The sequence below is a fragment of the Elephas maximus genome, chromosome 18 (genome assembly GCF_024166365.1).
Source record: "Elephas maximus indicus isolate mEleMax1 chromosome 18, mEleMax1 primary haplotype, whole genome shotgun sequence".
In the NCBI taxonomy this organism is placed as follows: domain Eukaryota; kingdom Metazoa; phylum Chordata; class Mammalia; order Proboscidea; family Elephantidae; genus Elephas; species Elephas maximus.
The window spans coordinates 69,067,013-69,139,101 of NC_064836.1; the positions used below are offsets into that span (position 1 = coordinate 69,067,013).

At 38.4% G+C, this 72,089-nt stretch overlaps 3 protein-coding genes across 5 annotated transcripts; 2 read left to right on the forward strand and 1 right to left on the reverse strand.

The window, feature by feature from the left end:
• The first annotated feature begins 6,961 nt into the window (after positions 1-6,961).
• LOC126061376 (olfactory receptor 5K1-like) lies at positions 6,962-7,927 on the forward strand. The gene has a single exon (XM_049857878.1). It carries the CDS (start codon positions 6,962-6,964, stop codon positions 7,925-7,927), a length of 966 nt encoding a protein of 321 aa, XP_049713835.1.
• A 29,713-nt stretch (positions 7,928-37,640) lies between these two features.
• On the reverse strand, positions 37,641-45,499 carry CLDND1 (claudin domain containing 1). Of its 3 annotated transcripts, none has more exons than XM_049858160.1 (5): positions 45,425-45,499; positions 43,668-43,977; positions 40,967-41,077; positions 39,248-39,385; positions 37,641-39,076 (listed from the first exon to the last, which is right to left on the reverse strand). In XM_049858160.1, exons 2-5 carry the CDS (start codon positions 43,957-43,959, stop codon positions 38,856-38,858), a joined length of 762 nt encoding a protein of 253 aa, XP_049714117.1. In that variant the 5' UTR covers positions 43,960-43,977; positions 45,425-45,499; the 3' UTR covers positions 37,641-38,855. The 3 variants fall into 3 exon arrangements, with proteins under 3 accessions (XP_049714117.1, XP_049714116.1, XP_049714118.1); XM_049858159.1 differs by lacking the exon at positions 45,425-45,499 and adding an exon at positions 45,071-45,375; XM_049858161.1 differs by lacking the exon at positions 45,425-45,499 and adding an exon at positions 44,210-44,233.
• Positions 45,500-56,823: 11,324 nt separating this feature from the next.
• Positions 56,824-59,322, forward strand: GPR15 (G protein-coupled receptor 15). The gene has a single exon (XM_049857994.1). The coding sequence runs from the start codon at positions 56,925-56,927 to the stop codon at positions 58,005-58,007; it is 1,083 nt and encodes a 360-aa protein (XP_049713951.1). The 5' UTR covers positions 56,824-56,924; the 3' UTR covers positions 58,008-59,322.
• Positions 59,323-72,089: the final 12,767 nt, after the last annotated feature.

The following is a 72,089-nucleotide window of genomic DNA, read 5'->3' on the forward strand; positions in this document are numbered from 1 at the left end:
TTAGAATTTAGACATTAGAGGCTGATTGGATTTGTTGTAGCCAAAAGTTTTTTCCCAGTCTGTAGGTTGTCTTTTTACTCTTTTGGTGAAGTCTTTGGAAGAGCATAAGTGTTTGATTTTTAGCAGCTCCCAACTATCTAGTCTCTCTTCTGGTGTTTGTTCATGGTTAGTTATGTTTTGTATTCTGTTTATGCCGTTTACTAGGGCTCCTAACATTGCCCCTGTTTTTTCTTCCATGACCTTTATCACTTTAGATTTTATATTTAGGTCTTTGATCCATTTTGAGTTAGTTTTTGTGCAAGGTGTGAGGAATGGGTCTTGTTTCATTTTTTTGCAGATGGATATCCAGTTATGCCAGCACGATTTGTTAAAGAGACCATCTTTTCCCCATTTAACAGACTTTGGGCCTTTGTGAAATATCGGCTGCTCATAGGTGGATGAATTTATGTCTGGATTCTCTTTCTGTTCCATTGGTCTATGTATCTGTTGTACCAGTACCACGCTGTTTTGGCTACTGTGGCAGTATAACAGGTTTAAGATCAGGTTATGTGCGGTCTTCCACTTTGTTCTTCTTTTTCAGTAATGCTTTACTTCTCTGAGGTCTCTTCCCTTTCCATATGAAGTTGGTGATTTGTTTCTCCATCTCATTAAAAAAAATGCCATTGAAGTTTGGATCGGGATTGCATTATATCTATAGATAACTTTCGCTAGAGCAGGTGTTTTCACAATGTTGAGACTTCCTATCCATGAGCAAGGTGTTTTTCCACTTATATAGGTCTCTACTTTTTTCTTGGAGTAGTGTCTTGTAGTTTTCTTTGTATAGGTCTTTTACGTCTCTGGTTAGATTTATTCCTAAGTACTTTATCTTCTTGGGGTCTATTTTAAACGGTATTGATTTGATGATTTCCTCTTTGATGTTCTCTTTGTCGGTGTAGAGGGATTCAACTGATTTTTGTATGTTTATCTTGTATTCTGGTAATTTGCTGAATTAGTTGCAATAGTTTTCTTGAGGATTCTTTAGGGTTTTCTGTGTATAAGATCATATCATCTGCAAATAGAGGTACTTTTACTTCTTTCTTATCAATCTGGATGCTCTTTATTTCTTCTTCTAGCCTGATTGCTCTGGCTAGGACCTCCAGCACACCATTGTATAAGAGTTGTGATAAAGGGTATCCTTGTCTGCTTCCTATTCTCAAGAGGAATGCTTTCAGATTCTCCATTAGGATGGTGTTGACTGTTGGTTTCGTATAAATGCCCTTCATTTTGTTGAGGAATTTCCCTTCTATTTCTATTTTGCTGAGAGTTTTTATCAGGAATAGTATTGGACTTTGTCAAATGCCTTTTCTGCATCACTTGATAAGATCATGTGGTTCTTGTCTTTTGGTTTTATTTATGTGATGGATTACAGTGATTGCTTTTCTAATTTTGAACCATCCCTGCATTCCTGATATGAATCCCACTTAGTCATGGTGAATTCTTTTTTTGATATGTTGTTGAATTCTGTTGGCTAGAATTTTGTTGAGGATTTTCTTCTCTATGTTCGTGAGGGATATTGGTCTGTAAATTTCTTTTTTTGTGGTGTCTTTGCCTGGTTTTGGTATCTGGGTTATGCTGGCTTCATAGAAGGAGTTTGGAGTATTCCATTCTTTTCTATGCTCTGAAATAACTTTAGTAGTAGTGCTGTCAGCACTTCTCGAAAGTTTGGTAGAATTCTCCAGTGAAGCTATCAGGGCCAGGGCATTTTTTGTTGTTGTTGGGAGTTTTTTAATTACCTTTTCAATCTCTTCTTTTGTTATAGGTTCATTTAGTTGTCCCATCTCTCTTTGTGTTAGTTTAGGTAGGTAGTGTGTTTCTAGAAATTTGTCAATTTCCTCTAGGTTTTCAAATTTGTTTGAGTACAATTTTTCATAGTATTCCATTATGATTCTTTTAATTTCAGCTGGGTTTGTTGTGATATCACCCATCTCATTTTTTCTTCAGATTATTTGCTTCCTCTCCTGTTTTTCTTTTATTAGTTTGCACAGTGGTTTATTGATTCTGTTGATCATTTCAAATAACCAGCTTTTGGTCTTATTAACTCTTTCCATTGTTTTTCTATTCTCTATTTCATTTCATTCTTCTCTGATTATTATAATTTTCTTTCTTCTGGTGCACAAGGGCTCCTTTTGCTGCTCTCTTTCTATTTGTTTGAGTTGTATATATAAGTCTTTGATTTTGGCCCTTCTTTTTAGATGTATGCATTTATTGCTATAAATTGACCTCTGAGCACTGCTTTTGCTGCATCCCAAAGGTTGTGCTAGGAAGTGTTTTCACTCTCTTTTGATTCTATGAATTTCTTTATTACATCCTTAATTTCTTCTATAACCCAGGAGTTTTGAGCAAGGTGTTGTTCAGTTTCCATGTATTTGAATTTTTTTCCTTGCTTTTTCTGTTATTGATTTCTGCTTTTATGGCTTTATGGTCAGAAAGATGCTTTGTAATATTTTGATGTTTTGGATTCTGTTAAGGCTTGTTTTATTACCTAATATGTGGTCTATTCTGGAAAATGTTCATTGTGCTTTGGAAAAGAAAGTATACTTTGCTACTGTTGGGTGGAATGTTCTTTATATGTGTATGAGGTCAAGTTGGTTGATTGTGGCATTTAGATCTTCCATGTCTTTATTGAGCTTCTTTTTGGATGCTTTGTCCTTCACCCAAAGTGGTGTACTGAAGTCTCTTATTATTTTTGTGGAGCTGTCGATCTCTCTTTCCAGTGAATTAAAGTATTTTGGGGCCCTGTTGTGGGTGCATAAATATTTGTTATCATTATATCCTCCTGGTATATTGACCCTTTAACCATTAAATAGTGTCCTTCCTTATCCTTTGTGGTGGATTTTAGTTTAAAGTCTATTTTGTCTGAAATTAATATTGCCACTCCTGTGCATTTTGATTGTTGTTTGTTTGATAAATTTTTTCCTTCCTTTGAGTTTTAGTTTGTGTCTTTAAGTCTAAGATGTTTCTCGCATAGGCAGAATATAGGTGGATAGTGTTTTTTATCCCTTCTGCTGCTCTCTGTCTCTTTATTGGTGCATTTATTCCATTTACATTCAGCATAATTATTGATGGGTATGAGTTTAGTGCTGTCATTTTGATGTATTTTTTGTGTGTTGTTGACAATTTCTTTGTTCCACTTAATATTCTGTGCTGAGTCATTTTTCTTTATATATTGTCTTTTCCTCTTTTTTATTATTGTTGATTTTGTGTTTGCTGAGTCTATGTTTTTCTTGTTTTGTTTTGTTTTTTTAATTTTGATGCATAGGATTGTCAGTTTCCTTTGTGGTTACCTTAATATTTACCTCTATTTTTCTAAGTTTAAAGCAAACTTTTATTTCTTTATATCGCCTTGACTTCCTCTCCATATGAAAGATCTATGGCTACTTTTTTTGTCCCTCTTTTTGATTTAATGTTATCATCTTTTACATAAGGATGTCTCTGTTTCCCTATTTTGAGTGTTTTGGCTTTGATTTATTTTTATGATTTCCCTATCTGGTTGCTTTGTCTTTTGTTATAATCTTGGGTTTTTACGTGATGTTACTGATTTTCTAACAAGAGGTCTTCCTTTAGTATTTCTTGTAATTTTGGCTTAACCCAGCCCAGAATCCAGTGCCATCGAGTCAATTCAATTTTGGCTTGGTATTTGCAAATTCCCTGAACTTCTGTTTATCTGGAAATGTCCTAATTTCACCTTCATATTTGAGAGACATTTTTGCTGGATACATGATTCTTCGCTGGCAATTTTTTTCCTTCAGTGCTTTATATAAGTTATCCCATTGCCTTCTTGCCTGCACGGTTTCTGCCGAGTAATCTGAGTTTGTTCTTATTGACTCTCCTTTGCAGGTAACTTTTTGTTTATCCCTAGCTGCTCTTAAAATTCTCTCCTATCTTTGGGTTTGGCAAGTTTGATTATAATATGTCTTGGTGACTTTATTTAGGGATCTACCTGGAGTGGGTCTTGATAAGTATTTTGGATAGATATTGTCCCATTTCTCACAATATCAGGAAAGCTTCCTGACAACAAATCTTCAACAAGTCTCTCTGTATTTCCTGTTATTCCTCCCTGTTCTGGTACTCCAATCACTTTAGGTTATTCCTCTTGATTGAATCCAACATAATTCTTAGAGTTTCTTCATTTTATTTAATTCCTTTATGTGATATTTCCTCAAATATGTTGGTGTCAAGTGCTTTATCTTCAATCTAATTCTGACTTCTGTTGCCCCAATTCTGCTCCTATGACTTTCCATTGAGTTGTCTAATTCTGAAATTTTATTGTTAATCTTCTGAATTTCTGTTTGCTGTCTCTCTATGGATTCTTGCAGCCTATTAATTTGTCATTATGCTCTAGTCTTCTAAAGTTCCTCTAAGGTTATGCCTGTGCATTCCTTGGCTTGTTCTGCATTTTGCCTGATTTCCTTCCTGATCTCTTGAAGAGTTCTGTATATATTAATCTTTTGTACTGTACATCTGGTAGTTCCATAAATTCTCTTCATTTGTAAGATTTCTTGAGCCTTTGCTGTGGGAGCTTACTGAAGCCATCATGGTCTACCTCTTTATGTGATTTCATGTTGACTGTTGTCTCCAAGCCATTAATAACTTATCATATTTATTTATGTTTGCTTACTGTGTCCTAGCTTCTTGTTTTTTTTTTTTTGTTTCAATATGCCCAAATAGGCTGCTCAAGTTAGCTAGTTTGATTATTGGTGCCTTTGAAGCTCTAACATCCTGCCACCAGGTGGTTAGAGCTGTTATTAGGTATATGAGCCTAGGAGTGCATTTACTTTTCTCATATGGATTCAGCTCAGGTGTCCAGGTAGTTGGTCACCAAGCATGTGGTGCAGGTTCCCACTTACAGTTTTAGACAAGCAGGGGTGATTGGTGTTGGCACAGGTATCTGGCTGCAGTAGGTGGTCATGTGCTGAGCAAGGCAGAGGACTGACAACTACCATTAAATGTCTGTGAGAAAAGTGTGTCCCTGTTCCCTAGAGCACCTATGTGGGTGGGTTTTGCAGCCAGGCTGTGGGCACCCAATGCTGTTGGTTGTAAGGACTGGGAGGCACCACTTATCCTTGGACCCCTGTCAAGGGTGGCTCAGTGGCATAGGTGAAGCCACCAGTCCTCAGGTCCCTGATGTGTTTAGGTGAGAAGGACCCTGCCTTATAGGCACAGCGGTGTCAAACATCACGAACCTACCTCTCCACCATATAGCTGAAATTGTTGAAGTTAGACTTGAGTTATATACCCTGTTGTGCAGTGATAATTAGGGCCTATGCTGTTGAAATGGGTCCACACAGGTCTGTGCAGGGGTGAAAAGCATTCAAGGTCTGTGGGCCATTTATGCCTGTGCTTACGCAAAGGGGCTGTTTCTGCCTTGAGCTCCCAGAGGGAACCAGCAGATTATTTTTCCTCCCTCTGTTCATTAATTTGTTCCTTCTCCAAGGTCGGAAAGATGGCTCAGGGCACATGACAGGTCTTACTTCCAGCCCAGGGCAAGTGACTATCACTGAAGCAGGCTCAGGACCTGGTGCAGAGCAGGGGAGGGGTCAGTTAAATGGGAGACAGTTTTTTCCAAAGGGGGGTTTTTTGGTCCACGAGGTAGATTAGATGCAAGTACTTATCTTATGCCAAGAGCTCCACACTTCACTGATCCTGGAGGCCTGAGTGAACTCTCCACCACGTGCTCTCTCCCAATGTGGAAAACACATCCCGAACGCCACTGCTTGTCTTACTGTGCTTGTACCATGCCAATGGATCCAGCCTGTGGGGTGCTGGTTTCTGCCAGGTCAGGTCCTGCAACTCCTCATTGCTTGTGAACTGTATCTCCCTCTCCCTGCCACTAAGTCTGGCTCCTCAAATTTGCCTAGATTGTCATACATAATCAATTCACTTATTTTTCTGGGTGTTTGTCGTAAGAGGACCACCGGAAGCATCTGACTACTCTGCCATCTTCGAAATAAAACATTTTTATAAGTTTTAAAATTGTATTTCTTTTGAGATTTTCCTGTTCCTGTCTTTCACCTGTTTTCTAGGGTTTTCTCCTATTGATTTGTATAAGCTTCTTATATAATAAAGCCACAGAACCCTTATCATAGTTATTACAAATAATTTCCCAGTTTGAATTTGACATTTAATTTTATTCATCATTTTTGACATACAGTTATATAACGGAATTTATCAATTTCAAACATTTAAGATTTCATCAATTTCTTTTGATAGTATTTACATTTTTAAAAGCTTTATGCACATACCCGTATGTATAATTTTACATTGGAGGTATAAATTATATTATAAATGCCCTGGAAGGTTTTTAGTACAGCCATTTTGTGTTTTGTTTTACTTTCCTTTCCTCTTCTCTATCTCTCTAATCTCTGCTTCCATCGACATCACTTTACCTCGACATCTTTCAAGGGTATAAATAGTTTCATATATAGCCCTCCTTTTACCCCCAAAAGCATTTTATTTTTAAATGTATGTTCCACCAGTATTGGAGCTGCTAAATTCCTAAGAATATGCAAATGAAAATATTCTTTTAAATATTATTAAACAGTACATATACAATCATTGAAATTTTGGGAGAATATTAACTTGCTGGGTTTTAAATTATGAATCAGCTTTACCTAACTCATATAGACAAGCTTCTTGCCTTGAATATTCCTTTCAAGACTTTAAAAGTCATCCTTGTACAACCAATATTTTCCTTCAAAATATGATGGGAAATAAATGTTAACTCAGTGGTCAAAAAGCTAATAGCTTCAGGAGATTACTTCTCCCCAGAATTGGGCATGCATCAAATCCAGGAGATACATGGAAGGACTATAGAACACGTTTCTTCCCCTTCTGGGCCAGACAGAGTTCAACAGTTGAACTGAGCATATTATACATCAACACATATTTCCCCCAACTTTTTTTCTCAACAGAGAAGTCAGGAATGGCTGATGAAAATCATACGATGAAAAACGAGTTTATCCTCACAGGATTTATGGATCACCCAGAGCTGAAGACCTTTCTGTTTGTGGTGTTCTTTGCCATCTACCTGATCACCATGGTGGAGAATCTTGGCCTGGTGATATTGATTTCAAAAGAGCATCATCTTCGCACACCAATGTACATCTTTCTGGGCAACCTGGCTTTTGTGGACTCTTGCTGTGCCTGTGCCATTACTCCTAAGATGTTAAAAAACTTCTTTTCTGAGGACAGAATGGTTTCCCTCTATGAATGCATGACACAATTCTATTTTCTTTGCACTGTTGAAACTGCAGACTGCTTTCTCCTGGCAGCAATGGCCTATGACCGCTATGTGGCAATATGTAGTCCACTGCACTACCACACCATGATGTCGAAGAAACTCTGCATTCAGATGACCACAGGGGCCTACATAGCTGGGAATCTGCAGTCCATGATTAATGTAGGGCTTTTATTTAGGTTAGCTTTCTGTGGATCTAATCAAATCAACCACTTTTATTGTGATATTCTTCCTTTATACAGACTCTCCTGTGTTGACCCTTATGTTAATGAACTGGTACTGTTTATCTCTTCAGGATCAATTCAGATCTTCACCATAGGCAGTGTCTTAATATCTTATCTCTACATTCTTTTGACTATTTTCAAAATGAAATCCAAAGAGGGAAGAGTCAAAGCTTTTTCCACCTGTGCCTCCCACTTTCTGTCTGTCTCATTGTTCTATGGATCTCTTTTCTTTATCTACATTAGACCAAATTTGCTTAAAGAAAGAGATCAGGATATACTAGCTGCTATTTTGTTTACAACAGTAGTTCCCTTACTAAATCCTTTTATTTATAGCCTGAGAAATAAAGAAGTACTAAGTGTCTTGAGAAAAATTCTGAAGATAAAATCTCAAGAAAGTTTGAAACAAATGACAGCTACTGTGGCTTAATGATTTAAAATGAGCAAAATCTTCCAAATGAAATTATACAGAGGAAATGAATAAGTTGTACATAAAATTTTAAAATACATCACAATGCAACCAAAATGAAGCAGCAATATATAAGGGTGAAAGATACAAGTACTAAATCTTAACTGGAAATAACAAAAATACAAACAGCACAAAACTTTGAATTCATTCAAGAAACAATTTAGCCTATTATCAATTTCCTGCATTGTGCCATCATCAGAGATTATCAACACCAAAAGGCAACAGCAAAACTAGCAGGTACAAATATAAAGGAAAATTCATTAAACACTGATAGCCAGCCCCTCTAATAGCTTGGAGCATGTTGTTGTTAGGTACCCAGCAGTTGGTTCCAAGTCATACCTACCCTACGTACAACAGAATGAAATACTGCTCTGTCCAGTGCCATCCTCACAATCTTTGTTATGCTTGACCCTACTGTTGTTGCCACTCTGTCAATCCACCTCATTGAGGGTCTTTTTTTTTTCACTGACCCTCCACTTTACCAAGCATAATGTCTTTCTCCAGGGACTAGTCCCTGCTGATACCATGGCTAAAGAGCATTCTGGCTTCACTTATTCCAACACAGATTTGTTCATTCTGGCAGTCCACAGTTTATTCAATATTCTTCACCAACACCATAATTCAAAAGCATCATGTCTTCTTCAGTTAAGATAAAAGGGTTTACTGCCATATGAAGTTTAAACCAATGAAATCACTTACAACTATAAGTGACAAAATTGTGGCAAGTGAATTTTAAGGAAACGGTTTTAATAGTGTTTTGGGGACATCGTTTTACTTAGAGCGGAAAGCGTCAGTGAGGAAATGAGGGTGTCAATAAAGTTAATATTATCTTTCCAAATTGAAATTCTTATTATATTGAATAATTAAACACAGAATGTAAACTTTCTGAGAAGCTAGCTTGTTCTGTAAACCTTCATCTAAAGTTCAATTAAAAAAAAAGAATGTCGACTTTCAAGAGACGTTACTTTTAGAGGTTTATTTACTCCAATAAGTAGCCCTGGTGGTGAGGCTGTTAGGCACTCAGTTGCTAACCAAAAGGTCAGTGGTTGGTACCCACCAGCAGCTCTGTCGGAGAAAGTTGTGGCAATCTGCTTCCCTAAAGATTACACTCTTGGAAACCCAATGGGTCAGTTCTACTTTATCCTATATGGTCTCTATGAGATGCAATTGACTCAACGGAAATGGGTTTGTTTACTCACATAGCTACATGGACAAAGATGCACAGAACAGTCAAAACTTGTGGAGGATTTGAAGAGCCTTCACTGTCAGCAAGTTAGGCTAAAGTTCTCTGTCCCACTTCCTTAGAGGTGAAGAGGGGGGTTCAACAATGGGGCACTACCTTGGGTATATTATTGTATACAGACATGACTTCATTAAGTGAAGAATAATTGTTGAACTATGGATACAGTGAATCTAAAAAAATTTTTTTTTATTTCACCACTGTAAAACTTGAAGTTGTGGAATGTCAGTAGAATATAAACTGTCTTAATGCAACCTGCTAAATGAACTACCATTCAATTATTCACTCAACATGTATTTATTGAGAGCCTACTATTTTTTTTTTTTTTTTGCTACGTGCAAGCCCTGCTCTAGGTGCCAGGATACATAAGTGAACAAAGTACTAGTGTTTCCATCCTCTTCAATGATAGAACATCAGCACGATTTTAATTAGTAACTTCTGGATCAAGAGGGACCCATATTAAGTTACAGAAAAATTCCCAGTTCCACCTCCTCTCTTGATACTTTGAGGTGGCTCAGTCACATCTAAATTCCTAGAAGGCAAAGGCCCAGAGGTGGACGTTACATGGAAAATCAGCATACTAAATCCTGTGTGTAGTCCCTGGGTGGTACAAATAGTTAACGTGCTAAGCTGCTAATCAGAAAGGTTGGAGGTTTGAGTTTACACAGAGGCATCTCAGAAAAGAGGCCCAGCAATCTATTTCCAAAAAATCAGCCTTTGAAAACTCAGAGGGGCACAGTTATACCCTGACACACATGGGGTCGCCGTGAGTCAGAATTGACTCAATGGGGCAACTGTTTCTTTTTAAAGTCGTGTTTACACAAGCAATGGGAACACAAATACAATGTTTTCAACTCTCTACCTAATGAATGCAAAAAATCTAACTAACTTGTTATTTGAAACTTCCAAGGAAATCTAATCTAGCTCATTCCAATTATACTAAACTATTTCAAGATATTCTTGCTTATTTCAAATTTGTTGTTAGCTGTCTTCAAGTTGACCCCCTACTCATTCATAGTGGTCCCTGCGCTATCCCGGTGATGGGTTGAGAATTTGACTGTTGTGTTCCACAGGGTTTTCATTGGCTAATTTTTGGAAATAGGTTACCAAGTTTTTCTTCCTAGTCTGCTTTAGTCTGGACAATCCACTAAAACTTGTTCAGCATCATAGCAACACACAAGCCTCCACTGACAAACTCACGGTGGCTACACATGAGGTGCATTGGCTGGGAACCAAGTCCAGGTTTGCTGTATGGAAGGCAGGAATTTTACCACTTAACCAACAATATCACTCTTTCGGATTAAACCCTATCAATTTAGGATCTGCCCAACCTCACCTTCGTCCTTCCTTAGTTGCATCTAAATTTATAGATATTTGCCTGATATCATCACACTGGGGGCAGAAGTCATGTTCTATATTGAACTCTGTCCATGCTGCCATCTTCTGACACGTCCAGTTCTCTCTGATCCTCTGGTTATCTCTTCAAGTCACCATCAGTTTCAATATCTACATCCATGTCTAGCACCCAGTCTACAGTGATCCTAAGAGTAAGGACAAGAAATCAAATAATTTCTGATAAATAAGTAATTATCGATAATAATGTCTTATCTATGTAGGATATCATGAAAAGTATTCACTGAACTAGCCAAGCCAAAGAAACCAAATCCATTGCTGTTGAGTCGATTCCGACTCATACAGACCCTATAAAAATAGGACAAAGCAGATTTGCCCCATATGGTTTCCAAGGAGCAACTGGTAGACTTGCACTGCCAACATTTTGGTTAGCAGCTGAGCTCTTAACCACTGCACCACCAGGGACAGCAACATGTCATTGAACTAAGGGTCTTACTAATTTCCCTTGTTTTCATTGTCAGCTCTAACTCATGGCCACCCCATGTGTGCAAAGTAGAACCACTCCATAGATTTTTCAGGGCTGTGACATAAAGAACAAGAAGCCAAAAGAATTTACTCAGAAATTTGCAGAGAGAGAGCAAGCAAGTAGACCTAACTCTAAAACTGGTTGCCATCAAGTTGATTCTGACTCATGGCAACCCCACGTTTGTCAGAGTAGAACTGTGATCCACAGGGTTTTCCATGGCTGGTTTTTTTAAAGTAGAACACCAAGCTTTTCTTCCAAGACACCGCAGGGTAGATTCCAACCTCCAACCTTTCAATTAGCAGCCAAACGTGTTAATTGCTTGCAACATCTAAAGACTTCTTCTTATACCCAGAATCTCACTAAACTCCATCACGAGCCAGTCCATAACCTTCTGGCCCTTAGCCCTGGCTCACAGTCTCAGTAGGTACTTCAGTTTTTGCCTCTCACAACACTAATTAGAGGTGCCCAAATCCAGTTTAAAAGCCAGACAAGGAATGAAAACTATACCATGTTCTCCCCTTCATGTGAAACCCATCTCTCTCAAAACTAATTATCATGGGTTGGATTCCCTAGGAAACAGACTCTGAGATGAAGTTTACTATACAGAACATTTATTATGGGAGGTACGTGGGATGAACTCTTATGGAACAGAAAGGAAAGAAGGATTGAGCAGAGGGTGAAATCAAGCGCCATACAGGACCCGCTTGGCACCCTGGTCCCACCCCACAAGAGCCCTAGAGGTAGAAGTGATCCAGAGTTGTGATGACAAAACAAGCAAAGGGGGGGGGGAAGAAACTCTAAAAAAGGGGAGCTATATCAGGTAACAAAAGAAAACTCCAAAAAGTTATAATTCATACTATCAGAGAAATAAAAAAAGATATTGCATCCAAAATACAAGAACAGAAGCTATAAATACAAACATTGAGAGTAGAAAAAGATTTTGAAAATTTAAATTAGACCAAAAAAAAAAAAAAAAAACTCGTTAGAAGAAAAAGTTGACCTAATAGTTTGGAAAGAATAAAAAAATTGAAAATTAAAGAAAAAGACAAGAAAGTTATATTCAGGAACTCCAAAATTCAAATAATAAGACTTTCAGAGAGAAAAAGTTGAGAATATGGAGAGGAAAAAATCATCAAAGAAGTGATACAAAAATATTTTCCACCTTGAAATATCCTTACCACGCCAACAGGGCTTATCAAATGCACGAAGAATGGAAAAACAATGGAAGGAAGGAAGGAAGGGAGGAAGGAAGAGAAGCAGGGAGGAAGGGAGAAAGGAAGCGGAGAAGGAGAGATCCACACAAGGACAAAGAAAAAAATCCTAAAATCTTCCATGGAGAGGACATTAAAAAAAAAAAAATCTCACACAAAAAAGGATTAGGAAATCAGAATGACGTCAGAGTCAGCTAAAAGACAAAGGAGTTTCTTTAAAATTATGAGAACTATTCCCAACATAAAATTCTACACACTGTCAAGCTATTGATAAAGCTTAAGAACATAAAAAGTATTTTTAGACAGGAAAGCACTCAAAAGGAAAAAGAAGTGGGTCCTGGAATGAGAGACTACAGCACAGGAGAGCTGTCAGGGGGCCCTCCAGGACAGTTATAAGTGAAATTTCAGGACAAATGAGCGCATAACTGAGGTTGAAGCAGATCAACCGAGGGCTGAAGAGAGGTGTCCCAATTTAAATATGTAATCTGATGCATTTACTATTCTGAGGAAAGATCTATAATTCTGGCAAACAATTTGGGATCAAAATGGTGAAAAATAAGCAAATGGAAAAAAAGCATGTATTAACCTAAGGAGAAAAAAAATCAATAAAAAAAGGAAATGGTAATACCTTATATGGCTCAGCTATGAACAATAAATACATATTTATATGAACAGAAATATTGAGTACCGATTTCATGAAAAGTGTCATATAACTCCACTGAGAGTAGAAGTGAAGAAAAAAGGTGTATCTTGAGCATGTACGTGGCATAGTGAGAGAGCTACACACTCCTTTTATGTGGGAGGCATTTAAAAGAAATATCTGTAACTGGGAAAAAAACTATGAAATAACAGTACATGCATATTATTTTAAAAGACGAAAGTAAGTCCAGAAGAAACATTTAAAAGAGTTAAAGGTGTTTGAGGGGTAGGGAGGGCAGAAATTGGGGTGAGGGTGTGTATGCTATTTTTCATTTGAAGCCTTGTAAAATTATCAGACTTCTAAATTACTTTGATAAAAACATAAAAGTTAAATTTAAAACCATTGGTGATTGTATGCTCTGTTAGACTAAGCTTGAATATTTTGCTCTTCTCTGCTGCAATGTTTATGGTAGAAAGCTAAGCATTTTTGAGGAAGAACATATCAGTTCTAAACACTAGAAACCCCAATCTTCTTTTCTCCTCTATGTCCAGCAAAAATAATGAGACACCTGGAGAAAAGAATACTATTACAAGACGTGACAAGAGGATATGTACACCATATGCCAAGGCAGGGCCTAAAAAAAAAGATAAATGACTGCACACAAGGAATAAGAGTATTGTTGGTAAAAGGTAGGAAATTAGGCTTCACGGAAAGATAGAAGGTAGGACTTTATCATGCCCATCCTTAAAAACACCAGAGCAAGCCTAGGCTGGAGGCAGACCAGGCCTGATCCAGCCACAGGTCCTAAAAGATATCTGCAACTACAGGGCATGCTGGGTCCCTGTGGAGAAAATGTCATTATTCTTCCACATGACTTATGATCCAATTATCTGTTGTTCCATGGCCCCAAAACAACCACTGTATCTCTCATGATTTTGGGAGTTCACTGTGCTCATCTAGTCTTTTCTCCCTAGGGATATCTCATCCAGTTGCAATCAGGTGGTGGAGTAATCTCAAAGGCTTCTTTGTGTCCATGACTGCCAGCTAATGGTGGCTTCCAGACAGAATCTCATCTGGGTCAAAGGGCAGCCTTTCCTTGTGGTCTGAGTTTCCTTACAGCATGCCTACTGTGTTCCAAGAGTGAATACCCCAAGGGAGCAAGGCAGAAGTGTGTGGCATTTTAATGGCATAGTATTGGAAGTCACATAACAGTGCTTCTGCCACACTCTATTGGTTGAGGCAGTCACAATGTTTCTAGGAGAGGGGACAAAGATCCACTGCTTGATGGAAGAGTGTCAACATCACACTGTAATAAGAGCATGTGGGATGAGATGCATCACATTGACAGTATTTGGTTAATAAAGTCTGTCACAACTTAAAAAAGTTTAGGAAGACTTGAGAAGGATACGGATGAGAGTGCATCAAGGGATAGAATAAGAGGAAAAATATTTGTAAAACAAAAATTAAAACAGTGAACTCTGAGTGAGTTTCTTCAGTTTCTGAGCTCTTCATATGTTCTTTTACTTCCATTCACCCCATTAAGACAGTAAGTCAACTCTCTTGGCTCATTTAAGTCATGGTAGACTCTAAAAGTTTCACCTTCACCATTGGTATCACCAACATTACTTGGATACTTACTCTCTGTCCTGTGCTAAGCTGTATATAAATGTTATAGTTAACTTATTAAACTCTCTCCATGATCCTATAAGAAAGGTACAATCCTGATCCACATGTTACAGGTGAGAAAACCGAAGTACAATGCAGTTGAGTCACTGGTTCAACACTGTACAGTAGAATGCTTGATCTGAACCCCAGGCTAACTGCAAAACCCATATTCTTAACTATCACAGCAGAAGTCACAAATGTTCACCCAGGGATTGCACAGAATTGTTTAGGTAAGTCCATGCAGTAGAGAAAAGCATTTTTTTCCCAACTAATTTCTAAGACTTAAAAATTAAGAGAATTTTTTTTTATAAAAACAAACAAGTTTTAACATCTCTTGAAAAGTTGAGAGATCTGGCAATAATTGGTTCTTTTATGCCACCTACCTGGTCCCTCTGCATCTTTGAATGTGTAACCTTGCATTACAAAATACTGCTTCTCATTGCACTTTACATTTTCAAGATTTATTTTCAGTAAAAATAGACCAGGTTGCTAATATAAATTATAAGATATGCTGATTTGAATAATATTTCACTGTCTCAGCTCACCTTTTATAGAGAAAAACATTAAAAAGGAGAGAAATGACCAACAAGGACCAGAAGGGGTAATTTATTAACTCATTGACAATCAGATATAGTGAGTGAGTTATGAATAAATAAAATAATTAAATAATAAGCTAATTAGAATAGTTTTTTACAGTAAACAGCAGACTGTGTGAGCCATATACATATATATACATATTTTTAGTTATTCCAGTTTTATTGGGGAGGGAGTATATAATGAACTTGATAGAAATGTGGCATAACAATAGTCGATACAAAACCCTTTTATTAACTATGTACTTATTATTTTACTTAGTTTTAATTACCTTCATCTCTTCATATTACTATAATTGTATGTTTTGTTTTTGTAGGTGAATAAATATCAACCCCAGGGAGCAAGGAGAACAAAAACTAGTCCGTCCTGTTTAATGTGTTGACAAGAAAAGCAACTCCCTTTTGTAAAGGGAAGAAAGCCAAATGACGATGTGGCGACGAGTATACTATCAAATTGGCGGTGGTGGCGTTAGTTGCCATTGAGTAGACTCCAACTCATGTATAATTTTGGAGAGGAGTTATGACATACTGATATAACTTACAAATATATTTTGTTCGTTTGATATTCCCTTTAGAAGATAAGGTTAAAAGAACATATACGCAATAAGGGAAAACAGAATCAGATAAAAATCCAAAGATTTCAAATAAGAGGAAAATGTAATGGAATTTTTTTTTTTTTAATTTTAACATGATTTCATACAGAGATATGCATCTGTGTGGAACTAGTTCTTCCTTAAATCAGAGTGTGAACATGAGAAATGTAAAGAACATCTTTTGGCTGTGACACCATGATAGGCACGTTAGGGTAGTCTAACTGCAGGAGCTCAAGCTTACCGGTATGTTATCTAAAAAAAAAAGGATTGTGGGTCTGGATATATTTTACATGCTTGCAATAAAACTGAAACATGGAAGCTCAATGAGGTACTTTAGTACCACAATTAGAAACAATGGAGCAGGGAAAATTCCCTTATTCATACCTGGAATGCAAGTAGGTACAGATTAGCTCTATGAGTAAGTAAAGTAATATAAATTGAGAAGCCTCCAAACTATTCTCCTAGTCAAAATGTTTTCCCATCTTTACAGCAATCACCTGTTTCCTCCATTAGAATGTTAAGTTGAAACAAACATGGCAAGTAGATTTCATCTTTCCTGCCACCTGAGCACGTAAGAGCACCGTTGACGGATTTGGGGTATTGCTCATGGACTCAAAAATGAAATGTGTTATGCTTCAAAATTAAAAAAAAAAAAATCATTTGTTTTATTTTGGTTTGGTTGTTAGTGGCAACTCATGTTTCACATTATTCCTTGAGGGCAAGGACCTCACCGGGGCCTAGTACAATATCTGGCACGAGCTTCCAGAACCCAAAAAACTCGTTGCTGTGGAGTTGACTCTGTGCTCATTAACTACTTTAGGAAAGGTAGGTAGGAAGGGAGAAAGCCAAGAAGCAAAACATAAAGATTAAGGCCTTCTAAGCTCAAGGGTTAAAATGGAAATAACTTACTGGAAGGTGCAACTTGTTATTTCAGTAGCACAAACCAATCTATTTTGCTAGCTATTCAGCAGAAAACAGCCCAGAGGAATGACGCACAGTTGAAGGAAGCCATTAAGTATCAGAGACCAAGGCCAGACCCTGTGCAAAATGGGAGGTTCCTGGAAGGCAGGGGACAGCCCGAGGACCCTGGGTGCACAGGAAGGAAGAGTCCTAAAAGTGGTTGGAAGGAGAGCCCTATAATAAGTTATCCTCTTCTCAGTTTTATGTTGAGTGAACTAGGGCTGTGACTCGTCTGTGAGAACACTCTAAAAATCTGAGGTGCTTGGCATAACTGACACAGGTCGGAATCACACTCCATTTTGCCTTTAACTTCCACTTCTGCTTTTAGACTGTGCATGGAATTTTCCACTCTTATAAAGTTTTTAGCTACCGCCCCCCCTTGACTAAGCAAGGAGGGAGCAAGAACGTGGTTAAACCTATGATGAAATTTTATCTAAGGAGGAGGTCTTATGATTCTACTTTGAAACGTTGCTTGTGCAGATTGTTCTTGGAAAGAATTTTAAAATAGATAAGCTGATGTGAAGAAAGGTGTGTTTGTTCTTCTAAACTGTATATAAAAATCCCTCTCTATCTAACCCTGGTAGCATAGTGGTTAAGAGCTATGGGTACTAACCAAAAGGTCAGCAGTTCAAATCCACCAGGCACTCCTTGGAAACCGTATGTGGCAATTCTACTCTGTCCTATAGGGTTGCTATGAGTCGGAATCGACTCGATGGCAATGGGTTTGGTTTCTACCTAACCATTTAGGAGGACTTTGCACTTATGCTTTGTACTGCCCATGTCAAACTGTTCTATTTCTCAAACTCTACTGTTCTCTATTTACAGAGTTTGTGCTTAATTTTGCACTTTGACATTTCTAGGGTCAGAAGTGGAATTTGAAGGCAAATTACCTTCGGTGACCCCTGAAACATTGAGAACTTGGGCTCTGGTACTGGGCAAGCCATTTGGGCTCTCCATTTCTGTAAATTCTCAGGACTCTCCTTAAGGTAAACAGTCTTGCATCTGAGCTCTGCTCCCTTATGTTTATAGCTCTTCGAGTTTTATTGTGGATTTGTTTTAGTTTTTGCATGTAAAAAGTTTGTTTTGCTGCAGTGGGAATTCCAATATTTATTGTGAGTTTTAGTGAATTGTAGTGCTTAGGACAGTCTTAGTATGGGGTATGCTAAATCCAAGAAAGAAACTGACTTTCCTAGCGGTACTCTGCTCGCTACATGACCAAGAACTATGGGTTCAGGTCCTGTTTGTATTTGGATTTTTGTTTGAGCTCCCTAACAAAAGTTTGTTATATCAGTGGCCACTTTAGGGTGCTTTAAACTCAGAGAAACTAGTAGACTAGGTCTCTAGCTGGCAGAATTAATTAAATTCAGAAAGAATTAAACCAGGTTTTCATGGTTGTTATGAAAGAATCCCAGAGTCTTCTAAGCTGCAAAAATATGTGAGCATGTGTTCCAGCACCTTAAAAGCCTCCGGGGCACTTGCCACCAACGGAAACACACCCATGAAAGGATAAACTGGGACATGAGATGGGCTAGAGCAGTAGGGTGCACACCAGCTGCAAGAAAATTCTGATGCAATAGAGGCACACTGTGAAACAAAACATGGCCAAACCCTGTGGCAGACTCTCTGCTAGGAATTTTATTTGCCTCTAGGAAACCAAAGTTTCAACCTATTCTTAACATTCTTGATAAATGATCTCACATTTCCCCCTACTGGGACACTGGTTTGGGGTTCATGATCAAAAATACTATAAGCTGAATATATTTGAAGTAATTTAAAATTTTAGTGATCATTTTGGGAAAATGTGTTCCATTTGCGTTTTCTCCTCTTTCCTCTGGAGAATTTTCATTTGATGCTCAGGTTTTTTGAGAGGATGTGATATCCCTCCATCTGAGACTCTGGAACATTAATGAGTTTATCTAGAACCTGTTTTTTTTGTTGAATTGAGTCGATCTTACCAAAGAATTGCTGTATACATTTTAAGAAACTGGGTTGTTTGTGTTGTGTGGTATTGTATAAGTCCAGCTTTTTGAGCTGGCTTCACAGACAAGTGAGTTTATGTGGTTTTTCTGTTTCATTTTGTTCTGAGAGCTCTCCTCTAGAGCTTTGTGTCTGAGTTTCTGTCTTGTATTAGGTTGAAGGCTGGTGCTTTTCATGGGGCTGCCTAAGATGCCAATTATTTTCTCTTCCAAACAAACAAAAAAATGCTTCTTGTGCCTGGGTTTTGGTAGCTTCTCTGAGCAGCTTTGATATAAATCAGTCTATTTGAAAAGTGCACTGAAAAAAAGGATAGATTGCTTATTTTGATTGGTATAAAACTCCTTAAAAGAAAAAATTATTCTAAATTGCTGTTTAAAGCATGTAGAAGATAGGGTTATGAAAATGGAATACCTTCCTACCCCCAGATGGTACTATTAAAACTAGATTATAATATTACTTCAAAAAAAATTATTCAGGCTGACTTGTGATAAATAAGCTTGTATATAAGGTTAATGGTCTGAATATTTCCAGGAATTAACAAAAGTGAATTGCTCTGAGAAAGGTTTTTTGTTCTGTACTGTGTTGATGTTAAAAGCAAAACCTTTCTAAGTAACTTAAGCTAGATATTATATGAAATGTCTTTTATTTAAGGAAAAGGGGTAATTTTGTCTTAAGGTAAAACTAGTAGTTCCACAATGGGAAAATGGAGGCAAAAGACAAGCCTAAAGGAAAAAAATGGCTGGCCACGGGTTGATGGGTTCATTTATAAAATTGTTAAAGTGTTTTGATATTTACTGGACAGAGAAAAGGTTATGATAAAGGCAAAATTGCTTACCAAGAGAATTAAAAAAAAAAAAAACCCGTTGCCTTCCAGTAGATTCTGACTTATAGCAACCCTATAGACAGAGCGTAACTACCCCATAGGGTTTCCAAGGAGTGGCTGCTGGATAGTAAAGGATAAAAGGGAAAGAATTTGGTTTTGTCCTTCAAAATACCTAGGCTAATTTAACCATATGTAAGTCAATAGAGATTAACCAATTTTTTTTTTTTTTTTTATAATGTGCCTCTGAGACCCACGTTGCTCCAGAGAAGGTTTTGGAAAGACCCCTCCCAATCAGATGAAAACTTTTTTAAGACAAAATAAAATAAGATAAACAATGTGGACATTACTAGGTCTAAAAAAAAAAAAAAATGCTGTCTTATTATAGTTACCAGAAATTAGGTGTATTCCTATCATAAAAGAACTGTAAACAAGTTTGCTCTATTGTAGAGGAATTCTAAAGTCAAAAGGTAGAAATCACAATAAGACACATCTGAAATGAAATGGTAAGGTGGAATGGAAACATTTTGATTCAAAAAAAAAAAGTCAATAAAATCTAAAGTTAAATTAAAAAATATAAGAAAAGGAAAACGGTTGAATAAAAAAATATAGACTATTTAAACAAACTTTATTTCAACTGTAATTATGTTTTGTGGTATACAGGCTTAAAATTATTTCCAAGATCTTTAGGTAACTTAACTAAGATTAAACATTCTTTATAATTTAAATTTATATATTTCTGTTTTTTATGTTACAGAGAAAGGGTATATACATATATTTGGGTCTACTAACAAATATGTTCATTATTGCCACTTAAAGTGTTGTACTATAAGAGATGTGCAACAGAGTTTAAAAGATTCATTAAAAAGGGAATTTATTTGATATAGTTTTTATCTGTCTGACTAAAGTTTGATGGGTTAATTTTTGAGATTTTAAAAGAAATCTTAGTGTCAAATAGCATATAAAGCAAAGAGTTGGGTTTCACACTGTTAAAATAACAAAATTTCTTTAATTACTGTGTTGAAGAATTAACTTGTTCTTTGTGTAATTTGCAAAGGCAACGATTCGACCTCTCATTTGAATAAATTTCTGAGTTAAAAAACCAAGCTGCATGTCTTTGGAAAATGCTAAAATTTTTTACCTATAAGATCTTTGGTAAAATAACTCAAGTATTGTTCCTCAGTGACCTATGATAAACTCCTGACAATCCTGTAACTTAATGGAAACCCACAAAAGATTTGTTTCTGTTTTATAAAGAGAAAATTACAAAGAAAGGTTTATTTAATATGTTATGAATTACATGAAACGTTGTCAAATCAGGAGAAGTACCAAATTTTCAAGTTAAATTTTATGTCAGTAATGTTGGCCTGATGTTAGGCAACAAGCTCATAATATTATGTCATAATTTTATTATTTCAATACAAAAGAACATTGTTTTAGAAACCATGACTGCATAACAAACAACCCCATAATCTACTAGCATAAAACAACAAATATATTATTCTTTCTCTCAGTTCTGTGTGTTGATTGGGTTTAACTAAGTGGTTCTTGTTTGGAGTCTTCCAGTGCTGCAATAAGATAGTGGCTGGGCCTGGAGTCACCTGAAGGCTCGGCAGGGCTGAACATTCAAGGTGATTCAGTCACATGGCTGGAAGATGATGTTGGCGGTCAATTGGGAGCTCAGCTTGGAATTTCAACTGGGTCAACTATATATTGTCTCTCCATGTGACCTGGAGTTCTCACCATATGACAGTTGTGCTCTGAAAAAGAGCATCCCACAAGTGACTGTTCTAAGACTAAGTGTTCCAAGAGAACTGTTCAAAGCCACATAGCATCACGTCAGCCTAACTCTATTGGTCAAAGCAATCACAAGCCAGCACAGGTTCAAGGAAAGGAGACTAGAACCTACCTTTCAATGGGAAGATGGTCAAAATATTTGAAGGGCATGTTTTAGACTGCCATAAGCATGGCCCACTAGAAAAAATAAATGTCAGTGTGACAGTCTTAGTTTGCTAGTGCTGCTGTGTCAAAAATACCACAAGTGGGTAACTTTAAGGAACAAAAATTTATTTTCTCACAGTTCAGGAGACTGGAAGTCTGAATTCAGGGCACCGGCTCTAGGGGAAAACTGTCTGCTTTGGGGGGAAACCCTTTTCTATTTTAGTTTCTGTTCCTCGGTTCTTTGGTAATCTCCATGTGGCATCTATCTTTCCCCCATTTGTGCTTGCTTGCCTCTGTGTCTAATCTGCAATTTTATATATCTCAGAAGTGATTAAGTTTACAGCACATCCTATGTTGATAGGGTCTCATTAACGTAACAAAATCCTATTCCCAAATGTGACTACATCCACAAGTATATAGGTATAGGGGTTAGGATTCCACACATATTTTGGGGTGACACAATGCAATGCATAACAGTGACTGAAGCAGGTGAGACTGTAAAATCATGTTTCAAAAGCTTTATCCTAAGAGTAATGCAAATAAATCAAATAATTTCTGGTAAATAAGTAATTATGGATAATGTCCTATGTATGTAAAAAAAAAAAATGGGGATCATAAAAAGTATTCATGGAACTAAGGATCTAATTTCCTTTGTTGTTGTTGTTGTCTTCCAGTCAGCTCTGACTCATGGGGACCCCATGTGTACAGAGTAAAACTGCTCCACAGGGTTTTCAAGGCTGTGGCCTTTTGGAAGCAGGTTGCCAGGCCTTTCTTCAGAGGCACCTCTGGGTAGATTTGAACCACCGGCCTTTCAGCTCGTAGTCTAGCACTTAATGGCTTGTGCCATCCAGGGACTCCCTAATTTCCATTGAAGAAAGAAAATATTGATTAAGAGTCTACTAACTCAAGATGCGCAATTTTGTATGTAATTCACATAATGTTGGAAAGAGTTTTTTGGTGATTGGAAATGCATGCTAAAGTTTCTGATTTTCTTAATGAATACATATTTAGAAAAAAGAGATACCTTCATTCTGAGATCCATTAAAGTAGTAGCAATGCCATAATTTCACTGTAGAGCTTCACTTCATTCATAGTTTAAATATAGACTAAAAAAAACCAAACCCATTGCCGTCGAGTCAATTCCAGCTCATAGCGACCCTATAGGACAGAGTAGAACTGCGCCATAGGATTTCCAAGGAGCGCCTGGCGGATTTGAACTGCCGACCTCTTGGTTAGCAGCTGTAGCTTAACCACTATGCCACATATGGAGATAAATTGACCTCATCAAATTTCTCCAACAATGTTATGTTTTGTTCTGAATTTTTGTCTCCTATTTTTTTTAACCAAGTCAACAAAATCCTTAAATATTTTTCTAGTACAAGTCCTTCATATAAAATGTGGAAAATCACAAAAGAAAGCCCCAGTGATTGACTTAAATTGTCCACATGGTGTCACAATTGCCTAAGAGTGAACCTATATCCTGTTCTAGTTGCGGGGGGTGGGGAGGCTATATCTATAAATCTCGAAGTTACCTTACAACAAAAAACCAAACCTGTTGCTGTCAAGCCGATTCTAACTCGTGGCAACCGCATAGGACAGAGTAGAACTGCCCTATCTGTTTTCCAAGGAGCTGCTGGTAGATTTGAACTGCCAACTTTTTGGTTAACAGTCTAGTTCTTAACCACTGCACCACCAGGTCTCCCAAAGTTACCTTAAAATACCTTTACATAGTTTCTCTCCAAAGTGTTAAACTTGAGATCTTGTTTATCAGTTCTAATTCTTTCCTAAATAATTTACCTTAGTGTACAGATTTAGACTGACACAGTGGCTGCAACAGTGTGCTCAAATATAGCAAGGATCATGAGGACAGTGCAGGACGGAGCAATATTTTGTTCTGTTGTACATAAGGTCGCTATGTGGCAGGGCCAACTTGATAGCACCTGACAGCGACATGTATAGATTTTACAATGAGGGATACTAATGATTTCAAAGATTACCACTCAGAAACCTCTCTCCCATAAATTGAGAAGATACTCTTTGCAAAGTAATGTGGAGATGGGAGGAGTGGCACATACAAAGATGAAGTAGGTAGTACAGTCTAGTAAGGAGGATGAAACACACATTAATTACTGTTATACAAAGTGTTAAAAGTCATGGGGAGGGGCAATGTTGCTCAACGAACTACAGTTGTTCAGAAGGATAAGACATTTGAGATGGGCCATCAGTTATTCTATTTAGTGAAAAAAAAAAGTCGTAGTGACTTTTGAAATTGGATTTATAGCAAAATGGTAAAAACAGAATTTAAATATGTGGAGAATAACATTATCCAGAAATAAAGAACAGAACAAAAGGCATGGATATAGAAAAGTGCAAACTGGATATGAAGGAGGGGCCGTGGTGGTGCAGCGGTTAAAGCACTTGGCTGCTAACTGAAAAGTCTGAGTTTCCAACCCACCAGCTGCTCCACAGGAGAAAGATCTTCCTAAAAGATTTACAGCTTTGGAAACCCTATGGGGCAGTTCTACTTTGTCCTTTATGGTCGTTGAGAGTCACTATGAGTTGGAATCAATTCAATAGCAACAGATTTTTTTTTTTTTTTTTTAATCTTTATGGGAGCAGATTGCCAGGTCTTTCTCCAGGGGAGTGGCTGGGTAAATTCAAACTGCCAACCTTTCGGTTAACAGCTAAGCACCAAACTGTTGTGCCGCTAGGGCTCCTTGCATAGAGGTTAAAGTCAATCACTCATGTCTCTTTTCTTCCGGGTTCTTACCAATATGGTATGAATACAATGAATGAGCAGTTGAGGATCAAAGTACCCACTTTCTTTATGCAGGCCCAGTGGTTAAGCCCTAAGCTGCCAAAGGAAAGGTTGGTGGTTCAGACCTACCAGCTGCACTGCAGGAGAAAGAAAGCAGCCTACTTCTGTAAAGATTACAGCCTTGGAAACCCTAGGGGGCATTTCTACTCTGTCCCACAGGGTCACTATGAGTCAGAATTGACTCAATGGCAACAGGTTTTGGTAATCACCCCAACCTAAAAAAAAATAAACAGTCCTTAAATTACATTGTTGTTGTTTTTACCTGCCATCAAGTTGGCCCCCAACTCATGGCAACCCCAAGCAAAACAGAACTAAGTGTTGCCTGGCCCTGCACCATCCCCATGATTGGTTGAGTACTGGTCTGTTGTAATCCATACATAGGGTTTTCCTTAGCTGATCATTGGAAGTAGATCACCAAGGCTTTCTTCCTAGTTGGTCTTAGTCTGTAAATTCCACTAACACCTGTTCAGCATCACAGAAGCACACACACCTCTACTGACAGACGAGTGGTGGCTGCATATGGGGTACATTGGCCAGGAATCAAACCTAGGTCTCTCGCATGGAAGGCAAGAATTCTACCACTGAACCACCACCCTCATTAAATTACATCAGAGATATACTTTAGAATCGAAGCCAAAACAAACGAGGCTTCGATTACCTCCTGACAAATCTGAACTTTAGGACCAGCCACTGGGGTGTACTGGGTGTGCAGGCAGACTACACACATCTAATTACACATCTCAATGTAATGAGGCCTGTCTCAAAGAGCTGGTCATCAGCAGAAGAGAGTGGTGGAAAGTACAGGAGAGAAGTGACTTCTAGAAAGCAACACTGCACAAGGCCTGTTTACACCATAGAGCAAAAAGTAAAAAGGAGAGCCCACTGTCTCTTTCTAACAATCTGCCTAGGAGAGAGAGAGCCCTACTTTTTGCTTAAGAGAGTTATTTTCAAACCTATCTGCCTACTAGAATCCCTGGGAGAGGTTTAGAAAATCTCAGGATCTGGCCATAGCCCAGACTAACTAAATTAGATTCTCTGAGAATGGAACCCAGGCATAAGTATTTGCTAAAGTTTTTCAGGAAATTCCAATGTGCAGCCTTTGTAGAGAACCACTACTTTATAACAATGCAGCCAGTAAAACTAGCACTTTTTGAGTGGCTGCTTTGTACTAGGAGCCCTGGTGGCACAATGGTTAAGAGCTGGGCTGCTAACCAAAAGGTCAGCAGTTCGAATCTACTAACCGCTCCTTGGGAACCCTTTGCGGGCAGTTCTGACTTGTCCTATAGGGTTGCTATGAGTCGGAAGCGACTCGATGGTACATGACAACAACAACAACTTTGTACTGAGCAATTTACAGAAGGCTCATCACCACTCTGTGAGGCCAGTACTATATCAGGGCTTGGAAAGACAAAGTGGCAGACAAATTTAGTATTCTGGCAACGACACTGCGCACTTAACCACCACACACTATGCTGCTGCTTCTGGGTGCCAGGATCCCAGCAATCTGTCCAATCAGATACTATATTCCTCCTTTTGTAGGAAGGAGCAAAGAAGGGTTGGGAAAACTTGAAGAGTTCATTCCAACATTCCCTCCTTAAAGAAAAGAACCTAAGTCCTTTTCATGGAAATTGAAGAGGAAGAATAAGAGTTTCCATGAACCCTTTTCTAGAAATTTAGAAAAGGTATGGTAGGGAGTAGGAAATTGAAAGTCAGAGATTATCAATAGTTAGAACTGTCAAGCAGTTGGGGTCAGATAGCATAATTTTTTATACAATCAGTTTCATAATTCTAAACACAATCTTTGGTATCCTGAGACTGAGAATAAGAAAACTGTAGAGCATAGTCTGTCAAGACAGAGCTAAGGATTGTAAAGGAAGATGTCATGGGAGATTTCAGGAGCAAGAGAATCAAAGGTGCTTGCGAACACCCCTGATGACTCATGCTGAGTAGAAAAACGAGAACAGAAGCCTGGATGACTGGGAGGGGCTGAAATTCTGTAGGACAGGTGAGCTAAAGTTCACATCCTGAGACGCTAAGGACTGAGTCAGTAGATGAAAGGTGACAGATTACCCAGGAACTCAGATATTTTAAAAGGTGAAGACAAAACATAAAGAGAATTATCTTTCTCTCCTTACTTCACATTTCTAAACCTATGCAAAGGTAGAAAGTAATATAAATTGGGTCTTGTTTTATACAAGTTTGCTAAAGTATATAAATGTCTACATGTCAAATAATGTATTATTTTCTGTAATAATAGATATTTCAGCACTGATGAGGATTTATGTGACTTATGGTAAATTCTTCTATAGAACAAATCCCAACACTAGTCATCCAAATTTATCCTTTATGCAATTCAGGATTTCACATATTAAATTTACAGGACATGGCATCTATCTAAGGAGCCCTGGTGCTGCAGTAGTGAAAGTGATTGACTGCTAACTGAAAGGTTGGCAGTTCGAAAACACCAGTGGGTCCTTGGGAGAAAGATGTGGCAATCTGCTTCTATAGAGATTTCCAGCCTTGGAAATCCTATGGGGTCACTATAAGTTGGAATCAACTCAATGGTAGTGGATTGGCATAGATCTATAATTTGACCCTAAGGAAAAATACATCTCATTAATTATAACAGAGTGTTGGAGGGCAGGGCCAAGATAGAGGAGCAGTGAGACATTTCCTGTGGTCCTTCTTAAAACAAAGACTCAATCAAACAAGTGAATCAATTATATATGACAATCTAGGAGCCCTGAACATCGAAGACACAGTTGAGGAATTGGACTGAGCAGCGGGGGAGGGAGAAATGGTTCAGAGGCAGCAAGGAGTTGCCAGGCCTGACGTGGCTGGCACTAGCACACTGCACACTGGATCAGTTGGCACATGCAGTGAGGCAAGCAATGGCACTCAGGACACATTTGACATCCGGAGAGACTGAGCAGTGGAGAGTCTGCTCAAGCCTCCAGAAGCAGCGAGAAACAGCACTCAATTGGGGAAATATAAGTACAACCACCTAACCTACCATGGGATCAAACCCCCACCCATTTTAGGAAGTACCTCTCTTCCATTTACCTGCCCCCTCCCTGCTCTGCTCCAGGTCCTGGTCCAACTTCAGCTCTTGCTGTGCTCCCTGGGCCAGAAGTAGGACCCATCACATGCCCTGAGCCGTTCTCCTGGCTTTGACAGGGAATAAATTGACAAACAGGAAAAAGTAATCTGCCAGCTCCCCTAAGCTGGGAACTCAGGGCAGTCACAGCCCCTTTGCCTAGGCAAAAGCATAAGGAGTTTCACTGACATTGAATGCCCTTCATCCCTGTATAGACCTATGTGGGCCCATTTCAACTGTGTAGGCACTCATTAGCACAGTACAACAGGGTATATATCTGAAGCCTATTTTCATCTGTATCTGCTATAAAGAGGAGCGGCAGGTTCATGACACTTGACACCACCCTGCCCATTAAGCAGGGTCCTCACCTATGCACATCCGGGGCCTGAACTAGTGGCTCCACCCACTCTACCGATCCACCCACGACAAGGGTCCAAGAATAAGTAGTGCTTCCCAGTCCTTACAGCCAACAACACTGAGTGTCCGTAATCCAGCTGCAAAACTCACCTACCTATGCACTCTAGGGAACAGGGACATGCCTTCCACCCAGACACTCAGGGGCAGCAGTCAGCCTTCTGCCTTGATCAGCACATGACCTTATACTGCAGCTAGATACCTGTGACTACTCCAATCACTCCTGCCAGTCTAGGACTGTAGGTGAGAGCCTGCATCACACACTTGGTGACCAATGACCTGGACACCTGAGCTGAATACACACAAGAAAAATAAGTGGACTCCTGGGCTCACATACTTAGTAACAGCTCTAGACACCTGGAGACAGGACGTGAGATCTTCAAAGATGCCAATATCAAACTAGCTCACATGACCAGCCTATTTGGGCATATCAAAACAAAACAAGAAGCTAGGACACAGTAAGAAAACATAAAATTAATAAATATAACATATTGATGGCTTGGAAACAACTGTCAATATGAAATCACATAAAGAGACAGACCATGATGGCTTCAGCAAGCCACCAAAACAAGGAACCAAACCTTCTGGAAAAAGAGAACTTCTTGGAATTACCAGAGGTAGAACTCAAAAGACTAATATACAGAACTCTTCAAAAGATCAGGAGATTAGGCAAAACACAGAAGAAGCCAAGGAACACACAGACAAGGCAATAGAAGAGCCTAAGAAGGTTATACAACAGCATAATGACAAATTTAACAGGCCACAAGAATCCATAGAAAGACAGCAAACAGAAATTCAAAACACTAACAATAAAATTTCAGAATTAGACAACTCAATAGAAAATCACAGGAGCAGAATTGAGACAATGGAAGTCAGAATTAGTGAGAATGAAGATAATGCACTTGACACCAACTTATTTGAGGAAAAGTCAGATAAAAGAATTTTAAAAAGTGAAGAAATCCTAAGAATTATGTTGGACTCTATCAAGAGGAATAACCTATGAGTGACTGGAATACCAGAACAGTGGTGGGGGTGGATAACAGAAAACACAGAGAGAATTGTTGAGGATTTGTTGGCAGAAAACTTCACTGATATTGTGAAAGATGAGATGATATCTAGCCAAGAAGCTCAACAAACCCCACACAAGGTAGATCTCAGAAGAAAGTCACCAAGATATTATAATCAAACTTGCCAAAACCAAAGATAAGGAGAGAATTTTAAGAGTGGCTAGGGATAAACGAAAAGTCATCTACAAAGGATAGCCAACAAGACTAAGCTCTGACTACTCAGCAGAAACCATGCAGGCAAGAAGGCAATGGGATGACATATATAAAGCCTTGAAGGAAAAAATTGCCTGCCAAGAATAATATATTCAGCAAAACTGTTTCTCAAATATGATGGCAAAATGAGGGCATTTCCAGATAAAATGAGTTTAGGAGATATGTAAAAACAAAACCAAAATTACAAGAAATACTAAAAGGAGTCCTCAAGTTAGAAAATTAATAACATCAGATAATAACCCAAGACTAGAACGCAGGACAAAACAACCAGATATCAACCAGATAGGGAAATCACAAAAATAAATCGAAGTTAAAACACTGAAAATAGGGAAACAGAGACATCAATATGTAAAAGATGACAACATTAAAATAAAAAACAAGGACTAAAAAATGTAGTCATATATCTTTCATATGGAGAGGAAGTCAAGGTGATATAATGAAATAAAAGATTGGTTTAACCTTAGAAAAATAGGGATCAATATTAAGGTAACCATAAAGAAAATAACAATCCTACGCATCAAAATAAAAAAACAGAAAAACGTAAAGACTCAGCAAATACAAAATCAACAACAATGAAAAACATGAAAAGAAAACTAATAATGAAAAATGACTCAGAACAGAAAATTAAGTGGAACAAAGAAACTGTCAACAACACACCAAAAAATACATGAAAATGACAGCACTAAGCTCATACCTATCAATAATTACACTGAATGTCAATGGAATAAATGCACTGATAAAGAGAAAGTGGCAGAATGGATTAAAAAAACATGATCCGTCTATATGCTACCTACAAGATACATACCTTAGACTTAAAGACACAAACATACTAAAACTCAATGGATGAAAAAAATATATCAAGCAAACAATGATCAAAAAAGAGCAGGAGTGGCAATATTAATCTCTGACAAAATAGACTTTAAAGCAAAATCCACCACAAAGTATAAGGAAGGACACAATATAATGATTAAAGGGTCAATATGCCAGGTGGGCATAACCATAATAAATAGTTAGGCACCCAACAACATGGCTCCAAAATACATAAAACAAACTCTAGCAACATTGAAAAGAGAAATAGACAACTGCACAATAATAGTAGGAGATTTCAATGTACCATTTTAGGTGAAGAACAGTACGTTCTGAATGAAGCTCAAAAAGACACAGAAGATATAAATGCCACAATCAACCAACTTGAAAAACATATACAGAACACTCCACCCAATATCAGCCAAGCATACTTTCTTTTCCAATGCACGTGGAACGTTCTCCTGAACAGACCACATACTAGGCCACAATGAAAGCTTTAATAGAATTCAAAACAGTGAAATATGACAAAGCATCTTTTCTGAACACAGAGCCATAAGAGTAGAAATCAATAACAGAAAAAGCAAGGAAAAAAAAAAATCAAATACATGGAAACTGCACAACACCTTGCTCAAAAACTATTGGGTTATAGAAGAAATTAAGGACGGAATAAAGAAATTCACAGCATCAAATAAGGATGAAAATACATCCTACCAGAACCTTTGGGACACAGCAAAAGCCGTGCTCAGAGGTCAACTTACAGCAATAAATGCACACACCCAAAAAGAAGAAAGGGCCAAAATCAAAACATTAACCCTACAACTCGAACAAGTAGAAAGAGAGCAGGAAAAGAAGCCCTCGGGCACCAGAAGAAAGGAAATAATAAAAATTAGAGCAGGAGTAAATGAAATAGAGAATAGAAAAACAATTGAAAGAGTTAACAAGACCAAAAGCTGGTTCTCTGAAAAGATCAATAAAATTGATAAACCATTGGCTGAACTGAAAAAAGAAAAATAGTAGAGGAAGCAGATAATCCAAATAAGAAATGAGATGGGTGATATCATAACAGACCCAACTGAAATTAAAAGAATCATAACAGAATACTATGAAAAATTGTACTCCAACAAATTTGAAAAACTGAAGGAAACGGACAAATTTCTAGAAACATACTATCTATCTAAACTAAGACAAAACAGGTACAACAGTAAATAAAACTATAACAAAAAAAGAGATTAAAAAGGTAATTTAAAAACTCCCAACAACAACAACAACAAAAAACCCTGACCCTGATGGCTTCACTGGAGAATTCTACAAAACTTTCAGAGAAGAGTTAACACCACTACTACTAAAAGTATTGCAGAGCACACAAAATGATGGAATACTCCCAAACTCATCCTATGAAACCAGCATAACCCTGAAACCAAAATCAGGTAGAGACACCACAAAAATTACAGACCAATATTCCTCATGAACATAGATGCAAAAATCCTCAACAAAACTCTAGCCAATAGAATTCAACTACATATCAAAAACATAATTCACCATGACTACGCAGGATTCATACCAAGGAATCAATGTAATTCATCACATAAATAAAACAAAAAACAAGAACCACATGATCTTATCAAGTGATCCAGAAAAGGCATTTGACAAAGTCCAACACCTATTCATGATAAAAACTCTCAGCAAAAGAGGAATAGAAGGAAAATTCCTCAACATAATAAAGGGCATTTACACAAAGCCAACAGCCAACACCATCCTAAATGGAAAGAGTCTGAAAGCATTCCCCCTGAGATCAGGAACCAGACAAGGATGCCCTTTATCACCGATCTTATTCAACATTGTCCTGGAGGTCCCAGCCAGAGCAATTAGGCTAGAAAAAGAAATAAAGGGCATCCAAATTGGTAAGGAAGAAGTAAAAGTATCCCTACATGTAGATGATGTGATCTTATGCACAGAAAACCCCAAAGAATTCACAAGAAAACTACTGGAGCTAATAGAAGAATTCAGCAAATTATCAGGGTACAAGATAAACATACAAAAATCAGTTGGATTCCTCTACACCAACAAAGAAAACTTCAAAGAGGAAGTCACCAAATCAATACCATTTACAATAGCCCCCAGGATGATAAAATACTTAGGAATAAATCTAAGCAGGTGCATAAAAGACATATACAAAGAAAACTGTAAGACACTACTGCAAGAAACCAAAAGAAGACTATATAAGTGGAAAAACATACCTTGCCAGTGGATAGGAAGTCTCAAGATTGTGAAAATGTCAGTTCTACCCAAAGTGATCTACAGATACAATGTAATCCAGATCCAAATTCCAATGATGTTTTTTAATGAGATGGAGAAAGAAATCATCAACTTCATATGGACAGGGAAGAGGCCCTGGATAAGTAAAGCATTACTGAAGAAGAACAAAGTGGAAAGCCTCACACTACCTGATTTAGAACCACAGCAATCAAAACAGCCAGGTACTGGTATGACACATACATAGACCAATGGAACAGAATTGAGAATTCAGACTTAAATTTATCCACCTATTAACAGCTGATATTTGACAAAGACCCAAAATCCGTTAAACAGGGAAAAGACAGTCTCTTTAACAAATGTGCTGGCATGACTGGATATCCATTTGTAAAAAAAAAAAAAAAAGAAACAAGACCCATAGCTCACACCATGCACAAAACCCATTTCAAAATGGATCAAAGACCTAAATATAAAATTTAAAATGATAAAGATCATGGAAAAAAAAATAAGGAAAATGGTAGGAGCCCTAACACATGGCATAGACAGAATATAAAACATAACTAACAATGCACAAACACCAGAAGAGAAACTAGATAACTGGGAGCTCTTAAAAATCAAACACTTATGCTCGTCAAAACACTTCACCAAAAGAGTAAAAAGATAACCTACGGACTGGGAAAATATTTTGGGCTATGACGTATCTGATCAGGGTCTAATCTCTAAAATCTACAAGATACTGCAAAACTTCAAACACAAAAAGACAAGTAAGCCAATTAAAAAGTGGACAAAGGATATGAACAGACATTTCACCAAAGAAGACGTTCAGGTGGCTAACAGATACACGAGTAAATGCTCACTATCATTATCCATTAGAGAAATGCAAGTCAAAACTACAATGAGATACCATCTCACCCCAACAAGGCTAGCATTCATCCAAATAACACAAAATAATAAATGTCGTAGAGGTTGTGGAGAGACTGGAACACTTACACACTGCTGATGGGAATGTAGAACCATACGACCACTTTGGAAATCCATTTGGCGCTTCCTTAAAAAACTAGAAGTACCAATCGATCCAGCAATCCCACTCCTTGGAATGTATCCTAGAGAAATAAGAGCTGTCACATGAATAGATATATGCACACCCATGTTCATTGCAGCACTGCTCACAATAGCAAAAAGATGGAAAAAACCTAGGTGCCCATCAACAAACGAATGGATAAACAAATTCACAGAATGGAATACTCCACAACGATAAAGAACAACAATGAATCTGTGAAACATCTCATAACATGGATGAATCTGGAAGGCATTATGCTGAGTGAAATCAGTCAGTCGCAAAAGGACAAATATTGTATGAGACCACTATTATAAGAACTCAAGAAAAGGCTTAAACACAGAAGAAAACAATCTTTGATGGTTACGAGGGTGGGGAGAGAGGGAGAAGGGAATTCACTAACTAGAGGTCGTTGTTGTTAGGTGCCGTGGAGTTGGCTCCGACCTATAGCAACCGTATGTACCACAGAAGGAAACACTGCCTGGTCCTCGCCATGCCCACGATCGCCATTATGCTCAAGCCCATTGTTGCAGCTACTGTGTCAACCCATATTTTTGAGGGTCTTCCTCTTTTTGGTGACCCTGTACTTTACCAAGAGTGATGTCCTTCTCCAGAGACTGATCTATCCTGACAACATGTCTGTCCAAAGTATGTAAGATGCAGTCTCACCATCCTTACTTCTAAGCAGCATTCTAGTTGTACTTCTTCGAAGACAGATTTGTTTGTTCTTTTGGCAGTCCATGGTGTATTCAATATTCTTTGCCAACAACATAATTCAAAGGTGTCAATTCTTCTCCGGTCTTCCTTATTCATTGTCCAGCTTTCGCATGCACATGATGCGATTGTGGAGCCCCGGTGGCTCTGTGGTTAGGTGCTCGGCTGCTAACCAAAAGGTCAGCAGCTTGAATCCACCAGTCACTCCTTGGAAATCCTGTGGAGCAGTTCTACTATCCTATAGGGTCTTTATGAGTCGGAATTGACTCGATGGCATCAGGTTTTTTCACTAACTAGATAGTAGACAAGAGTTATCTTAGGTGAAGGGAAGGACAACACAAATAAAGAGGAAGTCAGCACAACTGGACTAAACCAAAAACTAAGAAGTTTCCTGAACACAACCAAAGGCGTCAACGGACAGTGTAGCAGGGGCAGAGGTCCAGAGACCACGGTATCAGGGAACATCTAGGTCAACTAGCATAACAAAGTTTATTAAGAAAATGTTCTGCATCTCACTTTGGTGAGTGGTTTCTGGGGTTTTAAAAGCTAGCAAGCAGCCATCTAACATGCATCAATTATTCTTAACCCACCTGGAGCAAAGGTGAATGAAGAATACAAAGACACAAGGAAAATATTAGCCCAAGAGACAAAAGGGGCCACAGAAACCAGAAACTCCATCAGCCTGAGACCAGAACTAGATGCCCGGCTACCACCCATGGACCGCCCTGACAGGGAACACAACAGAGAGTCCCTGACAGAGCAGGAGAAAAGTGTGGTGCAGAACTCAGATTCTAGTAAAAAGACCAGACTTAATGATCTAAGACTGGAGGAACCCCAGAGGACATGGTTCCTGGACTCTCTGTTAAAACAAAACTAAAAGTATTCCCAAAGCCAACTCTTCAGACAAAGAATAGACCGGACTATAAGACATAAAATGATACTCATGAAGTGTGTGCTTCTTAGTTCAAGTAGATACATGAGACTAAATGGGCAGCTCCTGTCTGGAGGCAAGATGGAAAGGCAGAAAGGGACAGGAGCTGGTTGAATGGACCCGGGAAATCTGAGGTGACAAAGAGGAGTGTGCAGTCACATTATATGGGGAGCAACTGGAGTCACATAACAATGTGAGTATAATTTTTGTATGAGAAACTAACTTGAGCTGTAAACTTTGACCTAAAGCATATCAAAAAACAAAAAAAGCCAAAATGTGAAGCCATATGCCCTGAGGGGCCTTAACCAAGAGACCATCTGTACCCACCCTCGAGATACACATACTCAAGAAGAATGCTGTCTGGGCGCTGTTGCCAACAAGATATTTTTGCAAGATAGACAAAATAAATGTAAGCATCTTGTGACCATGATCCAAGGGTCCTGTGAAACTATCTGTAATCACTGTTAATAATCAGTAACCAATCAGAGTGTGATTACTACAATATTCATTGATTTTTCTGAAATTGCCCTTCCTATGGTTTGGTTCCTCTTTTTACCCCATAGGAATGTTTGTATAACAAACCTGCCCCTGGACTACATAGCTCCATAGTTCTCCAATTACAATTGTTTTAAACACTTAATCTGCTTTAACCTGAAAAAAACAATAGAGTGTTGGAACACCCGATGAGCAATAGAAAATGAATTCCTATGCATAGATGTGTTTCCTTCTTTTATTCCTCTCTTTTCAAGGTATGAATCATTAATCTCCCATCAGAAGAGGGCTGGGAAGACAATCCGTGCCAGGACAGAGCTGCTGCATCCAGCTTGTGAACTGGCAATTTGCACTCCAGAGCTGAGCCCATTAGCTTACTCTTTCAGCTGCTAAGAAACTTCAAGAGGAGTTGGAACAGGCAAAATCGTCAATAGGCTGCTTTCATTCTGGGTGAAGTGTACATGGGGATTAAATTTTAAACCCCCTCACACTATACATGTTATAATCAATTGAACGTGGCCAGATCTGTATTGTAAGGTTCGACCATGCTATTCTGCAATTTGGTGCTATTTCTGGAATGAGAAAACAATCCAAATTTAAATTGATTTGGCGGTCATCACATCCTTCTCGCATGTAACAACTCAGCTCATCTAAAGTGAGTCAGCTCTGTCCTCCCTCCCACACGTACCAGTAACCAAAAACAAAAACCCCATTGCCGTCGAGTTGATTCTGCCTCACAATGACCCGACAGGACAGAGTAGTATTCTCCCATAGGGTTTCCAAGGAGTGGCTGGTGGATTCAAACCGTTGACCTTTTGGTTAGCAGCCTGAGCTCTTAACCACTGCACCACCAGGACACAAAGCAGCTAAAACTTTTAACATCACGTTACTATTAAACTATTAAATTCTTGAGATCCTAGTGCATCATGATATACTAGAGTCTCGGCACTTAGTAGAACTGCCCCAAAGATGGGGCAGTTCCAATCGACTCGACGGCATTGGGTGGGGTTAGGCACTTAGTGTGTACTCAACAGTCTTCTGGAATTATTCTGCCTTTTTTGTTCTACCAACTTTTTGGTGTTTTTATGGCCATTCCTAAGAAATCCTGAAAAATGAGTATTTTGCTTAAAAGGATAGTAGGAATCCCTGGGTGGTACAAATAGTTAATGTACTTGGCTGCCAAGGCACTGGTTGGCAGGTTCCAGTCCACCCAGAAGCCCTGGTAATCTGTTTAATTAAATCGGGAACCATGACATTAAAATCTTAAAACACGCTCTTCAAGTTGTCACAAAATTCATGACGTGAAGAATCTGAAAATTAATCTCTTCATAGGATTGCTTTCAAAGGTTCAATGAAAAGAGATTAATAGGATTTACCTTGCTACTGATTTCATGTATTAGGTTGATCAAAACGGTTAACTATCACCAATTTCATGATTCCATCTAATGAGAGTCATGAGACAGTTGAAAATGGGTTTTCCCATCAAGTGAAACCATATAGCCCGGTATATCCCAAAGCAGAGTCTCTGCCGGAGAGGGTGACCTCGGCCGCTCTGCAGCGCGCTTCAATACCAACTACAACACAGACTCAGCACCAGTGCTTACGGGGCCATCTTTCCATATTTAAGATGTTACTGGTGATGCGGTAACTGAAAAGTCCAATTCTGACTGAGTTTTCACAGTGCATAGTGAAGACTGATGTTAGAGTGACAGTCACAAGTAACTGTGGGGTAACAGGCAGGAATAACTTTGTTAAAAAATAGTTTTAACATCCCCTGTGTTTTGTGCTTGTTCACTTTGCTTTTCTCCTGTCCACCTTCCACAAGGTACTAGAGGGCGATGAGACGTCAGGAGGGGGCAAGAAATAGAAGATTGAGTAACCAGCCACTTCACAGACAAAAACCAGCTAGAGTAATCCTGGCCTTGTTTTAAGCAGGCCAGGAGCTGATTCAATTAAAGACAGAACGCAAACATCCAGATCCATTAAATGACTTTATGGAAAACTGGCCACCTAAGTATATACAGACATCATCAGAATAGTCTGAAAATACGTTTTAAAATTCTAAGACGTAAAAGAGTATACTATTTTCTTACGAGGAAAAAGAGGTTCCCACATTTGCTGGAAGATAAAAGAGAGACCCATAACACTAGGCATAAAGACAGGCCTATAGAGCAACAATACATTTTCCAAAGAGAAAGCAAGAGATTCTCACTCGGAGTCCTGTGCTTCTTTATCTTAAAGGTGTTGAGATTTAAACAAACCCAGACACTCAACACAATTCTTTTAGTGTTTTCTCAAATTTTATTTTTTAAAAAAGATGGGTTTAGGATGCAGTAAGAAATTACTAAGTTACATTTTTTAAAATCTGCCAAGTGCTATAGTAATGGAATAAATAAATAAGATTTTTATTTTCAATGTTTATAGACATATTTATAAAAAAATGACTGAATGAGAACACATTAGACAATGCTGATACACACCAGGAAGGGATTTAGGCAAGGAAAGGCACATCATTTCACCACAAGAAATAAAGACAATTGGAGGTTAACAACCAGCCAAAGCTTTAGATCTTGTGGTTGTTTTCCTAGCTCTGGAAGTTCATTATGGTAGAACCTTCTTTATGGTAGTTAGCTGGAATAGATAACAGCTAGGGTATTTTACTCCGGGACCCTGATGTAATGTTAAAAAGAAAGCACTGTTTTAACAAATTGTGTGTGAAGAGTAAAGAACAAAAATCAGAAATGGTTTGGTGGTACTGAAGACCCTGACATATTTAGGAGCATTAAAACAAAATAAAATAAAGATTAACCCTCTTGTTCTGAATGAATTGCAATTATTTCAGTTACACAGTTAAAACTTCAAGTAAACACTGCATTTTTCGCTTTCTTTCTTATGACAGACACCCCGTAGATATAAACAGCTGCCATGTTTCCCCTCAGATGAAGCTGTATGCCACTGTTCAGGGAAATGCCATCTCAGATCATTTCCCTTCCTTATATAGCTTATGTGTTTGAAAACAGCACTACTACGTCTGGCTGACTGGTGATCTACAGCAGAGTGAATATGAAGTTATGACAATGTTAAGAGGTTTTCCAAAGAAACTAGAGTTTCTAGTTGAACAGATATACTTTACTTTTACTGAAAAGTCTAACAAACATTTGCAGAACTTGCTTTGGGTCAGTTTCTCACTACCAATTTTCTCTCACAAACATGTGCCCCGTCTCTAACCATTTTTTTTCTCTCTGGATTCTGAACCTAGATTGCTTTGTTTGAAAGATGGATTCCTTCAGAATCAATGATATAAATTTTGGTGGTATAAAAAAACAGCTGTGAGTAGATGTGCATGTGTGTGCATTTATGCGTATTTCTATATAAATAAAATGGATCTTCAGGATAAAATGCTATATCCAGAAAAAGACAAAATTAAAAACAATTAGGAGGGAGGCAAGGGACAATATTATCTAAAAGATAACAAAAATGGCAACTGTAGAGTAGGCAGGCTTCTGCTCATGCCACGCGATACGCCTTCATTAAGATGTACTCCTTCCGGTTGGTGTGAGCAGCCCAGATGAAGAGAGCAGAAGCCATAAACTGCAAGGGAGCTGAAACGCAAGCCAGGCAGAACGACCATCCAAATTCCCCGGACACATTCTCAGGCAGCCCTAGTTTCTGGTGGAGTAGTTCAATTCCAGCAACATAACAACTGACTGAGCCCAGCGTACACAGACCTTGGGGAGGAAATTTGGAAAACAAAACAAAACATAGCTCGGTAAGAACACAGTAAGAGCTTTGCAGGCAATGCACCAAGGCAGTAATATGTAGATGTTTAAAGATTATAACTCTTTGGTCCCTAAGGAGACAGGAGGAACCGAAAAGGTAAGTATGGTGAGAAGACCCACCTGCAAGGAGATGGAGAATGCCTGTGGCAATGGTAGGATACAAGCTTCGGCAGATACAAGCACAAAGTCCAATCAAAGCCCCAAAGCACATCAAACCTAGACTAACAAAAGGTAAAAGGAACTGGCAACGCCAAAGATCTGATTTTAAAAAAGGGAGAGAAAAAGAAATGTTACTGTGATTTCAGACAGTTTTTCCAAAATGGCAATTTCCTTTATGTTCTAATTAGATCTAGTCTCAAAAGGTAAGAAAGGAGTATTTTAATGCTGAGGCTTCTTTTCTAAAGTACACTGTTCAAAAGGATGCTTTGTCCTGATAAAAGCAAAAAGGACATGAACAGCTAATAATTACTGATGTCTTAATATGTATCAGGCACTGTTCTACACATTTTGTGTATGTATTAATCCTCCCAACAACCTCATGAACCAAAAACTAAAACCTATTGCCTTCGAGTCGATGCTGACTCACAGTGACCCTATGGGACAGAATAGAACTGCCCCACGGGGCTTCCAAGGAGCAGCTGGTGGATTCAAACTGCTAATCTTTTGGTTAGCAGCCACAGCTCTTAACCACTGTGCCACCAGGGCTCCAAACTTATGAGGTAGGTACTAGTATTATCTCCATTTTACAAATGAGGAAACTAAGGCAAGATGAATAAATTAAAGAGCCAGGATTAGAAGTACAACAGCCTGGCTCTACACACAAACAATAGCTAAATCCTTACAAAATCTCAAAATTGGGATAACAGGTAAATGTATGATGATTATACATTACTGCCTTGCAGGGCTGTGGAAAGACTAATATACATAAAGCACAAAGTGCAGGATCTGTCATCTATCAAGCACTCAGCAAACAGCAGTTTCAATTATCATAACTCCCTCAGCAACATACAAAGAAAGCTGATGATTTTGTAGAGCATACCATTCCATTTTCAGTTAATGATTAGCACTGTATTAATACCAATCCTAAACCAAATTCTACCTTTTGTTGCTGGTTTCACTTTCTGGGATGGCATAAAAGTCTTGTTTCTCAATAACTCTCCTTTAAACCCTGTTAGTAGTAAACGTCTTCCTATGCATTTACATTGCAAAACCGAATCCCTGCTGTTTATTCAATGAGTCCTCTCACGACAAGGCCATTCTTCCAGGCAAGTTCCGGTGAGTTTCTAGAGCTTGAAGACCAAGACTCAAAGCTGAGGACTTCATGGACAGCCTGGGCATCAAGGAATAGAGTGCTCCTACTAAATGTTTTCATTTGTTTTTGACATCTACACTTCAGTTACTACCCCCCAACTGGATTTTTGACAGGCCTGGAACTCAGCTGGCTCATAAAGAAATGGCAGTCGAGTGTTTCACACACTCCTATTGGGACTTACGTAGCTGAAGTGTTTAACTCAAATATAGTAATTCATTATTTATCCCAACTGAATTTTCTCTTAATAGGCCCATCAGTAACATCTTTTGGGGGGCTGAATTCTGTCATCCAATGTACTAGCTGCCTCCCTCAACTTCATTTAATGTGCAATTTGGTTAAGTTTGTATCCATAATTCTAACACAGATGCTATCAACAGGACAGAGTGCATTAGGATAATGTTAGAGATCTTATTTCAAGCTGACATAATCTACTCACTCATCTGGTTCCAAAAACAGAGTTCAATACAAGGCAAATGAAACTGTTTCCTTTTTCCCGCCAATTTTCCTGCTGAGATCAAAGTACTCACAGGTTCGAAGCAGATCTATCCCACTATTGTGGTTTCCAGGATCAACAAATTTCTCCATGAACTGCTCGTTTAGGGTGAAACTCATGCATTTTGTGACCACATCAAATGACTCTGCAACAAGAACAATGATTGCTTGTTGTTTTAATTATAAACACTTAACAATAATCTCCTTAATAGTTTACTTCTCTCAAGTAAAAAGTGACTGTTAAGAAAGATGTTCCCAGAAGAGTAAGCACGCTCCTTGGCCCAGAGTGACACACAGGACTCATCAATGCCCAACAGAAGCCATGGTTCTCAGTGGAGGCTGAAGACACAGGCACAACAGAGAAAAGAAAAGTACGAGTAGTAAAAGGATGGAGAGATTAGATCTGTAAGGAAGACTAGAAAGAAGGGGGAAAGGACAAAGGCTGGAATAAATAGGAACTCTGATCTCCCCCAAACTACTTCACCAGCGGTCTTCCTCGTATTAAAGAACAAAAAACCACCAAGTCGCCATCAAGTCGTTTCCGATTCATAGCGACCCTACAGAATAGAGAATTGCCCCATAGGGTTTCCAAGGTTGTAAATCTTTACAAATAGAGCAGAATTGCCCCATAGGGTTTCCAAGGTTGTAAATCTTTACAAATAGAGCAGAATTGCCCCATAGGGTTTCCAAGGGTGTAAATCTTTACAAGAGCAGACTGCCACATCTTCCTACAACAGAGTGGTTGACAGGTTCAAACCACTGACCTTTAGGTTAGCAACCGAGTGCTTTGACCACTGTGCCACCAGGGCTCCTTCTCCTCATATTAAAACCTGTTGAGTTGATTCTGACTCATAGCGACCCTATACTAGGTAATGGCAATTCTACCTCAGGTCAGGAACTTTAGAGTTATCCTTGCCCACATATATTTAATCAGGAAATCCTGGAGGCTCTACCTTCAAAACATATCCAGAATCCAACCTGAGTCACAATCACCTCTCACCTCAATTACGGCAATAGCCTCCTAACCAGTCTCCTGGCTTCCGTCCTTGCTTGCCACCTATATATTCTCAACACATCAGTCAGAGTGATCAGATGACACCTCTCCTCCGCTCAAAGCCTCCAACAGTTTTCCATCGCACTCAGGGTAAAAGCCAAAATCCTTGCCATGGCTACAGAGTCCTGTGATTTGCCCCACTCCCACCAGCACCCCACCCCAGAGTATATCTCTTTACAGCATATCTTACTCTCTCTCCATTTCAATCCAGTAGCTTCCTTGCTGATCCTTGAACATTTCAGGCATGCTTCCACCCCAGAGCCCTTGAAATAGCTGTTCCCTCCAACCTACATGGTTTCTCCCCCAGTTACCCATACAGCCAATTCCTTTACTACATGAAGTCTTTACCCAAATGGTGTCTTCTCAACAAGGCCTACCCTGACTATTCTATCTAAAATCATAACCTCAGCCAGCCAAGAAATCCCCTTTATTTGGCTCTACTTTTCCACAGCAAAGATCACCTTCTAACATATTATATAATTTAGTTATTCGTTCTGTTTATTCTGTCATCCCTTATTATAATGCTAGCTCCCCAAGAATAAGGATTTTGTTTGCCTTCCTCCCTGATGAACTCCTAGGTCCTAAGACCACGGAGGCATCCAATCCATTGTTGATTGAATGATGATGTTAAGATTCCAAAATCAAGTACCCCTGTGTTCTCATAACTAGAGGTGAACATTTTACAATAAATTTTAACCACCTTTTAGCCCTTTCCTCTCATACTAATGCCTTTTTTCCACATATAATCACAACTACCACCCTACTGATGTGTGTCAACTAAACTGTTCCCCTGTGAACACATTGCTTCTCCACTAAAAGGCCAACTGAGGTAGTCATAAATAAAAAAAAACTGTAAACTCACTCCTTACAGACATCTTTAAACCTTCCATTTTAATAACTGGAAGTTAAAAAACTTAAATGCTGATAAGAACGCTTGCAAAATAAACCCGAGATGGTATCTTAGATTTTTTTCCTTCCGCAAATGCATATTTTTTAACCTACACACTCTATCAAGATTGTTGCAAAATCGTCTCAAACATTCACAGATTTAAATACAGAGTTGGTGAAATTATATCTTCTAAGTCTTAGAAGGCAAATAATAGATATCTATTGTAACACAGCTAGCCTATAAAACCAAAAAAAAAAAACAAACCCTTTGCTGTCCAGTCGATTCCGACTCATGGCAACCCCACAGGGCAGAGTAGAACTGCCCCATAGTTTCCAAGGAGCACCTGGTGGATTCAAACTGCTGATCTTTTGGTTAGCAGCTGTAGCACTTAACCACTAAGCCACCTGGGTTTCAATTTGCATTTGTTGACTTGATTTTGGATAGTACTCCTTTTTCCAGTTACTTAATACTCTCTTCCAACGTATTTGTCTATTTCCCCATGACATGTGTAAAGTTAATAAAAATTATTTTAATGAGTGGATAAATAAACATAAAGGTTTAAAATGGCTTTCCCAAGATATGGAGACTTTCTCATCCAACCAATATTAATGGGTGCCACGGCGATTCATGAAAGTTGGGGAAGGAAGGTGGTAAGGAAAGAAGACACAATAAGAATTATTTTTCATGAAGGGAGCGAACCTCAAACCTGCTTATATGTAACTGGGCAATCGTCACATCACTTTGTCTTTTATGGAGTAGGTAAAGGAGAGAGAAGTTAAAATAAGAAGAATACCTGTCCTTTCTGGTGGGCTATACCAATGTGTGTTTTTGGGTATGGAAATACACCGTCTCCACAATCCCACTGTGCCATTATATCGAAAAAGTGCATCGTTATAAGTCTTTTCATCTGCCTCATCACTAACGAAGTCATCCCAGATGCTTTTGTTCAATTCACTGGCATTTTCTTGAATTGGACTTCGATATTCATACCAGAAGTCTGTGCCAATGGAGGCTGCCATGTAGATGGTGGAAATGAGGCTAAGCACACAAGCAATTACAAACGCTGTAGCAAAACGGTTATCCATTCTGGCATTCAGACTGCTCTGTTTAAAAAGTGAAGAAGAAAAATAACAAGAGTAAGACTTCAATGACAAATAAAGATTATTTCGAAAGGAATTTTCTCAAAATCCCCCTTTACCGTACTCCCCATCCCATGGCCACTAATGTAAAATCAAATCATTAAGGAATTAAAAAAAAAAAAGAAGTAAGCATGTTCTCAATTAAGTTGAACATAAAACTCATTATCATCAAAGTACTTATTGAATGCTCACATACCCAGGACGCTACGGAGACAGAGGTCTTGTTCTCTAGTCTATCACCTGCATGCTAAAACAGACAACACTGAAATGGACATACACGTTACAGATACAAACAACAGACAAGCCCAGAGTCAGCAGTGTACCGGGAATACATTATAAATTACAGACTGCATTTTTAAGAAGCTGTAGAGCAAGAACTGCTCTGGGTTTGGGTGCGAAAAAGACACAGGAAAAGGAAGCAATGGAAATCAACTCCTCCCGGTTACCCAGAAATTGAAAAGCCTTCTGAAACAAGGTTAAGAATCAGGAGCTAATTGTACGAGGGAGTTGCAGATGTTTGGTAAACCCGGAGGGAAAGGCTGTTCCAGAAACACGGAATAGCAAAGAGAACAATAACATATAATAATGCTAGATACCAACCTCCCCTAATCCATTGAAGCTAAGCCACGCTCCTTTACGCTACCAAATTCTTCACTCTTATCTAACTCTCCCCATTCCTTGTACTTCAGAGCCTCTTTTATCTGCAACTTTGCTCTTTAAATCCTGTAAGGGCAACACATGCCCAAAAAGCCAAATGATCCCTCCTCACCCACATAAAAAACTCTGACTTAGGCAAAATATGAACACTCCCAAGGCGTGGACAGGGCTCAACGGCAGTAGTAAATGGCCGCAGTGAAACGACTCAAGGCGGATCCAGCCGAGTCAAATACTGCAAGTACATACCGTGAGCGCACAACACCCCTACAAAGGCGCACGAAAACAGGTTCGCTAACTGAGGTGACTGAGTTTGCAAGATGGGAAGTGACTCAGAGGAGATCGGGGCAATTACAATAATTAGCAATAACTCCACAAGTGGAGTTTGTATTATTATTTTTACCCTCTTTCATCCTCGTGCTTTCAAATGACCTTAGAAGGTCTGGGCGCCAGGAGCGGCGGCTCGCCCAGGCTGAAGCTCGGCGGGCGGGCGGACGCGCTCGGCGCGGTCCCAGGCAGGGCGCACGCCGGCGCTGGGGTGGGGCAGCCGGGCGCGACCCCGGGTCAGAGGCCCCGAGTATCCCAGCAGGCCCCTCCTACACCGCCCGGCCGAGGGAAACCCCCGCCGCGATCCCGCCCGGCCGCGGCCGCGCGCGCGCGGGGGGACCCCTCATCAAACCGCCGGGAACGTCCAGTGGTTCCGCGACCCCCGCCGTCGCCGCCGCCGCCGCCGCCGCCGCCGGCCCCACTCACTCACCGCCCATCCTCCTGCTCCGCCAGCTTCACCCTCCAGCTCAGACCACAGAACCCTACTCTCCCCGCGCCTCCTCTGACGCACTTCCCTGCAGGGCCCGCCCCCTCCATAACTCCCGCGCCTCCGCCTCCACCCCGGGCCGGCCGGGCCCGGGGCCGAGGGGGCTTATGGGAGTTGTAGGAGGGAAGGGAGGAAAGCTGCGGGAGGCCCGAATGGCATTCCCAGTGCCGCGCGCGGCGCATTGTGGAGGATGTAGTTCAGCTCCGGAAGGCAAGCCAGTACGCCAAAGGGAGATGGCGGGCTGTCAGACTCTTGTTTTCCAAAGAAGAGACTAGGTCCAGAGAGTCAGGTGACCTGTCTCCCGTCACAGCTGGTTAGTGATTGTGACTTGTGTAACTCAGATCTGACTTTCAGTCCTGTACTCTCGCCATCACACGACCCTACTCCTAAATATGAGCGTAAATATGAGTGTAAATGAACAGCTATGCAAATAAACGTGGAGGTTATACTTTTGAAATATTAGCCTCCCTCCCCCCGCCCCCGCAGCTGCACTTCCATTGGAGCAGATAGTCTTTCTGGTCTCATTGCTTAAGTTTAGGCTAAGAGGAATGTTATCCCGCACGCAGAATGTAATGACATTGAGTTTCATACACTTTGTGTTTGTGGTTGCCTTCTTTTTATGGCAAGTGGTATTAGATTTCCAATTTCTGTAGTAATATAAAGTTTACTTTTAAAATACATTTCAATTAATTAAAGAAAAATGTCAAGTTAATGATAGTACTGAAGCGTATCAGCTATATCAAAATGGGAATAAAAATATGACTACAGTATGCAAAAGACTGAAGTTTGAGGAACATTGCAGACGAGGTCATGGACAGCCTCAGAGATTGCAGGTGACTAGTGCCATTAGCTAGAGTCAACTCCATGACTATTGGTTTTAGAGAGGGTAGGGGTAGTTCAAAGGTAGAATTTTCATGTTCCATGCAGGAGACCCTGGTTTCATCTGGGCCAACGCACCTCATGTGCAGCCCCCACCCATCGGTCAGCAGAAGCTGGTGTTGCTATGATGCTGAACGGGTTTCAGTGGAGCTTCCCAACTAAGACAGCTAGGAAGAAAGGCCTGGTGATCTATGAAAACCCATTGTGGGCCATGGGTTGAGGGTCTGATCCCATTGTGTGCCATGGGTTGGGGGCCAACTTGACAGCTAACACAAGAAATGAAACAGGAAACAAAATGATTCTAATCCTGCCAATACTGCACAAAAATTTGTGGACAGGAAGCTGAGGCATCTTAGCAGTAATGTGTGTGTGGAGTCATAAATCTGGCTCAGCAAGTGACAGGATTCTCAATAGATATTTAAAGAGACAGCTGACTCAAAAAACTAGAGCAGCTCCTCAGTGCCCACCTAACCTCCAACTGCCTTGGAATTTAGCCACTGCACAAGGGAAAAGTGGGAAATCTGAATTAACTAATATTAAATTTCTACCATCCTGACAGATTGAAGGTATAATATCTGTCAATTTTTCGATCTCTAGTTGTATTATTATTTTTTTTTTAGTTGTAGTTTTTCACTGGAGTTGGCGAATTGACTTTCATAGCCAGTACATAAATAAGGCAATAGCCAAGTATATCATAATATTCAAACATGACCCTGGATGTTCATCTATACAGTATCTAATCAAAGGGAACTTCGGTCAGAAGACCAACTAGAACCACACAGCAAACTGTTAATGTGAAATAATACTCCTGAATTCATTTATGCACCAGAGAATGCCTTCATCCATTGGTCTTCTTTGTGAGCTACCGTCGAATGGATTCTGACTCATAGTGACCCTATAGGACAGAGTAGAACTGCCCCACAGGGTTTCCAAGAAGTGGCTGATGGATTTGAACTACCAACCTTTTGGTTAGCAGCCGAGTTCTTAACACTGTGCCACCAGGGATCCAAGTGTAGACAAAGAGGGCACCCAGACTATCCCCTGTCTTTGGGTATACTTCTCCACCAAGATCAAATGGGCAAACAAACCTAACAAAGGGGAAGAGAAAAAAATCACTTCAGATAAGGGAACCAAGGCCTGTGGAGAATAACTGACCTGCTGAGCTTGAATATTGGGGTGAATTACCAGCTTTGTGACTCTTTAAGTCTCGATTTTCTTTTCTCCAATATATGGGCGTTGGCAATAGTGCTGATCCCAAGGGATCATTGTGAGTTATAAATGAGAAAATACATATAAAATGCCCACCATAGGGCCTGAGGCAGAGTAAATAGTCACTAAACTATTAGTATTTGCAAATATTTGTTGAATGCCTGTAATGGTTGAGTCAGGTTCCTGTGGGTAACGAACAGCTTTTCAACACTCGCTGATTCCTCTGGAGGCTAGAAATCAGCCATTTATTGGAATAGGTGTCTGTGATCATTTCAGCAGGTTCCCAAATCTCTGGAACAACTATCTCATTGGAGGAAAGACTTGCCAGCATCAGCATTTCAAGCGTCTCTCCTTAGCCCTGCTGGAGAGACTCCCAGACCTGGGTTCATATCATGTACAAGTCATCATGACTCAGGAGATGGATGTTCCTGGGAAGAGTTACGACCGCAGGTGGTGACTTTACCCATCAAGTTTGGAAAATGCCTAGCAAACCCTTAGGACACATTTCACTCACCAACTTAGTGTGGACCTAGAAGCGCTCCTCTGTGTGTTTGAGACCGCGACCATCCTGGCCCATTCAGCACAGAGGACCCAGCCTCATCACACCTGCTTCCATCAGCACACAGATGTATTTCTGATTTACCTCTGCCCTTCAGTGTCTTCTAATTTCTATTTATGCTTGCTTGCTGTTTGGGGCAGTTCTACTCTGTCCTATAGGGTCGCTATGAGTCAGAATCGACTCGACCGCAGTGAGTTTTTTTTTTTTTTTTTTTTTTTTGCTGTGCGGGTGGCTAAAATGAATCCTTAATAAATTCATAGAGCTAAATTTCTATTTCCATTTGTCATTATGTTGTTTGGGAAACAGTAGCTCCCCTGACATATTTTCACAAATGTTAAAGATGATTCAGTGTAATCTTATACAGATTAGGAAATTTAGGTTTAAAAGCAGAGCTGAACTAGCCCTCTGGTTTAATTTTTTAAGGATGGTTCTAGTTTCAGCAGGAAGGTGTCATAGTTACACCATACTTTAAACAAACCCAATAACTGGAAATTTAGATAATATAATTTGCTTATATTAGGTGCTTACAAAATAACTCTTCCTATGAGAATTCTCTTCAGTATCAAATATCCTAATACTGTACACTTAAGTGGAATTTTATTTTTTAATTGCATGTTTTTTAGGAACTAAAAATCCTGCTACCCTTACCCGTTGCTGTCAAGTCAATTCCGACTCATAGCGACCCTATAGGACAAAATAGAACTGCCCCATAGGGTTTCCAAGTAGCGGCTGTTGGATTCGAACTGCTGACCGTTTTGGTTAGCAGCCTGACTTGTTAACCACTGCTCCACCGTTAAGGAAGATATATTTATGTTCTCTTTTTCTCACATAGTTTTGTTCTGGTTGGCTTCCTTGCGAACTTTGGTGAGCAGAAAGGAGGAAAGGTGAAATTTATGCAAGCTCTCAGATCCAACCAACAGTCACCTTCAAAAAATATATCAGTCTTTGGATTTCCTTGCACCCATTCCCTACAGAGCAATCACAAAAAATCAGTCAAGGGCAAAGCAAATTAAAACATGCATCTAAAAATGGCTCTTGTCTTTTAGCAGTTCTTGGAAAGTACCACATAGATTAAAAGGCTATAGTTGATTAGATGAGTATGCTTCTGCCGAACTGAGAATGGTCCATACATAGATGAAAAGTTTAAATTTAAAATATCCTTTATTTTAAAATTTATTTATTTTAAAATCACTAAAAGACTTGAGGGCACCTGGTTTGGTTATTTGGTTTTAATGTCAGTGCTTTGGTAAGCCACCCCTTTCTGGGCTTCAGTCAACACCTTTATAAAATGGTTATACTGGATGATCACTAATATCATTTTAAACTCTAAAATTTTATGATTTGGAGTTCTATTGGAAAAAGAATAATGCAACTTTAAAATATGGTTAAGGAGCCCTGGCGGCGCAGTGGTTAAGCACTCAGCTGCGAACCGAAAGGTTGCCATTCAAACCCACCAGCCACTCTGCGGAAGAAAGATTTAACAGTGTGCTTCCGTAAAGATTCAAAAAAATCTCATAAAGATTACAGCCTTGAAAACCCTATGCGACAGTTCTAATCTGACCTATAAGGTCGCTATGAGTCGGAATCAGCTCAACGGCAACAGGTTTGGTTTGGGTTTTAAAATGTAGTTGTCATAGGTGCACAGGGTTAGAGTTTCCTATATTTCTACCCTAGACGGTGTACAAGAAGACAGGCATAGCACGCAATGCAGATGGATAAAGAAAAGGAAGAAGGTTACACACATTCTGATTAAAGAAGATGCAGCAACATAGCCCTTTCTTTTTCAAAGATGTGCAGTAATCACGGAGGAGATGAAAATTATGGAAGGGAATATTTTCTTGGTTTCTTCTAATCATCATTTATTGGTGTAGAATTATAGATACGAATTTTGGCCCTCCGAACAAAATCTTTTCAAAAGGAAATCTTTATCGCAGGTGAGGAACTACTATAATTTAATTTGCATCACAATCCACCATTTCTATTATGAGGCTTACGGTAGAGGCATTTTTACATTTAGTGGTTTCCAAAGTGTTTTTGATTCATCAAGAAGTGCTAAGTGAAAAGGTTCCTAAGGGTTAGCTAAAAAAAATGCGGTGCTATCTTAGAAAATCAAAACCAAACCAAACTCATTGCCCTTGAGTCGATTCTGACTCATAGCCGCCACAGAGTAGAACTGCCCCATGGGGTTTCCAAGCGGCGGCTGGGGGATTCGAACTGCCGACCTTTTGGTTAGCAGCCAAGCTCTTAACCGTGATGAAGATCCCAAGATTGAATAGAAAATGGAAACTGTCCAAGAAGTTTGTGAAATGTCCCTGTTTATTGGGAATGACTCAAAATTCAAGCATGATTCAGTCCAAGTATACGAACATTTATCGACCACCTATTGTATGCCAGACACTGTGCTGGGTGCCATGGATACGAAAATATACAGGAATATACAATTTCTGCTCTGCACAACCTAAATCCAGATAAAATCTACTATTACAAAGAAGCCAAAAGTATATACATATTCCTAGAATAGTTATGAGTCGACAGCAACAGGGTTTTAGAGCACTTAAGTCACTGTTCTCTAGATAGCTAGGGAGATGATCCAAAGAACAAGGTGAAAAAAAAAAAACCCCTGGTAACAGAAAATAATTAAAAAAAAAGTTGCTGTCAAGTCAATTTTGACTCATGGCGTCCCCCTGTGTTATAGAGTAGGACTGCTTCATAGGGTTTTCTTGGCTGTAATCTTTATGGAAGCAGTTTGCCAGGCCTTTCTCTATGGAGACTCTGGGTGGGTTTGAACCCCAACCTTTAGGTTAGCAGCTGATCACAAACTACAGTTTGGCATTATAAAGTAATGCATTATTCTGCACTAAACTCTCCAAGCAACTGTCAGACTAAAAAAATAAAAAATGATTAAACTCCTAGAGTGTAAACCAGGTCTCTTAAACTGGACTGTTTAAGTGAAATCCACTGCTGTCGAGTCAATGCCAACCCACGACAACTCCACGGGTCACAGAGTGGAAGTGCTCAGCACGGTTTTCCAGGCTACAGTCTTTATGGAAGGAGCCCACCAGGCCTTTCTTCTGTGGTGATGCTGGATGGGTTCCAACCACTAACCTTTAGATTAATACTGGAGAAACAGTTTGCATCATGCCTTTTGCCATTTATACGGAGGCCTTATCAGCAGGGCACATATGAACAGAAGGCCATACTCAGGGATTTCTCTTTGCTCCATAATCTGATGTACCCCCCACCTGACATGAGGTCAAGGTAGTTGATATCAAAGAAGCAGAGGTAATATATGATAATGGCAGGGTCACAATCTAATTGGGGTGACTCTATTCAAACAAAAGCTTTACCCAGCCTGTGAAGCAAAGATGCTGCAAGCCACAGCTACAGGCATACAATGGATGATAATGGATTCATTTGAGCAGATGTTTTAGTGGACCAAATCTCATTGTCTCCCCATCCTCAGCATCCAGTTCTGAAGGTATCTCAGGAATTGGAATACAGAATAGTGGCTTTTTGGGGGGGGTGGGGGGGAAGGGAGTATTTCTGAAGAGGTGGCATTTGGTCTGTAATTAGGTTTTTAATATCGATCTTTCTCCTTTTTTTGTTATCACCCTGTTTATACTGCCTTTTGATATGTGTAGTTGGTTGTTTTATTGATGGTATCTCCATGTTTATTTCAAGGAGATTTCAAAGTTCTAAAAATGACTGTTGAGCCCAGCTTAATTAGTGCTATGGCCTTTGCTACTTTTATCTAGTCAGCTTTTATTCTTCTGATAACATTGTGCCATTTGAGTTATTATAAGCCCAATACAGTAATATGTGCTATTTGTTCCTTTTCTTGGTGCAGGCATTTAATTGTATTTTTTCTAAGTTGTGTTCCAAGATGCTACTGATCTATGATGGGTAGTCTAATACTGCAGTATTATATTCCAAAGTGACCACACATGATAAAGCAAACCATTTTGTCTATAGTTGCTTCATTAGTTTGCTGAGGAAGTCAGATTTTTATTTGGGATAGTTTACATCACTGGCTTGCAACTTGAATGTTGAAAGAAAATTTGAGGCCTATATCATAAATATATGACCAAATGTTTTCCTCTAGAGTGTGAGCATAAATTATTTTCCATTTTATAATATTTTTATGGTCATATCTAAAGTTTTTTTTTTTTTAATATCTTAGACCCAGAATCAACCTTTTTTTCTCAAATGCCAAAAAAACTTCCAGTTTCTGGATAAAAAAATTTAATATTACTATTAAAATACCAATCGTGCATATATATACATGCATGTATATGTGCACACATAAATATATATATTTTTTAAATATATGGCATTTAAAATAGTCTGTTTACTTCATTAATCCTTTTCAAATAAGTATTGTCCAACTCCAAACTGTTTGGCAAAATGAATCATGCTATTAAATAGGTAAGGCTTACCCAGTGGGATAGATTTCTATCCCAGAAATGTCAAATCCGTTAATTAGTTTCTCTCACCTGCAGCCTGTATTGGAAACCCTGGTGGCGTAGTGGTTAAGAGTTCAGCTGCCAACCAAAAGGTCAGCAGTTCAAACCCACCAGGTGCTCCTTGGAAACCCTATGGAGCAGTTCTACTCTGTCCTATAGTGTCGCTCTGAGTTGGAATCGACTTGACGGCAACGGGTTTGGCAGCCTGTATTTACCGAAGTATATGTCACCCAAGAAAGTAAATGTCACCCAAGAAAGTAAATGAATAGCACAGAGCAGCGGTGCCCAGAGGAAGATAGACCTAGACCCCTAAATCAACCCCTGAAGTGACTTCCTGGAGCTGCCCAAGATCAGGGGAACCCTCATCCTTCCATGACCTGGACCCACATGCCTGAGACTAAGGTGACATCAGACCACAGAAAGAAGAAGGAGGAGTAGAGAAGGCAGGATCATTCTTCTTAATGTATTAATTACAGAAGAAATTAAAAATCAGCAGCAAGGACTTCATATGTTTAACAATTTTATTTTCATCTACCATCTTACACTGTTCTGTGCAACAGTAATATCTACTGAAACTACAATCTCAGAAATTAAATAAGAGGGAGGGAAGAAGAGGACAGAGTGAGAGAGCCTCGACCTACTTCTGCCAGCAAAGAATTGAAATAACTGAGGAAGTCAGTTTCAAAATTTGTCATATTTTACTATGGGCTTCCTACTCTAAAAAGGAAGCATATGAGAGAAAAATATAACAGAATTCTTTCTATTTTAGGCTGTTTCTTAGTGTTTTGGTTGAACCAAAAATCTTCCTTTTATAGTGCCTGATTGGCACCTTTGTTCTGACATCATTTAATACAGGCACGTTGGCTGCCAAATCAATAATTCCAAATGTGAAGTTCACAGATGGATGGAGATACTTAAACAAACAAACAAACAAACAAACAAAAACACCATGGATCAAAAGCTAAAAAGGAAGGTGTGAAGAAAGAGAGATCAGATGAGATTTAGAAGGATAGCTGTTTGGGGATTCACAGGGGGAATATCGCCTAATAACTCATTAACAACCTCTAATGTGCAGATGACACAACCTTGCTTGCTGAAAATGAAGCTGGCTTGAAGCACTTACTGATGAAGGTTAAAGGCTTTGGTCTTCAGTACGGATTACACCTGAATGTGAAGAAAACAAAACTCCTCACGAGTGGGCCCATAAATAACATCATGATAAATGGTGAAGACATTGAAATTATCAAGGATTTCATTCTACTTGTATAATCAACACCCATGGAAGCAGCAGTCAAGAAATCAAACGATGTTATTGCGTTAGGAAAATCTGCAGCAAAAGACCTCTTTTAAAAACATTTTTTTTTAGTTGTACTTTAGATGAAGGTTTACAGAACAAACTAGTTTCTCATTAAACAGTTAGTACACATATTGTTTTATGACATTGGTTAACAACCCCACGATGTGTCAACACTCTCCCTTCTCAACCTTGAGTTCCCTGTTACTGGCTTTTCTGTCCCCTCCTGCCTTCTAGTCCTTGCCGCTGGGCTGGTGTGCCCCTTTAGTCTCATTTTGTTTTATGGGGCTGTCCAATGTTTGGCTGAAGGGTGAACCTCAGGAGTGGCTTCATTACTGAGCTGAAAGGGTATCCAGGGGACCATACTCTCAGGGTTTCTCCAGTCTCTGTCAGGCCAGCAATCTGATCTTTCTTTTTGAGTTAGAATTTTATTCTACATTTTTCTCCAGCTCTGTCTGGGACCCTCTATTGTGATCCCTGTCAGAACAGTGAGTGATGGTAGCCAGGTACCATCTAGTTGTAGTGGACTCAGTCTGATGGAGGCCATGGTAGATGTGGTCCATTAGTCCTTTGGACTAATCTTTCCCTTGTATACTTAGTTTTCTTCATTCTTCCTTGCTCCTGAAGGGGTAAGACCAGTGGAGTATCCTGAATCACTGCTCACAGGCTTTTAAGACCCCAGACACTACTCACCAAAGTAGAATGTAGAACATTTTCTTTATAAACTCTTTTATGCTATAAGTTCCCCGAGACCATGGTCCCCACAGCCTTCGGCCCAGCAGTTCAGTCCCTCAGGGAGTTTGGATGCGTCTATGGAGCTTCCATGACCTTGCCTTGGACAAGTTGTGCTGGCTTCCCCAGTATTGTGTACTATCTTACCCTTCACCAAAGTTACTACTTATCTATTGCCTTTTTAGTGTTTTTCAATCCCCACCCCTGACCTCCTTCGTAACCATCAAAGATTGTTTCTTTTTGTGAGTAAACTTTTTCAGTACAGTATTTGTCCTTTTGTGATTGACTTATTTCACTCAGCATGATGCCCTCCAGATTCATCCATGTTATGAGATGCTTCACAGATTTATCTTTGTTCTTTATCATTGTGTAATACTCCATTGTGTGTATGTACCACAGTTTGTTTATCCATTCATCTGTTGATGGGCATTTAGGTTGTTTCCACTTTTTGCTATTGTGAACAATGCTGCAATGAACATGGGTGTGCATCTGTCTATTCATGTGATGACTCTTATTTCTCTAAGTTATATTCCTAGGAGTGGAATTACTGGATCATATGGTAATTCTATTTCTAGCTTTCTGAGGAAGTGCCATATTGTTTTCCAAAATGGTTGTATTATTTTGCATTCCCACCAGCACTGCATAAGAGTCCCAGTCTCCCCACAGCCTCTCCAATATTTGCTATATCCTGGTTTTTTTTTTTTTTTTTTTTTAATTCATGCCAGTAATGCTGGGATGAGATGGTCTCTCACTGTGGTTTCGATTTGTATTTCTCTAACTGCCAGCGATCGCAAGCATTTCCTCATGTGTCTGTTGGCCGAAGACCTTTTTAAAATCTTAAAAAAGCAAGATGTATCTTTGATGACTAAGGTGTACCTGACCCACGCCATGGTCTTTTCAATCTCATATGCATGTGAAAGCTGGACAAAAAAAAAAGACTGAAGAAGAAATGACGCATTTGAATTATGGTGTTGGTGAAGAATATTGAATACACCCTGGACTTCTAGAAAGAATGACCAAATCAGTTTGGAGGAAGTATAATCAGAATGCTCCTTAGAAGCAAGGATGGTGAGACTTCATCTCACTTACTTTGGACATGTCATCAGGAGGATCCAATTGCTGGAAAAGGACATCATGCTTGGTAAAGCAGAGGGTCAGTGAAAAAGGAGAATCTCAATGAGATTGATTGACACAGTGGCTGCAAGAATGGGCTCAAACATAGCAATGATTGTGAGGATGGTGGGAACATGTTATTCCATTGTACATAAGATCACTATGAGTCAGAGCCAGCTCTATGGCCCCTATTAACAACAATAATAACTGGGGAAAAATCTTCTAATCAAGGATGTCAACTCATATCAAAAGGAAAATTAATTGGCCGAATTGCAATAGAGAGTATGAGGGCAAAAATAGCAGTTTGTGATTTTTAAACCTGTTTGTAAGCTACAGAAATAACAAGGATACCTGCAGTTATACCCTACTGAATTCATCCCTGCTGAATTTCACTGGATCAGAAAAACAAAAGTTTTCTGGATCAAATCAAATAAGCTAGCATTTCCAAATAATTTACTACGTGCAAGGTACTGTACTAGGTATAATGAGAAGTCGAAAGAAATAAAAATAAAAGCACAAGATGTAGTCCCAGCCTCTTAGGGATCTTAAAAAATGTATTGAATGAGGCATGCTTGATTGTGTATGAGCAGAAAGAGCCAAATAAATGAGAAGAATCTCATGCCCTACTTGGAATAATTACATTTGTCATAGATGTGAACTGGTATGTTTTGGGAAGCTTTCCGCCCACTCTTTATGCAATGAAAGATCAGCTTTCTTTTTATTTTCACCAGAGATAAAAAGACTATGTTCATCACTATACCTTACAATTCTAAAAGTAAAACAGCACCCTAAATGTGAAACAGAAGGCTAGATCAAAGGAATTCTAGGTGTCAGAAAAACAAAGGGCGTCTTTAAAGTAGGTAAGAAAAAAAAGTCAATTTCTTAATTTCTGGACTTAGAGGAACAAATTGAATATCTTGAAGAAAGAAGTTGAAAAGCACCTCAGTTTCATGGGCAAATGCAAATAAAGAAAACCATAACCACAACCAACCTACACCAATCAGAGTGGTGTTCCTCGTGGGCACTTCCTGAGGATTGGTAGAAACTGCTTTTTTTTAATCTATGTTTTTGTGTTTGTGCTGAGAGAGTGAGAGAGAGGCACCGTATAAAAGAAGCTGCCTTGAGATTTCTAAAATCCATACAAAAACCTCATAGGTAAGGAAACTTACCAGATTCGGCCTTCGATCTTTAGTGATGGACCCAGATGCAACCTCAGCTTATTTGGACTACTCCTATGCAACAAGCCAAATTCCTGACAATGAGGAGACCCGCTCCCATGTTCCTTACACATCTGTCTTTCTTCCCATCTTTTACACGGTTGTGTTCCTGACTGGAGTGTTGGGGAACGTTGTCCTCATGGGTGCGTTGCATTTCAAACGGGGCAGCAGAAGACTGATTGACATCTTTATCATCAACCTGGCTGCCTCCGACTTCATTTTCCTTGTCACGCTGCCTCTCTGGGTGGATAAAGAAGCATCCTTAGGACTGTGGAGGACGGGCTCTTTCCTGTGCAAGGGCAGCTCCTACATGATCTCAGTCAACATGCACTGCAGTGTCTTCTTGCTCACCTGCATGAGCGTTGACCGCTACCTGGCCATCATGTACCCAACAGTATCCAGGAAATTTAGGAGGAGAGACTGTGCGTATGGAGTCTGTGCTGGCATCTGGTTTATCTCCTGCCTCCTGGGGTTGCCTACTCTGCTGTCCAGGGAGCTTATCCTGATTGATGATAAGCCATACTGTGCAGAAAAGAGGTCTACTTCAGTTAAACTGGCATGGGCCCTGGTGGTCTTAATTTTCACTTTTTTTGCCCCCTTGCTGAGCATCGTGACCTGCTACTGTTGCATTACAAGGAAACTGTGTGCCCATTACCATCAGTCAGGAAAGCATAACAAAAAGCTGAGGAAATCCATAAAGATCATCTTTATTGTAGTGGCAGCCTTTGTCTGCTCCTGGCTGCCCTTCAATATTTTCAAGCTCCTGGCCATTGTCTCTGGATTGCACCAAGAATTCTACATTTCCTCAGCTATTCTCCAGTTGGGCATGGAGGTGAGTGGGCCCCTGGCATTTACCAACAGCTGTGTCAACCCTTTCATTTACTATGTCTTTGACAGCTACATCCGCCGAGCCATTGTGCACTGCCTGTGTCCTTGTCTCAAGAACTATGACTTTGGGAGCAGCACTGAGACGTCAGATAGTCACCTCACTAAAGCTCTCTCCAACCTCATTCACACAGAGGATTTTGCCAGAAGAAGGAAGAGATCCGTGTCACTCTAAAAGGGGCTGTGTTGGTAGGTTGGGGAGTTACTTTTTTCACCAACAAAGAAAGAAAAAAAGTGTCGATAATGGGGTTCATATTGTTTCATAAATATAACACAAAGAGACAATTTTTTAAAAAGAGGACTTAAAAGCCCCTGTGTTTGTGGATATAATTCGGCCATGTGGAGTGCTTTCAGATGAGTGGCTTATTTGACCTTTGCCAATCAGGCTTGCCAAGCAGAATACAACTCATATCTGTCCTCGAACTCTTAAAGGTCCCTGCTTGGATCAGTTGCTTTCTTCATGATTGTCTGTACACATTCAGGCCTTTTTGTCTCTCAAGGACCTGGTACCTTGATCCACATCACCTTTCATACTGGGTTTCAAATTGAACACTTAAAGGATTCTGCTCACTTTCATCAAATGAGAAGTGTGGTATTAACACAGGCAGCAAAGAATATAATATACCTGTTCTCTATAATTGTTCCTGAGTAACTAAGAAAGGCCTGGCCTTAATCTTTAAAGCCTTGTATGGAGGTTCTTCATGATCTTCCAACATTGTCTTTCATCTCCTGCTCATTCACAATACTTTGGACTGGCAAAAAGCTCATAGGGATAAAATCATTTTGTACGGTGCTTATGATCTGGGACTTACTCTAACACCTGGTATTCTAGTCCAGACTATTTTAACCAGTAAGCAGAAGGCAAGGTTTGACCTTTATTTGCCTTTATAAGAAATGTTGGTTGAAATGTATTTTGTTTTAATAGTGTGCTAACTACTTTTTAATGGGGTTTTACTACGCTCTTTTGTTTTCACTGCTTTTATAAATTAGGATATGATTCACTTTAATTACATGTTTTTAATTACTCATTTGACTACTTATCAAATGAAAATGTTACTACTAACTTAATTGGAGGCCACCAAGTGTTTAACTCCACCCCCAGGCAGAATTATCATTGTGTATTTTAATTAAAATGCTAATGCTAAAATTCCCTATAATATCGTTTGTTCTATGTATGTAATTTCAAGACGTGATCCAGTGACATAGGAAAAGTTGATTACCTATATTTCAGCCCAAGACAAAACTATAATGAAAATATTACTGGGATTTCATAGACATTTTTCTAAGCCCAGAGACCTTTCTAAATTCATTCACCTACTAAATATTTATTGAGTTGACTTGTATCTGTATCTCTCTTAAAAACTTTAAAGTGAAAAACATATAATTAGCAACAACCACAAAATGCTTTGTATTACCCAACATGCTTTTATAAACATGTTTTGATTCAAGAGAAAATGGGTTATGTGTTTTTCCCCCCACTATTGACCAAAATGAATTATTGTTTTATTTCTAAATATTAGGTTTGAAAATCAGAGAAAACTTAGACTCTTTTCAGAGCTAGGTAATTAAATTTCATTAATTTCACAGTAAGTGAAATCTCAGATATTGAACATCTTCTTATATTATAACCTATTTAGAAGTTGAAAACACAGCTTTTGGTTTTATAAATTAGAAAATTTATCTTAATCCTTTGTTAAATAAAAATATAATTTTCTTATATATTGTAAGTATTCTTCTGTATTATAAAACATACCTAAGAACATATTGACACTAATACTTTAACAGCCTATTAATAAATTACTGTGGCTAGAGACTGTGTAAATTATAACAAATAATGTGTCTTAGAAAACTTTTAAACTAAATTCAAAACAATTGACTAGACTTCCAAGCATTAAAACAAAAAAACAGAAGATAGAAGACACGCACTTCTTTAAAACAAATCAACAAAAGCAACCTTTTAAAAAATAGCTAAATCAGCTAAGACATTTGTTGGGAAATGATAACACCAATGTTATTAATTCTAGCTTCATCCTTAATGTTGAGACATTGAGCAAGTCATTTTAATCTTTTCATAGCTTAAGGCGGCAATATCTGTGTCTATAGAATTCTCGAGGAGATTGTGAGATTAAAAAAAGAAAACAAATGTAAGTAGAAAAGTTACCAGATAAAGCAGTTGAATTTCAACTACTAGTTATTGACTTTGCTTAAAAACGCCCAAACTAGAATGTCAAATGATACTTAGCCACTCTCATTTAGTAAATAATTGACCTTACTTCTATTTTACCATTTTATCCCTTTCGTTTTTTCTGGGAAAATTTAAAATAACATATAAAAAATTATACTGTTGTACTTTGTAATATTTAAAATCAATATGGTAATTTTATACTTTAAGAAAATCTTAGTATATGTTATAATCTTCTAATAGATCGGCATACTTTCAGAGATGATAAAACTCTGATAGAAAAATATTTAGTAACTTGACTAAGTTGGTATGTTATGTCATATATTCTTCTGATATGAAATATAATTTACAATATAATATAAAAGGGTTTATCATCAATTATTTTTAAAACAGCAATAATTTCTCAATTTTTAATATGAACAATTTCTATTCATGTAGACACAGATATATGTAGAAACAGACATATATTTATAAATTTTCAAGATTTTTCATATCTACATTAACTACCCTGAGGGCTACTTTGTGGCAATTTAATGTCATTACAGAACAACTCATGGAGTCACCATGAGTCGGAATTGACTAGAAGACAACTGTTTTTTGTTTTTTATAGAATAAATTAACACATATTGCCAAGAATTTCCAGAAAATTAGTTTGGAATACAATCTGAATACAATCGTGCCTTGCTCATTGCAACCAAAGTTTGAAAAACAAAATAAAATTTAATAATCAAGAGTCAATATTTAAAGAAATCACTACAGATTTGTCATTTGCTCAAACAGGCTAAAGCTACTGCCAGAACCTTAATGGCCAATATAAAGGGATAGTAATCTCCCAAGCATTTTTCAAATAACTTTTCTTGAACTTACCACAGAAAAGCTCTCCCATTAAACCCAAGGTAAAACGTTGTCTGATAATTTATAACTAATTAATAAAATAGACATACCCAGGGCACACACAGTTGCAAACACGCTCACTCCATTTGGACCACACTGAGAAGATTAAAACTAACCCGACACTCCTGGGATTCCCTTAATGCGTCCACTGTAAAGAGTCAGAATCATCTCTGTGGTGAACTTAAGCGACAGTAACTGTCTTCAACGGAAGCTATGTGCGTGACTGAGGGTGGTGTATTACTAGGGTTCACAAGTTAATCTCTAAATAGATGCAGAAATGCACAGTATGATGGCAAAGCGAGTAAAATAAATCTTCCTCTATGATTCATCTTGACTCCTCAAATCTCTATTCTCCGTAGTGATCTCAGAAGTAAGAAATGACTTGTCAAGTATGTATGCCACAGAGAACAGTAAGATTTGGTTTTCCTATAGAGCTCATTCACAAAAGTCATGCTATACTAAAAGAATTACAAATTTACTTCTAAAAGAGCCACCGGTATAGACTGCTGACAAGATGGTGGCCCCCAGCTCCACTAGAGAGGGAAGTGCTATCAGGAGAAAAAGCAGGAGGGTGGAGTCCCTGGGTGCAGTTAATGTGCTCAGCTTCTAACTGAAAGGTTGGAGGTTTGAGTCCACTCAGATGCACCACAGAAGAAAGGCCTGGCAATATACTTCTGAAAAATTAGCCATTGAAAACCCCACGGGCACAGTTCTGCTCTGAGACATGTGGTCACCATGAGTCAGAAAAGACTCAGCGGCAACTGGTATTTTCATAAGTACTGCTATGCCGATTTTTGTCTTACATGTTGCTGAAAAGAAAAAATTAGCATAGCGCAATTACAAAAATGCCTTGTGGTGGTGTGTAGGGGGCATGGTTGGCAAACAAACTTAGAAGGTACACATTATTTGTGTAAAAATATGATACCTGTAGATTCCTTCAAAATAGTCAAAATCCCAAATATCAAACTGAATGCAAAGTGTCTGTATTATACAATGCATTATGACAGCCATACCAAAAAAAAAAGTTGCCATGGAGTCAATTCAGAAGAGAACTGACCCATTGGGTTCGGACCTCCAAACTTTCCGTTAGCAGCCTAGTGCTTAACCACTGTGCTGCCAGGGCTCCTCATGACGGCCATAAGTTGGTTAAATCTTATTGTAACTGATGGATTCTAAGGCAGGCATATTACTGTCATGCACTGACATAGCCTCTTTCTGCCACTCTTGTGCGCGCACATATGCAAATACACAAACACAAGATGTGCAAACAGCTTATAAGCATGTATTGATTCTTGTTGCTCACATTCAATCTGAAGTACTTGAATTAAATACGGCTATTTTACATCCATCAGAAAGAATCCAAGCAAGGAGGAAATAAAGCGGCTTAAAAACACAGTAAATAGAAAACACGAAAATAAAATGACACATAAGTATAACTATGTCAGCCATTACATTAGAAATAAAAATGGATTTGAATCCCTACTAAAAGGCTGAACAAATAGAAGGCTTACAGTCAGCTACTATATACATACGGCACTTTATCAGACTCTGGAGGATCCAGGTAGAGAAGTAAGACTTGTTTCCTCATGGAGTTTACAAGCCACACTGTTAACTGATGTTTTTGAGTCAAAGAATGAAGTCCTGGCATCCAGGAAGAAGTTAATATATTAAAAGGAAATCACAAGTCAAATAACTTTTCTTTGGTTTTTCCAATGTTTAGGGAAAAGCCCATACTATAGAAGTCGCTTCATTCATACAAGTGTCATGGCTGATACGGCTATTTCCTTAGTTATATACAGTAGAACTATAGTTCTGTGGAAAACTATATCAATAAGTGATCCAGTAATATAGGAAAAGTTGATTATCTGTATTCAGCCCAAGAGAAAACTATAATGAAGATATTACTGGGATTTCATATACATTTTTCTAAGCCCAGAAACCTTTCTAAATTCATTCACCTAATAAATATTTGTTGAGTTGACTTGTTCCTATATCTGTCTTAAAAACTTTGAAGTGAAAAACATGTAATTAGCAGCAACCACAAAATGCTTTGTATTATTTCCTAAATACAGTTATATATTTCAGAAATATATTCCTTAAAGAAATGTTTGCATTGGCATCCCCAAGTGACAATACTCTCAATGTCTTTAAAGATTTTTAAACTCAAGAGATTATTCAAACACAAGCACATCTGGAACAGTATTTCAGTTTAAATTTATTTTCAAATGGTATTTCAAAACTAAAAATTATTTTAAAATAACTAAAAGTTATTTTCAAAACCAAAAAGGTATGCAAAGCAAAGTCAATGACTCCACACCAACCTTGCCTAGAGACAGGGATTTCGTGAGATGCCCTGTCTTTTACCCTCAGTTTAGAAGCAAAACCAAAACTGACGATTCAGGTGCCGAAGTTGTAAACGAGAAATGAAACTTGGCCTGTGGTTTGATGTTTCAAGCAAACATACCGATTCAGAGAGGTTGTCTTTGAAGGTGGATGGAAACAACTAGTTTAGTTCTAATGAGAAAGGTGTTCATGCAATGTAGAGCCAACTTCTGTGCATTAATAAAAAGTCTAAAATTAGAAAATTAAAGAATTGGGAAGAAAGTCAATGCAGGACTGTACAACGCATGTAGTCATTAGGATTTCAAAGCACAATAATTTCAGGTCTATAATTCAAAAATAGGAAAAAAATACTCCCAATAAAGTCATTAGAAATTTCAACATTATAATCAACAATAACTAAATTTATTTTTTTCCTGTTAAATTAGCAAAGATTTAAACACTAATACTAAAGTTGACCAGAATTGGTGATATGGGGTATGGAGAAGCCTTCTTGGACTATTGATAGAGTATGATATCATTAAATATTTAAGAGGAAATTTAGAACATAGATAAAAAATAATTCCACTTCTAGGATTTTACCCTGTAAAAATGGCCATGTGTGAAGATATATGTACCTGCATTTTTATTACATCATTGTAAATATAGAAGAATGAAAATGACCTAAATATCCATTAGTAGAGAACTGACTGAATAAATCAAGGTTCATGTACATCCTTACAATGGAATACTATGCAGCCTTTAAAAATATTGTAAGTGTGCTGACATGGTAAGACCTTCATAATAGAGAGTAAATAAAATTAATGAAAAAAAACTCAAAACAATATCTACAGGATGATCACGATTGTAAACTATATCGCTTGAATAAAAAAATAGTAGGATGGTAACAACAATATGTTAAATTTATTACGAATGAGGTTACAGAGGATCTCTATTTATTTTTTACTCTTACCTGTGTTTTCCATAGAGAACAAGTGTTAATTCTGTAGTTTAAAACAAAAAAAACTAAAACTAAAATTTAATTTGATTTTTTTTAATGAAGTACACATTAAAAAAAAGCAACGGTGAATTTGTTGTTAAACATTAATTCTCAATCGTAGGCCCTCCAGTTCTTCATTGCCTTGTGAGTCTAGTCTCTTAAGTAAATATAATCCCTACCTTAGCCTTTTTACACCTCCCTAATAATCTTTTCACTCTTTTTAGAGTGTAGAACATAAGAGTGTGCAACATAGGAGGAACAGTTTGAAAACTGATTGTTGTTAGGTGCTCTCAAGTCGATTCCGACTCATAGCAACCCCCTGTACAACAGAAAGAAACACTCTCTGGTCCTGAACCATCCTCATAATCGCTGCTATGTTTGAGGCCATTGTTGCAGCCACTGTGTCTAATACATTTCATTGAGGGTCTTCCTCTTTCTCAATGATTGTCTACCAAGTATGATGTCCTTCTGCAGGGTCTAGTCCCTTCTGATAACATGCCCAAAGTACATGAGATGAAGTTTCCCCATCCTCACTTCTGAGGAGCATTCTGGCTGTACTTCTTCCAATACAGATTTGTTCACTCTTCTATTAGTCTATGGTATATTCAATATTCTTTGCCAACATCATAATTCAAAGGCATCAATTCTTCTTCAGTCTTCCTTATTCATTGTCCAGCTTTCACATGCATATTAGGCAACTGAAAATACTACGGCTTGTCGGGTGCACCTTAGCCCTCAAGATGACATCTTTGCTTTTTAATACTTTAAGGAGGTCTTTTGCAGCAGATTTGTCAAATGCGATGTGTTGATTTCTTGCCTGCTATGTTGACTGTGGATCCAAGTAACACGAAATCCTGGACAACTTCAGTATTTTTCTTCGTTTATCATGATGTTGCTTATGGGTCCAGTTGTGAGGATTTTTGTTTTATGTTGAAGTGTAATCCATACTGAAGGCTGTAGTCTTTGATATTCATCAGTATGTGCTTCAAGTCCTCTTCACTTTCAGCAAGCAAGGTTGTGACATCTGCATATTGCAGGTTGTTAATGAGTCTTCCTCCAATCCTGATGCCCTGTTCTTCTCCATATAGTCCAGTTTCTTAGATTATTTGTTCACATACAGATTGAATAAGTATGCTGAAAGGATACAACCCTGATGCACACCTTTCATGATTTTAAACTATGCAGTATTCCCTTGTTCTTTTTGAAGAACTGACTTTTGGTCTATGTACAGGTTCTGTATGAGCATAATGAATTGTTCTGGAATTCTTATTCTTTGAAATGTTATCCACAATTTTTTTTGATCCACACAGTTGAATGTCTTTGCATAGTCAATAAAACACAGGTAAATATCTTTCTGGTATTCTCTGCTTTCAGCCAGGCTCCATCACACATCAGATATCAGCGGTAATATCCCTCATTCCACATCCTCTTCTGAATCTGGCTTGAATTTCCGGCAGTTCTCTGTCATTGTACCGCTGCAATCATTTTTTATTTATCTTCAGCAAAATTTCACTTGTGTGTGATATTAATGATATTGTTTGATAATTTCCACATCCTGTTGGATCACCTTTTCTGTGGGGCAGTTCTACTCTTTCCTATAGGGCCGCTATGAGTCGGAATCGACTCGACGGCACTGAGTGGATTGGATCACCTTTATTTGGAATGGGCATAAATATGGATATCTTTTTTTTTTCTAGTTAGGTGGCCAGGTAGCTGTCTTCCAAATTTCTTGGCATAGACAAGTGAGAGCTTCCAGCGTTGCATACATTTGTTGAAACATCTCAACTGATATTCTGTCAATTCTGGAGCCTTGTTTTTCAGCAATGCCTTCATTGCAACTTGGACTTCCTCTTTCAGTACCATCAGGTCTTGTTCATATGCTACTTCCTGAAATGGCTGAATGTCAACCAATTTTTTTTTTTTGGTACAGTGACTCTGTGTATTCCTTCCATCTTCTTTTGATGCTTTCTGCATCATCGTTGATTTTTTTGCCCATAGAATGCTTCAATATTGCATCTCAAGGCTTGACTTTTTTCTTCAATTCTTTCAGCTTGAGAAATGCTGAGCATGTTCTTCCCTTTTCGTTTTCAAACTCCAGGTCTTTGCATATTTCATTATAATACTTTACTTTGTTTTCTCAAACTCATCTTTGAAATCTTCTGTTCAGCTCTTTTACTTCATCATTTCTTCCATTTGCTTTAGCGAGTCTACATTCAAGAGCAAGTTTCAGAGCCTCTTCTGACATCCATTTTGGTCTTTTTTTTCTTTTAATGAACTTTTGCTTTCTTCGTGTATGAGGCCTTGATGTCATTCTATGACCTGTCTGGTCTTCAAACACTAGTGTTCAGCGCATCAAATCTGTTCTTCAGATGGTCTCTAAATTCAGGGAAGGTATACTCAAGGTTGTATTTTGGCTCTTGTGGACTTGTTTTAATTTTCTTTAGCTTCAACTCAAATTTGCATGTAAGCAATTAATGATCTGTTCTGCAGTTGGCCTATGGCCTTGTTATGACTGATGATATTGAGCTTCTCCATCTCTTTCCACAGATGAAGTTGATTTGATTATCGTGTATTCCCTCCAAGTGAGGTCAATGTGTATAGTCACCATTTATGTTGTTGAAAAAAGGTATTTCCAATTAATAAGTTGTTGGCTTGCAAAATTCTATCATGCAATCTCTATCGTCATTTCTATCACCAAGGCCATATTTCCAACTACTGATCCCTCTTGTTTGTTTCCAACTTTCACATTCCAATCATCAGTAATTATTAATTCATCTTGATTGCATGTCTGATCAATTTCAGACTGCAGAAGTTGGTAAAAATCTTCAATTTTGTCACCTTTGGCATTAGTGGTTGATGCATAAAATTGAATAATAGTTGTATTAACTGGTCTTCCTTGCAGGTATATGGATATTATCCTATCACTGACAGTGTTGTATTTCAGGACCGATCTTGAAATGTTCTTTTTGATGATGAATGCGACACTATTCCTCTTCAAGTTGTCATCCCCGGCATAGTAGACCGTATGATTGCCTGATTCAAAATGGCGAATATCAGTCCATCTCGGCTCACTACTGCCTAGGATATTGGTCTTCAAGTGTTTTATTTCATTTTTGATAGGGTCAAAATGAAAGCAGTTTGAAAACTTTCAAAGCATTTTGAAAACTGTTACACATTTCAGATTTAAAACTGGCAGTGACAGGTTGATAATTCCAGCCTTATTGCTGTTTGTTGCCATCAAGTCAGCCCCCAACTCATGGTGATCCCATGCACAGTGGACCAAAAAGCTGCCTAGTACTGTTCCATCCCCCTGGTCATTTGTGGACTGGATTGTTGTGATCCATAGGGTTTTCATTGGCTGATTTTTGGAAGTAGATTGCCAGGCCTTTCTTCCTAGCCTGTCTTAGACTGGAAGCTCCACTGACATCTGGTCAGCATCATAGCAACACAAAAGCCTCCAATGACAGATGGTGGTGCTGTGCATGGGGTACATTGGCCAGCAATCAAACCCAGGACTCCCGCATGTTACGTGGGAATTCTACCACTGAACCACCACTGCCTCCATGGTAAATACGAAGAGCTTAATAAATGATAGTTGAGAAATATCTTCATTTTATAGATGAAGAAAATAGGACTTAAAGAAACCAGATTTCACATAATTATTAATGAACTGAACCAAGCTGAAGCCCTGATTTTAATTAAGTCGAAGCCTATGAGATTCCAAATCTCATACTTTTTCCACTTAACCATATTTTTTGTCTGATTCCTAGATTCTTTAATAGGTTGCATTAACACCACAGCTTTCCCTTAGTTTAGTTTTTTTTCTCTCTCTCACTTTCTCAATGATTACGATGCCTTTTAAAATTTAAGCTATGTTTCATATTTTTATGCAAGTGTCTGAAATAAACAAACCCTTTACCTATTTGTAAGTAATACAAAGGAGACATTGCTTGAGGGAGGATGAAGTCAATTTTGTTAAAATTTTTCCAAAAGAAAATGTTTCATTGTAACATGTTTCCTCACAACGTGATCTCTTAATTGTAATTTATCACAGATGGCATCTTCTATCTATTCCAGTAGTCACTGAAAGTCTTTATCTAGTCAATTCAAATATATGCTGGATGCATGAAATGGACAGTTATCTCTCACCCAAACCCACGTTAAAGGATAATAACACATATGGCAGTGACCCTCACAAGAAAACATTTTTTTTAAGAGTAGACATGTTTGAGAGCATATATGCTTTTTTTAACTTTAAAATAATGAATGCTGAAATAAATGTTATGCAGGATTTTTTTAAATATTAGCATTTCCATATATCTTTTGCCTCTTCCTCTAAAGTTAAAAGGAAGTTATTTTTGTTTGTTTTTAATTCTAAGTTCAATTTTAAAAATTTTAATAACCTTAACTTTGGGATTATTTAGGTTACAACAAAGCCAAATAAAATTAAAACTCAGTCAAATCATGTTTGCTTATATATCAAGTACAGCAAGTCATTGTTTTGGTTCAAAGCTTCCAATTTACTTTTACTAAATAGACTTGTCCGTTAAGTCAAAGTCGGTCTAGTTTGTGTATATAGACACAGTTTTTATTTATTTTTACATATTTTGACATTTCAATTAAGAGCAAAGTAGAATTAGTTGGACAGGATAATAATTTACAATGAGTTCTACTGTTTATTCCAACTACTCTATTCTTAAATATTTGCAAATAACATGATGTTTCTTAGGAAAGTGCAAATATTTCAAAGTGAAAAATTTCTAAAACAAAAGAAGTAGGTTTTCTCATTTGTGCAGTCATAAGAGGGAGAATGTTGACTTTTAAAGATCTCTTTCACTAAAAATTTTTTGGCTTTAAAGATATTCAAAGATTGCTTACTAAGCTCTCACACAAGGAGAACACTGGCATGAAAATACCGTTAAAATTTTCCGCTGTAACATTACAGCTCCTATACCAAGTAAAATACACAGGGGAAGATTATTTATGACAAACATCTACCATCCTCATTGTAATAATGCACACACACAAAATGAAGACTAAGAATAAAATCTATGTTTATGGAGTACTTATTCAGTACTAAAGAACTGTTAAGAGGTTCACATATTTTATCTAAGCCACCCAACAACTCACACACTTCCCAATCTTCCTTCGTTCTTTTTTCACAGGGGCCAGCCTTTGTCTAAAGGCTTTCCTTGCCTTTCCTGCTTACTCCCTCAGTAAATCTCTTGCCTAATGCCATTTCCATGTCTGCTTCTCTTCGAACATGACCAATGCACAAAGGGAGTATAAATTTACTGAGGGTTCAAGCATCCATTGGGGAAATGCCTTCTTTCACATATATCAAAGATGGCAGGTATTATACAATGGATTAGAAAGCTTTTTGTGCATTTTCATACAAAGAAGAGACTGCAAAAATTTGCCTGTGAGAAGACTCTTGGTTTAGGTGGTTTAAGAAAAGTCCTTAAAGACACTATAGGCTGTGTAGGTAATATTTTTTAGTACTATAATGATGACTATTATGATGTTTTACCTGCCTGCACGTTTTAACTATTTCCAACATTTCCAACATTTTTCTCACTTGCCTGGATAATTAAAATGGGGAATATTCGTGTCTTAAAATAATGGAGTCAAAAACCACAGTGTGATGTAGTAGAAATATAAAGGTTTTAAAATCAGAAAAATCTGAATTTGAATTCATAACCCACTACTAGGAAAGCCCATGTCATCTTAGACTATTTGTTTGACACTCCTTTACCCCAGTTTTCTCATTTGTAAAATGAGGATAACACTATTTGCTTTGGGAATATTTAAGTCTAAGTAAATGAGTTCATTTATGTAGGTCCTTTAATTGAGATTAATTTATTTTGTTTTTATATTCTTATTAACATTATATGCAAAAACACAAATTGGTATTTAAAAAAACAAATTTAAAAATAAGTTCACTGTGGTAACTTAAGATCTAATAAAATGTGCAAAGACCTGAAATTAGAAAACCAAAAGGCAAAAACATGCTCAGCATTTCTCAAGCTGAAAAAAATGAAGAAAAAAGTCAAGCCTCGAGTTGCAGTATTGAAGCAGGCTACGGGAAAATACTGAACAAAGGCAGAAAGATCAAAAGAAGGTGGAAGGAATACATAGAGTCACTGTACCAAAAAGAACTGGTTGATGTCCAACCATTTCAGGTGGTGGCATATGATCAAAAATTGACGGTACTGAAGGAAGAAGTCCAAACTGCACCGAAGGCATTGCCGAAAAACAAGGCTCCGGGAATTGAAAAGAACATCAATTGAGATGTTTCAACAAACAAATGCAATGCTGGAAGAGATCACTTGTCTATTTCAAGAAATTTGGAAGAGAGCTACCTGGCTAACTGACTGGACGAGATCCATATTTGTGCCCATTCCAAATAAAGGTGATCCAACAGAATCCGAAAATTATCAAACAGTACTGTTATTATCACACACAAGTAAAATTCTGCTGAAGATAATTCAGAAATGGTTGCACCTGTACTTCGTGACAGGGAACTACCAGAAATTCAAGCCAGAGTCAGAACAGGACTTGAAACAAGAGATATCATTGATGATGTCAGATTGATCTTGCCTGAAAGCAGAGAATACCAGAAAGATGTTTACCTGTGTTTTATTGACTACTCAAAGCCACTTGAATGTGCAGCTTATAACATTGTGAATTATGGATAACATTGTGAAAAATAGAAATTTCAGAACACTTAATTGTGCTCATGTAGGACCTGTACACAGACCAAGAGGAAGCCGTTTGAACAGAACAAGGGGATACTTCATGGATTAAAATTAGGAAAGCTGTGAGTCAGGTATGTATCCTTTCACTATACTCATTCAATCTGTATGCTGAGCAAATACAACAACAAATCAGACTATATGAAGAAGAATGGGGCAACAGGATTGGAGGAAAACTCATTAACAACCTGCATTATGCAGATGACAGAACCTTGCTTACTGAAAATGAAGAGGACTTGAAGCACTTACTAATGAAGATCAAAGACTTGGATTACACCTCAACATAAAGAAAACAAAAATCCTCACAACTGGACAAATAAGCAACATCATGATAAACGGAGAAAAGATCCAAGTTGTTAAGCATTTCATTTTACTTAGATCCACAATCAACGCCCTTGGAAGGAGGAGTCAAGAAATCAAAGGATCCATTGCATTGAATAAAACTGCTGCAAAAGAACTCTTTAAAGTGTTGAAAAGCAAAAATGTCACTTTGAGGACTAAGATGCACCTGACCCAAACCATGGTATTTTCAATCACCTCATATGCATGTGAAAGATAGACAATGAATAAGAAGAGCAAAAAAAATTGATGTATTTGAATTATGGTGGTGGCAAAGAATATTGAATATACCACAGACTGCCTGAAGAATGAACAAATCTGTCTTGAAAGAAGTACAGCCAGAATGCTCCTTAGAAGCTAGTATAGCAAGACTTTGTCTCACGTACTTTGGACATGTTATAAACAGGGACCAGTGCCTGGAGAAAGACATCATGCTTGGTAAGGTAGAGGGTCAGCAAAAAAGAGGAAGAGCCTCAAAGAGATAGACTGACACGGTGGCTACAACAGTGGGCTCAAACATAGCAACTATCATGAGGATGGTGCAGGACTGGGCTGTCTTTCATTCTGTTGTACATAGGGGCTCTATGAGTTAGAACTGACTCGATGGCACCTAACAACAGCACAACAAGATTCATTAAGCTGTTGTTGGGGGAATATATATAACCTATGACATTTCGGAATCGACTTGACGGCAGTGGGTTTGGTTTTTTTGGTATGACATATTATGACATATTATGCATAAGGTACAGATATCCAAACATTCATACA

Bases quoted from the DNA above. Each gene is read 5' to 3' on its own strand.
- LOC126061376 (XM_049857878.1), top strand. From the start codon at position 6,962: ATGGCTGATGAAAATCATACGATGAAAAACGAGTTTATCCTCACAGGA.
- CLDND1 (XM_049858160.1), bottom strand. From the start codon at position 43,959: ATGGATAACCGTTTTGCTACAGCGTTTGTAATTGCTTGTGTGCTTAGC. The intron at 41,078-43,667 runs GTATTCTTCTTA...TTCTTGTTGCAG, and splicing joins TAGCCCACCAGAAAGGACAG to AGTCATTTGATGTGGTCACA. The intron at 39,077-39,247 runs GTGGGTCTTCTC...TTCCTCCCCAAG, and splicing joins CATTCTCCATCTCCTTGCAG to GTCTGTGTACGCTGGGCTCA.
- GPR15 (XM_049857994.1), top strand. From the start codon at position 56,925: ATGGACCCAGATGCAACCTCAGCTTATTTGGACTACTCCTATGCAACA.